Source organism: Hibiscus syriacus, unplaced genomic scaffold (genome assembly GCF_006381635.1).
Source record: "Hibiscus syriacus cultivar Baekdansim isolate YM2019G1 unplaced genomic scaffold, ASM638163v2 tig00018474_pilon, whole genome shotgun sequence".
Lineage (NCBI taxonomy): Eukaryota > Viridiplantae > Streptophyta > Magnoliopsida > Malvales > Malvaceae > Hibiscus > Hibiscus syriacus.
In genome coordinates, this window is record NW_024062436.1 from 144,208 (window position 1) to 216,296 (window position 72,089).

At 35.4% G+C, this 72,089-nt stretch overlaps 4 protein-coding genes and 1 pseudogene across 4 annotated transcripts in view; all 5 read left to right on the forward strand.

Annotated features, from left to right (window-relative positions):
- The first annotated feature begins 19,128 nt into the window (after positions 1 to 19,128).
- LOC120209219 (homeobox-leucine zipper protein ATHB-54-like) lies at positions 19,129 to 20,385 on the forward strand. Its single transcript, XM_039208279.1, has 3 exons — positions 19,129 to 19,367; positions 19,485 to 19,828; positions 19,971 to 20,385. Exons 1-3 carry the CDS (start codon positions 19,277 to 19,279, stop codon positions 20,307 to 20,309), a joined length of 774 nt encoding a protein of 257 aa, XP_039064210.1. The 5' UTR covers positions 19,129 to 19,276; the 3' UTR covers positions 20,310 to 20,385.
- Positions 20,386 to 21,327: 942 nt separating this feature from the next.
- Positions 21,328 to 35,494, forward strand: LOC120209238 (annotated as a pseudogene).
- Positions 35,495 to 58,082: 22,588 nt separating this feature from the next.
- LOC120209232 lies at positions 58,083 to 60,932 on the forward strand. The gene is made up of 4 exons (XM_039208292.1): positions 58,083 to 58,934; positions 59,027 to 59,181; positions 60,212 to 60,280; positions 60,364 to 60,932. Exons 1-4 carry the CDS (start codon positions 58,244 to 58,246, stop codon positions 60,763 to 60,765), a joined length of 1,317 nt encoding a protein of 438 aa, XP_039064223.1. The 5' UTR covers positions 58,083 to 58,243; the 3' UTR covers positions 60,766 to 60,932.
- Positions 60,933 to 67,485: 6,553 nt separating this feature from the next.
- On the forward strand, positions 67,486 to 69,973 carry LOC120209233 (transcription factor BHLH089-like). The gene is made up of 6 exons (XM_039208293.1): positions 67,486 to 67,923; positions 68,133 to 68,330; positions 68,473 to 68,538; positions 68,806 to 68,874; positions 68,972 to 69,043; positions 69,548 to 69,973. The coding sequence occupies exons 1-6, from the start codon at positions 67,744 to 67,746 to the stop codon at positions 69,668 to 69,670; spliced, it is 708 nt and encodes a 235-aa protein (XP_039064224.1). The 5' UTR covers positions 67,486 to 67,743; the 3' UTR covers positions 69,671 to 69,973.
- Positions 69,974 to 70,493: 520 nt separating this feature from the next.
- Positions 70,494 to 72,089, forward strand: part of LOC120209223 (phospholipid-transporting ATPase 3-like) — a 3,418-nt gene continuing 1,822 nt past the window's right edge. Inside the window, exon 1 of the mRNA XM_039208282.1 lies at positions 70,494 to 70,685. Coding sequence (XP_039064213.1) covers positions 70,509 to 70,685 — 177 coding nt within the window. The 5' untranslated portion in view covers positions 70,494 to 70,508. The remainder of the gene's footprint in view (positions 70,686 to 72,089) is intronic.

Sequence of the window (72,089 nt, forward strand, 5' to 3'; positions counted from 1 at the left end):
GTTTGACCGGTTTTGGAACTGTTTTGATCGGTTTGACCGGTCACAACCCGACCCGACCCGTTGACCCGACCCGACCCGTTTACCGACCCGTTAACCGTTGACCCGTTGACCGTTGACCGGAGTTGACCACTGTTGACCAAAACTTTGAATGGCTTTGATCGGGCATTAAACGACCTTTGACTTCGACCGAGTATACCTATCCTGACATTTTTCGACGTTCCAAATCCGATTCCGCTGTCCGTTTTTCGAAATTCAAACCCGAAGGCCTCGAAATTGTCAGTCAAACCCGTTGACTTTGATTTTGACCAAAAATTCCAAATTTCCGAAAAGTCATATTTTATGCTTTCAACGTCTTGAATCCGAATCCGATGTCCGTTTCGCCAAATTCGAACTCGGTAAGCCGTCTTTCACTGATTTATCACCCGATTCGATCCGTTTATCGTAATTAAGCTCCGTTTCTGATATAATTTATGTTGATATGTATCTGAGGAATTATTGGAAGTTGAATTGAAGATCAAAGGCGTTCGAATGGAATTTTTATGGTCGATCAGTATTGCACGGAAATCGAGGTAATACTTTACTACCTCTTTATGCTTTATAGAACATGTTGGTATTGGTAAATGCATGAATGGAAATGTTTGGTCTTATATGTGTAATAAATGAAGATCTACACTAGATATGAATACGGTAGAAAATAGATAACTGAATATGGCTCAGATGACTATTATAAGAAATTGGAGGACAGTTGGAATTAAATTACAAGTTCTGAAATTAAGTGATAAAAGAATCAATCATGGATTGTAGATTATAATTTATCTCATTAAAGGTACTTAGATGATAAATTATGAGAATATTTCGATTAGGTAAAATTACGAAATTACCCTTATGGTGGAAAATGACAAGAATTGTCTCTGGAAGTAGATTAATAAATCTGAAAAGAATTATTGATCTGCTAAAACTATTCATGTGCATAAGGAAATGTTAGTTTTACTTGGAAATTATGGATAACCGGTTTTTAACACCAAGAGGGTTTATGCAAGATACTATAAGTCTGTTAAGGAATCACTTCAAGATCAGAGAAGGTTCGGGAAAGCAATTAATCATAGGATCTCTAAATTATATTATTTTCGTTAAAAGCTAATATCGAAATTATCTGGTTAAGAAATTACAGAAATACCCTTAAGAGGCTGAATAGTCTGAGTTAACCCTGAATGAGAAAATACTTAGAGGATTCGTACTTAAGTCGATTAAGTACATATTTGATTGTTAAGATCATGACTTAGCAAGAAAATTCATGATATTCCGTTTGTAAAATTTGAGAAGACACTTGACTCGAAAATATCCGAATAATGAGTAAATACTTGAAGAATAATTTAATGGGGTATTTTGCTGTCAGAATTGTTTGAAAGGACTAAAGTAAAAGATATAAATTGGAATTAAATAATAAGACCGAATGGAGGAAAAAGATTGAAATACCGTGGATCTGTAAAATGACCAAAATACCCCTGTAATGGAAATGACTCAAGAATGTCACCAAGCTAAGGAATGATTGGATATCCTCGAGCTCTGAAATGAATGGAATAAAACTGAACATCAAAATTACCAAAATACCCTTATGGCCTAAAGTAAGTAAATGTCTTGGATTAATTAAAGAATCCAAATAAGCATAGGTATTGGCCTACCTTTAAAAGTAATGGAACACAATTTAAGCGAGTAGATCAACCCTAAAGCTATGTCAATACCTGAATGACATAGATATTACTGGAATGCGTGTTCGTCTTCTTAAGTTTGACTCGATGATAAATTTTAGAAGTATTCAACTTAGTTCAACTCTGGATCGCATTCAGTACTAAGAATTGGACGTTTGCACGACAAATCAGCCACAAAGACCAAATTGAATGTAACGGAAGTGCAGCATGTGTCTGAAAAATCAAGAATGCTTGAATTACTCTGGAAAATCCCGAAGTATCTGGAATGGACTTGAATGCTAAATAAATTAAGTAACCACAAGGACTGAGGATTGAATAAGTGAGTTGGATGAATCTGGAAATGTTAATGAACATATATGATGTAATGTTCTTATGGATTATGAATTACAAAATCAAGTACGTCAGTATTTCATGATATGGTGAAAACGTGAACATGAAATAAAGACATTAGAAGATTTATTCAACGTTAATTTCGAAAATGAAATATGAACAAGAATTTGTGGTATTAAAGGGTAAATACCCTGGAAGGAAAATGAATTGACCAGTCGACATAGATTGTTAAGGTTCTGAATCTTCGTTCTCAAGTTGTTCGATTATCCGATCAATTGACATGGATGCAAAGGATTCTGAATACCCTTCTGATTACGTACAACTTCTGAAAATTGTCCGAATAAGATATGATCCTGATAATTCACATTCTGAATAACTGATGATTCCGTCAGTTATTGAACTTTTTACAATAGTGATTCTAAATTCTGACATTCTATCGGTATACTGAAGATCCATATTTCTCTACTTGCTAAGATTATCCAGTACCTTTGAATAATATTTGTAAACTCTGGTGTGTTCCCTACTTATATGAATATTTTATCTGATTTCTGATTTGAATTCTGTTTTGACATCTGATCTGAAATCTGTTCTGATTCCTAACCTGGATTCTGTTCTGATATCTGATCTGAATTATGTTTTGATTTCTGATATCTCCGTTTACCGACGGATAAATGTTTTATCTGGGGGTTTATTGTTGGAGGAAGATTATCTGCAGACTCCTCGGCTTTGTGCTCAGGGTCTAAATGGCATGTGCGGTTGGGTGTATGGTTCTGGGGAACCTACACATTTATGATGTGAACGGATGGGGGTATATATATATATGTTTTAAAAGATCTGTATCTTTTTACTGAATTTTTCGAGAACACACTAGAAAACCTATTCTGATCTCCTCAACTCAGTCATCCGAAATATTTCTCTGAACTGAAAGCTCATTGTCCGTTACCACCCGAAATATCAGTAGAATCTCTGCTCAGCATAAAAATATGTAAATGCTCAGAAGCAATAAGGAAATAAATATTTATCTGTATATGCACGTTCATCAGCATCATCTGGTAGTTCTGTATTAATGAGCTTTCCAAAGCTCACTCTATTACTCACCTTTTCAGGTTAAAAGAATTGTACCAGTGCATCTATCGACTTCAGTAAGGGAGTTCTTCCGGCGTTGTTGCAGAGTATGGTACATGTGATTAGGGGGCATGTAATTATATTTTGATTTATATACGAGTCTGGAAATATGTTTTATTTTTAAATAGTGACAAATGATTTTATAAGTTTACATGTTCTGATAAAAAGATTTAAATTTTCCGCTATTTTTACAATGGGTCGCTCCGGTGGCCCTAATGTGACTTCCCGGATCGGATCGGGCTACCCTTATCGGTCTGTGGGGGTTACATTTAGTGGTATCAGAGCTATGGTTTGAGTCAAAATTTTTCAAGATAGACCGGCCGGTCAAATGTCAAAATATGTCTGATCAGTACATGCCCCTAGACTGCAATCGTACCTCTCTGAGCCGGAACTCCAGGGCTGAGTCCCTATCTGTATTGAGTAAACCAAAGTTTCTATCTGCTAAGGCTATACTTGTACAAAAAGGAATACCAGTAACATCTGTCTAAACGCTGTAAAGTATCTCATGAGCCATGTGAGAGTTATTCATCTGAGAATTTCTGACTCGACTCCGGAAATGAAATTGAGATGTGTTGCTGCTCTACGAGCCTATTCACGTATCCAATGCTGAATTGATTTCACAAGAATAAAGTTGTTCTGATTATTTACTTGGACTGAGGGAGAATTCTGAAGAGATTGATTACTCGAGAAAATTTTAAATTCTTTTATTGAAATAAGGAAAATTTATGATAAGAATGTATGCTCAGTTGGTTAAGGATAAGTGGAGGAATCGTACTTTTATAAAAGCTATTGATAGATTTGAAAGAACTGATGGAAGTTTCATTTATGCAATTATGTGACATGAATGAATTTCGAGGACGAAATTTTTTTTAAGGAGGGGAGAATTGTAATACCCCAATTTAGGGGCTAAATTTAAGAAAATATAAATTGGTGGATTTAATTTGGTATTTTGAAAGAAATAAGGGATTAAATTGTAAGATTTCAAAGTTGATAGACCATTTTAAGAAGTGCAGGAAGTTCAGTGGCTAAACTCTTGGTTTAGCCATTTTTAATTATGAGATGTTATAAACCCCCAGACTCCCGTATGTTTCTGGAAAATTTTCAAGTTTTCCTCTCCCGTTCTCCCTACTTCCAACTCCGATCTACTCGCCGTCCGACCTCCAAACGACAAGCCGAAACAACCATCGTGTTCGTTGTCAACCGAGGAACAAAACCCCTTAAACCTTTCGTCGTGAATCATCGCCGTTCGTCGTGAATTTCAGTCGGAAGTATCGTCGGTAATAACTCGGTTTTAGTTGGTTTTTCATCGATTCACGACGATCGGGTCATCCGTTTACGACACCTCCCACACCATCGTGTTCCTTGTGCCGTTCCGAGTCCACCGGTGTTCTCCTTTTTCTCCGGCGGCGGCGGCGCGTTGGGAGGTGAACCGGTCAAACTTCCCGATTTGTTGAAATCGAGCTCTCCGCCGTTCAAAATTGTGAACCGAGCTTTGTAAGTATCTCGAAATCGCTCAAAATAATTTTTAGAAATTTTTCCGGGATTTTATCACTGTTCACGCGCCCCCACGCGCCGCCACTGCGAGTGGGGAAGGGAAAAGTGACCGGTTTTGGAACTGTTTTGACCGGTTTGACCGGTCACAACCCGACCCGACCCGTTGACCCGACCCGTTTACCGACCCGTTGACCCGACCCGTTGACCCGTTGACTGTTGACCGGAGTTGACCACTGTTGACCAAAACTTTGAATGGCTTTGATCGGGCATTAAACGACCTTTGACTTCGACCGAGTATACCTATCCTGACATTTTTCGACGTTCCAAATCCGATTCCGCTGTTCGTTTTTCGAAATTCAAACCCGAAGGCCTCGAAATTGTCAGTCAAACCCGTTGACTTTGATTTTGACCAAAAATTCCAAATTTCCGAAAAGTCATATTTTATGCTTTCAACGTCCTGAATCCGAATCCGATGTATGTTTCGCCAAATTCGAACTCGGTAAGCCGTCTTTCACTGATTTATCACCCGATTCGATCCGTTTATCGTAATTAAGCTCCGTTTCTGATATAATTTATGTTGATATGTATCTGAGGAATTATTGGAAGTTGAATTGAAGATCAAAGGCGTTCGAATGGAATTTTTATGGTCGATCAGTATTGCACGGAAATCGAGGTAATACTTTACTACCTCTTTATGCTTTATAGAACATGGTTGTATTGGTAAATGCATGAATGGAAATGTTTGGTCTTATATGTGTAATAAATGAAGATCTACACTAGATATGAATACGGTAGAAAATAGATAACTGAATATGGCTCAGATGACTATTATAAGAAATTGGAGGACAGTTGGAATTAAATTACAAGTTCTGAAATTAAGTGATAAAAGAATCAATCATTGATTGTAGATTATAATTTATCTCATTAAAGGTACTTAGATGATAAATTATGAGAATATTTCGATTAGGTAAAATTACGAAATTACCCTTATGGTGGAAAATGACAAGAATTGTCTCTGGAAGTAGATTAATAAATCTGAAAAGAATTATTGATCTGCTAAAACTATTCATGTGCATAAGGAAATGTTAGTTTTACTTGGAAATTATGGATAACCGGTTTTTAACACCAAGAGGGTTTATGCAAGATACTATAAGTCTGTTAAGGAATCACTTCAAGATCAGAGAAGGTTCGGGAAAGAAATTAATCATAGGATCTCTAAATTATATTATTTTCGTTAAAAGCTAATATCGAAATTATCTGGTTAAGAAATTACAGAAATACCCTTAAGAGGCCGAATAGTCTGAGTTAACCCTGAATGAGAAAATACTTAGAGGATTCGTACTTAAGTCGATTAAGTACAGATTTGATTGTTAAGATCATGACTTAGCAGGAAAATTCATGATATTCCGTTTGTAAAATTTGAGAAGACACTTGACTCGAAAATATCCGAATAATGAGTAAATACTTGAAGAATAATTTAATGGGGGTATTTTGCTGTCAGAATTGTTTGAAAGGACTAAAGTAAAAGATATAAATTGGAATTAAATAATAAGACCGAATGGAGGAAAAAGATTGAAATACCGTGGATCTGTAAAATGACCAAAATACCCCTGTAATGGAAATGACTCAAGAATGTCACCAAGCTAAGGAATGATTGGATATCCTCGAGCTCTGAAATGAATGGAATAAAACTGAACATCAAAATTACCAAAATACCCTTATGGCCTAAAGTAAGTAAATGTCTTGGATTAATTAAAGAATCCAAATAAGCATAGGTATTGGCCTACCTTTAAAAGTAATGGAACACAATTTAAGCGAGTAGATCAACCCTAAAGCTATGTCAATACCTGAATGACATAGATATTACTGGAATGCGTGTTCGTCTTCTTAAGTTTGACTCGATGATAAATTTTAGAAGTATTCAACTTAGTTCAACTCTGGATCGCATTCAGTACTAAGAATTGGACGTTTGCACGACAAATCAGCCACAAAGACCAAATTGAATGTAACGGAAGTGCAGCATGTGTCTGAAAAATCAGGAATGCTTGAATTACTCTGGAAAATCCCGAAGTATCTGGAATGGACTTGAATGCTAAATAAATTAAGTAACCACAAGGACTGAGGATTGAATAAGTGAGTTGGATGAATCTGGAAATGTTAATGAACATATATGATGTAATGTTCTTATGGATTATGAATTACAAAATCAAGTACGTCAGTATTTCATGATATGGTGAAAACGTGAACATGAAATAAAGACATTAGAAGATTTATTCAACGTTAATTTCGAAAATGAAATATGAACAAGAATTTGTGGTATTAAAGGGTAAATACCCTGGAAGGAAAATGAATTGACCAGTCGACATAGATTGTTAAGGTTCTGAATCTTCGTTCTCAAGTTGTTCGATTATCCGATCAATTGACATGGATGCAAAGGATTCTGAATACCCTTCTGATTACGTACAACTTCTGAAAATTGTCCGAATAAGATATGATCCTGATAATTCACATTCTAAATAACTGATGATTCCGTCAGTTATTGAACTTTTTACAATAGTGATTCTAAATTCCGACATTCTATCGGTATACTGAAGATCCATATTTCTCTACTTGCTAAGATTATCCAGTACCTTTGAATAATATTTGTAAACTCTGGTGTGTTCCCTACTTATATGAATATTTTATCTGATTTCTGATTTGAATTCTGTTTTGACATCTGATCTGAAATCTGTTCTGATTCCTAACCTGGATTCTGTTCTGATATCTGATCTGAATTATGTTTTGATTTCTGATATCTCCGTTTACCGACGGATAAATGTTTTATCTGGGGGTTTATTGTTGGAGGAAGATTATCTGCAGACTCCTCGGCTTTGTGCTCAGGGTCTAAATGGCATGTGCGGTTGGGTGTATGGTTCTGGGGAACCTACACATTTATGATGTGAACGGATGGGGGTATATATATATATATATGTTTTAAAAGATCTGTATCTTTTTACTGAATTTTTCGAGAACACACTAGATAACCTATTCTGATCTCCTCAACTCAGTCATCCGAAATATTTCTCTGAACTGAAAGCTCATTGTCCGTTACCACCCGAAATATCAGTAGAATCTCTGCTCAGCATAAAAATATGTAAATGCTCAGAAGCAATAAGGAAATAAATTTATCTGTATATGCACGTTCATCAGCATCATCTGGTAGTTCTGTATTACTGAGCTTTCCAAAGCTCACTCTATTACTCACCTTTTCAGGTTAAAAGAATTGTACCAGTGCATCTATCGACTTCAGTAAGGGAGTTCTTCCGGCGTTGTTGCAGAGTATGGTACATGTGATTAGGGGGCATGTAATTATATTTTGATTTATATACGAGTCTGGAAATATGTTTTATTTTTAAATAGTGACAAATGATTTTATAAGTTTACATGTTCTGATAAAAAGATTTAAATTTTCCGCTATTTTTACAATGGGTCGCTCCGGTGGCCCTAATGTGACTTCCCGGATCGGATCGGGCTACCCTTATCGGTCTGTGGGGGTTATATTTAGTGGTATCAGAGCTATGGTTTGAGTCAAAATTTTTCAAGATAGACCGGCCGGTCAAATGTCAAAATATGTCTAATCAGTACATGCCCCTAGACTGCAATCGTACCTCTCTGAGCCGGAACTCCAGGGCTGAGTCCCTATCTGTATTGAGTAAACCAAAGTTTCTATCTGCTAAGGCTATACTTGTACAAAAAGGAATACCAGTAACATCTGTCTAAACGCTGTAAAGTATCTCATGAGCCATGTGAGAGTTATTCATCTGAGAATTTCTGACTCGACTCCGGAAATGAAATTGAGATATGTTGCTGCTCTAGGAGCCTATTCACGTATCCAATGCTGAATTGATTTCACAAGAATAAAGTTGTTCTGATTATTTACTTGGACTGAGGGAGAATTCTGAAGAGATTGATTACTCGAGAAAATTTTAAATTCTTTTATTGAAATAAGGAAAATTTATGATAAGAATGTATGCTCAGTTGGTTAAGGATAAGTAGAGGAATCGTACTTTTATAAAAGCTATTGATAGATTTGAAAGAACTGATGGAAGTTTCATTTATGCAATTATGTGACATGAATGAATTTCGAGGACGAAATTTTTTTTAAGGAGGGGAGAATTGTAACACCCCAATTTAGGGGCTAAATTTAAGAAAATATAAATTGGTGGATTTAATTTGGTATTTTGAAAGAAATAAGGGATTAAATTGTAAGATTTCAAAGTTGATAGACCGTTTTAAGAAGTGCAGGAAGTTCAGTGGCTAAACTCTTGGTTTAGCCATTTTTAATTATGAGATGTTATAAACCCCCAGACTCCCGTATGTTTCTGGAAAATTTTCCAGTTTTCCTCTCCCGTTCTCCCTACTTCCAACTCCGATCTACTCGCCGTCCGACCTCCAAACGACAAGCCGAAACAACCATCGTGTTCGTTGTCAACCGAGGAACAAAACCCCTCAAACCTTTCGTCGTGAATCATCGCCGTTCGTCGTGAATTTCAGTCGGAAGTATCGTCGGTAATAACTCGGTTTTAGTTGGTTTTTCATCGATTCATGACGATCGGGTCATCCGTTTACGACACATCCCACACCATCGTGTTCCTTGTGCCGTTCCGAGTCCACCGGTGTTCTCCTTTTTCTCCGGCGGCGGCGGCGCGTTGGGAGGTGAACCGGTCAAACTTCCCGATTTGTTGAAATCGAGCTCTCCGCCGTTCAAAATTGTGAACCGAGCTTTGTAAGTATCTCGAAATCGCTCAAAATAATTTTTAGAAATTTTTCCGGGATTTTATCACTGTTCACGCGCCCCCACGCGCCGCCACTGCGCGTGGGGAAGGGAAAAGTGACCGGTTTGACCGGTTTTGGAACTGTTTTGACCGGTTTGACCGGTCACAACCCGACCCGACCCGTTGACCCGACCCGACCCGTTTACCGACCCGTTGACCCGACCCGACCCGTTGACCCGACCCGTTGACCGTTGACCGGAGTTGACCACTGTTGACCAAAACTTTGAATGGCTTTGATCGGGCATTAAACGACCTTTGACTTCGACCGAGTATACCTATCCTGACATTTTTCGACGTTCCAAATCCGATTCCGCTGTCCGTTTTTCGAAATTCAAACCCGAAGGCCTCGAAATTGTCAGTCAAACCCGTTGACTTTGATTTTGACCAAAAATTCCAAATTTCCGAAAAGTCATATTTTATTCTTTCAACGTCCTGAATCCGAATCCGAAGTCCGTTTCGCCAAATTCGAACTCGGTAAGCCGTCTTTCACTGATTTATCACCCGATTCGATCCGTTTATCGTAATTAAGCTCCGTTTCTGATATAATTTATGTTGATATATATCTGGGGAATTATTGGAAGTTGAATTGAAGATCAAAGGCGTTCGAATGGAATTTTTATGGTCGATCAGTATTGCACGGAAATCGAGGTAATACTTTACTACCTCTTTATGCTTTATAGAACATGTTGGTATTGGTAAATGCATGAATGGAAATGTTTGGTCTTATATGTGTAATAAATGAAGATCTACACTAGATATGAATACGGTAGAAAATAGATAACTGAATATGGCTCAGATGACTATTATAAGAAATTGGAGGACAGTTGGAATTAAATTACAAGTTCTGAAATTAAGTGATAAAAGAATCAATCATTGATTGTAGATTATAATTTATCTCATTAAAGGTACTTAGATGATAAATTATGAGAATATTTCGATTAGGTAAAATTACGAAATTACCCTTATGGTGGAAAATGACAAGAATTGTCTCTGGAAGTAGATTAATAAATCTGAAAAGAATTATTGATCTGCTAAAACTATTCATGTGCATAAGGAAATGTTAGTTTTACTTGGAAATTATGGATAACCGGTTTTTAACACCAAGAGGGTTTATGCAAGATACTATAAGTCTGTTAAGGAATCACTTCAAGATCAGAGAAGGTTCGGGAAAGCAATTAATCATAGGATCTCTAAATTATATTATTTTCGTTAAAAGCTAATATCGAAATTATATGGTTAAGAAATTACAGAAATACCCTTAAGAGGCCGAATAGTCTGAGTTAACCCTGAATGAGAAAATACTTAGAGGATTCGTACTTAAGTCGATTAAGTACAGATTTGATTGTTAAGATCATGACTTAGCAGGAAAATTCATGATATTCCGTTTGTAAAATTTGAGAAGACACTTGACTCGAAATATCCGAATAATGAGTAAATACTTGAAGAATAATTTAATGGGGGTATTTTGCTGTCAGAATTGTTCGAAAGGACTAAAGTAAAAGATATAAATTGGAATTAAATAATAAGACCAAATGGAGGAAAAAGATTGAAATACCGTGGATCTGTAAAATGACCAAAATACCCCTGTAATGGAAATGACTCAAGAATGTCACCAAGCTAAGGAATGATTGGATATCCTCGAGCTCTGAAATGAATGGAATAAAACTGAACATCAAAATTACCAAAATACCCTTATGGCCTAAAGTAAGTAAATGTCTTGGATTAATTAAAGAATCCAAATAAGCATAGGTATTGGCCTACCTTTAAAAGTAATGGAACATAATTTAAGTGAGTAGATCAACCCTAAAGCTATGTCAATACCTGAATGACATAGATATTATTGGAATGCGTGTTCATCTTCTTAAGTTTGACTCGATGATAAATTTTAGAAGTATTCAACTTAGTTCAACTCTGGATCGCATTCAGTACTAAGAATTGGACGTTTGCACGACAAATCAGCCACAAAGACCAAATTGAATGTAACGGAAGTGCAGCATGTGTCTGAAAAATCAGGAACGCTTGAATTACTCTGGAAAATCCCGAAGTATCTGGAATGGACTTGAATGCTAAATAAATTAAGTAACCACAAGGACTGAGGATTGAATAAGTGAGTTGGATGAATCTGGAAATGTTAATGAACATATATGATGTAATGTTCTTATGGATTATGAATTACAAAAGCAAGCACGTCAGTATTTCATGATATGGTGAAAACGTGAACATGAAATAAAGACATTAGAAGATTTATTCAACGTTAATTTCGAAAATGAAATATGAACAAGAATTTGTGGTATTAAAGGGTAAATACCCTGGAAGGAAAATGAATTGACCAGTCGACATAGATTGTTAAGGTTCTGAATCTTCGTTCTCAAGTTGTTCGATTATCCGATCAATTGACATGGATGCAAAGGATTCTGAATACCCTTCTGATTACGTACAACTTCTGAAAATTGTCCGAATAAGATATGATCCTGATAATTCACATTCTGAATAACTGATGATTCCGTCAGTTATTGAACTTTTTACAATAGTGATTCTAAATTCCGACATTCTATCGGTATACTGAAGATCCATATTTCTACTTGCTAAGATTATCCAGTACCTTTGAATAATATTTGTAAACTCTGGTGTGTTCCCTACTTATATGAATATTTTATCTGATTTCTGATTTGAATTCTGTTTTGACATCTGATCTGAAATATGTTCTGATTCCTAACCTGGATTCTGTTCTGATATCTGATCTGAATTATGTTTTGATTTCTGATATCTCCGTTTACCGACGGATAAATGTTTTATCTGGGGGTTTATTGTTGGAGGAAGATTATCTGCAGACTCCTCGGCTTTGTGCTCAGGGTCTAAATGGCATGTGCGGTTGGGTGTATGGTTCTAGGGAACCTACACATTTATGATGTGAACGGATGGGGGTATATATATATATATATGTTTTAAAAGATCTGTATCTTTTTACTGAATTTTTCGAGAACACACTAGAAAACCTATTCTGATCTCCTCAACTCAGTCATCCGAAATATTTCTCTGAACTGAAAGCTCATTGTCCGTTACCACCCGAAATATCAGTAGAATCTCTGCTCAGCATAAAAATATGTAAATGCTCAGAAGCAATAAGGAAATAAATATTTATCTGTATCTGCACGTTCATCAGCATCATCTGGTAGTTCTGTATTACTGAGCTTTCCAAAGCTCACTCTATTACTCACCTTTTCAGGTTAAAAGAATTGTACCAGTGCATCTATCGACTTCAGTAAGGGAGTTCTTCCGGCGTTGTTGCAGAGTATGGTACATGTGATTAGGGGGCATGTAATTATATTTTGATTTATATACGAGTCTGGAAATATGTTTTATTTTTAAATAGTGACAAATGATTTTATAAGTTTACATGTTCTGATAAAAAGATTTAAATTTTCCGCTATTTTTACAATGGGTCGCTCCGGTGGCCCTAATGTGACTTCCCGGATCGGATCGGGCTACCCTTATCGGTCTGTGGGGGTTACAAGTATAGTTGGGGGACTATTTTCTTACTCTACCCATATATTATCAATATCAATCAAGAATATTTACTCAACAAATGAAATATATTACAAACAGGGTAAAGTATAAATTTGATAACTAAATTTTACTAACTTGTTCCACTCACTATACTTTAAGACTTTTCAATTTCTTTACTAAAGTTAATAAACTGGGGTTTTTTGGTCATTCAACCATTTCCTCACTAACGACATTAACTTATGATTTTTTTTAGTGGGTAAATTACAAAATTAATCATTAAACTTTACTCTCTCTGTTGTTTTGCTCGCTATACTTTTAATTTTTCAATTTAATCATTGAACTTTATACATTGGATTTTTTGTCACTCCTCTGTTAATAGAAAAAAAAGCCACGTCATAACGTTGTCAGTGAGGAAACGACTGAGTGACCAAAAAATCCAATGTATTAAGTTCAGTGAGGAAATTGAAAAACTTTAAAATATGGTGAATGGAATAGGAGAGTAAAATTTAATTACTAAATTTGTATTTTAGCCAATCAAAAATGATTATGCGTTTATAAAGTTAAGTTCAGTGAATTAATCAATATCAGTCAACTAGTGCTTTAACTTCAATTATACTCATCATGTGTGGATGATACACTCTTGCACTTTTCATACAATAATATTTACTCTCTGACTAATGTTTACCTACATTACAATTAACATAAAATTAATTATTAATATATAAAATTATATAAGTTTAAAGTATTTTAAATAAATAAATAAGTAGTGAATTTATTAATTTAATCTACAATGTATTTATTATCTCTTTTTGTTGACAACTTCTTAATTAGCTGACCTTATTCTCATATGTAATGGGGTGAGAGAGATGTAAGGTAGTAGGTTGCCCCCAACGCCAGGTTGATATCAACTTCCGTATAAGACCTCCGGCAGTCAGAATTATGAATTGCCCACCGTGAGACTCGATCCCACGACCACAATATCTTGAAATGACATAATTAACTAATCCTAGCCAGTTTGAAGGAAGATACTCCAACATCGAAAAATCGTAGGCAATCCCAAAAACTAAGTTAAAATTTTGGAAAGAAAGAATTTGAAGGTATTTTCACACATTAAAAAGAAAGCTTTGGAGGTGTTTCATAGTTTTAAAAAGATAGATACATGTCATTGTGCCGTTAAATAATTAACCGTAGAGTGATAAAAAAATATATAGTAATATCAAAGTTGAGTGATCAAATTAAAAAAAAAATTAAGTTTAATAACCAAAACAAAATTATAATCAAACTTAAGTGGTAAAATTTATAATTTACTCTTAACTTAAATAATACCATAAATGAAAAGGAAGAGGCTTGGTCGCAGGGACGAATACAGACCTTTGCTCGAGAGAACACCAGAGTATTAGCCCTCACACCAAGCCTGAGCCCAGTGTCATCACACAATAAACTATTAAAAGTTACAAAATAATCCATTGACTATAAGATATTGTTCTGTTGAGTCTTTCAACTAGGGTTGTAAACAAGCCGAGTCGAATTCGAGTATTGTTGAGCTCGACTCGATTTAAAAACTCTAAAAATGAAGTTTGACTCTGCTCGATAACTCGTGAGCCTAAAATTTCCAAGCTCGGCTAGAACTCGAAATCATGAATTGAAGCTTGAAAAAGCTCGAAATAGAAAACAAAATCATAAACTTAACTCGATTGAAGCCTCGAACTCGAACCTAAATCTTAAATACATGAAAATCTTATACTATTTTTTTTAAAGAAATCAACACATAAATGTTAATATTATTAATAATTTATTTTTAAAAAAGAAAATCTTAATAAATTATATTTTTTAGTAGCTCACGAGTTTTTCGAGTCGAGTATCAAGTAGCTCATTTCAGCTCTTTAAGAACTCAAGTAGAGCTCGATTTGAGTTCTTTCGAGTCGAATATTTATCGAGTTTTAACCAAGTTGATCTCGAGTTGCTCACGATCAGTCTCGTCTCATTTACAGCCCTACTTCCAACTATTAAAAGTTGATATTAAAACTGTTTTAGTTGTATTTTGTTGATTAATTTTTCGTTTACATTATGTCGTAGAGCCAATGCTTGAAAGCAATGGCGATTCCAATAGAAAAAATTAAAATATGATTTAATTATATCTCAGTTAACATGTTAGCGTCCAACTCAAACGATCGTTAATATTTTAACAAAAAAAGATGAGTTTGAAACATAAAATAGTCGAGTGACAATTCTGTAACTTTTATTGGCCGGAGAACTGAACAAAACATAACAACATCCAAAGTCAGAGTACCATTTTATAATTTTTAATAGTCAGATAACTCAACAAAACTACGCTCTATAGTTAAGAGACCATTTATGTACATTACCGTTTTGAATCTTAAAATAAAACTTACTAATTCGAATTAATTTAATATTTTTAACTCAACTTGACTTAATTAAATCGAATATTGATGTTTAGATATACATCTTAATTGGCCCTTCGTCTCTAGTAGATTCAAAATTTTACGCGGAGAGTCGGAGGCGGCCGCCTGACGAGTGGACTGAATGGCCTAAGGACCAAAGTCGTCAGAGAAATTCCAAAACATATCAACTTGGTTTCTATTAGGAATGGCAACAAGTCGGGTTCGGGGTGAGTTTTGCTCGCCTCGTTCTCGACTTGATATCCGACAAATTTTTTATTAGGGTGTCTCATCGAGAATTTTTTTTGTCTCGTTCTCGAACTCGAAAATATTTTATATATAAAAAATATAAAATATTATATATATATATAATTGGGTCGGGGTGAGGATACCTTGACCCGAGCCCGACCCGAAAAAATCCTCGAAAAAAATTCCTGAATCCAAACTCGACCCGAACTTGACCGGGTTTCAGATTTCCCCGTCGAGTTCGGGTCATACTGCCATCCCTAGTTTCTATTTTCAATACTAGCAAAATATTAGTACTTAAAAACAATTTAATTCAAAAATATTACAACAATCAGTTGATCTAGTGGGATGAGGTACTGGTTTCTTTAAGCAAGGTCAGGGATTCGAATCCTGACATTTGCGAATGGAGTAAACTGGATTGAGAAAGTCACACTCACTTCTATAATACCTGATCTAGATTAGTCGGTAAATAAATTAAATATTAGTGATTAATTAAAAAAAACAATTTAATTAAATTATAGATGAGTCATCTAAGTGCGGCTCCCCCTATTTACTAAGATCTGATAATGACTGATTACACCCTTTGCCTTTGTTTTTCTCGCCCTCTTCCTTGCATCATTGTCATCTACATTTACCCCTTTTTGTTTTTTTCCTTCTTACAATTTTACCCTTCCCAAATTCCACTTTTTCCCTTCAATAAACATTCTTTTGTATTGAGAGAAGGGTAAACTACAGGTTTAGTATCTAAACTATTATTTTTGTTCTGTTTTGGTACTTAAACTTTACTCTTTTTTTTGAAATCATGTCTAATGTTTAGTTTATATTTCAATTTGCTACACTACTAGGGGTGCTTAACCGGTTGAGTAGTTCGAACTCGACTCGGTCACAACTCCGTAAAAACTCAACTCGTACTCGAGCTCGACTCGAGACCTTAACAAGTTGAGCCGAGCAAAATCCAACTCGACTCAATAAGTTTGCGAGTAGCTCGTTATTTTTTTTTAAGTATATTCTTTTAGCAGTTAACTTAAAAAATTATTCCATTCAAAAAATTACTAATTTACTAATAGATTAATAAAAAAGATATAAATTGGTAATCTATTACCTTTTTAATAAACAACAAAAGAATATTGAATTATTATTTAATATTTTACTACACTTAAAAATAAAATTAATCTTTTTTATTATTTTAATGTATTTGTGGATTGTTATTTTAGAGTTTAGGCTTTGAAATTACTTCATACATTCTTTTGATAATTTTTTGGTTAAATTTATTAATTTAAGATTATATTAAGCTCTATATATTATTAGAAGATTTTACATATAGTTAAGAAAATAAGGTAAAAATTTCAGTGAGTTTAACGAGCATCGAGCTTAACAAGCAACAAGTAGAGCAACAAATTTTATTAATGAGCACGAGTCGAATCGAGCAACAAATTTTTTAACGAGCACGAGTCGAGCACTGCCCAACTCGTGATCGACTCGCTCGATAAGCACCCCTATACACTATCGTTAAAAAAATTAACAGAACTACCAACTTAACATTTTTTATTTTCCCCCAATGATGATGTGACATTACCTTATGGTGACACATCGACATCACCGTTAAGTTTTTAACGGTGGGTCACCAAAATAAAACCTAAACTAAACGCTAAGTATGATTCTAGGAAAAAAAATAAAGTTTGGGTATCATAATGGATTGAAAGTGATAATTTGAGTACTAAATGTGTAGTTTGCCCTTTTAAATTATCTATGCATTGCCCCAGAACCGACTTGTCCTGATCGTCCGCGTTCTGCCCTTAGCATGAAGAACAGACCAACTCCCCAACAAGCAAGTTGGAGACAAGAAACCCACTTAAAAACAAACAAATAAACAAAGTCGTTGTCATTTGTTATTTTCCTTTTATGAAAAATTCACCTATCTAACTAAATGGTCGATATTTATCGTCTCTACAAATATAATATATGCATATCTTTAGAGTTCAAAAATGTATTTCTAAGTCCAACTCGGTTTAATTTTCAACGATCATACTATAAGAAGATAGTGTCGGTATATTGTTGGTGGTATATCTTCCCTAGTTGTACCGAAGAAATCAACATACTTCCGAAGATACTTCTCTACTCGTAACCACGAATAATAATTCACTCGTTCGTTGAAGTCTTCTTATGCAAGACAAAGTCCTTGTCCATCCATTAATCTTTGACAAGACCCTCAATAAATAAAAATCTATCAGTATCAAATCTATTATCAGGTGATCATATTTATACATCATGTCAGCTTACGAATGTCATACAACCTTAACTCTAACATCAGTAATTTTAGTATATAAATCACCAGACAATACTAAGAAGAGATCAAACCTTCTACATTGTTCATCTATTCGAATAAATCTAAAAAAGAAACCAAATATCAATTATTGTTTGAATTTTTACAATCGATTACGACTCTCCACTCAAAGCAGATAACTCGTCTACAACTAAGCCTAAGCCTCTGAAAAATTAAAACCTAAAATTGAATGTATCGTCCACAAGTATTGACTAAACTAACAAATGTTAATAGTAAATTGTGACAGACAAAAATGACGAAAAAACTATGACAATTAGGCACATAAGAAGTTTATCATTAATGTAATCTAGACAAACATTTTATATATTTAACACCGTGGTTAACCACATGATTGATCATTTATGTTTGTGTTTCGTCCGTTTTTCCTCATTGATTTAAGAAAATATAGTATATGATTACTTTTGTTTTTATTTAATTAAGATGAGGTAACCAAGAGTTTATTGTCGTTAAATATTTTGGTATAATCACACATTTGGTCCATGTTATTTACATATTTTCTCAATTTAGTCATGCTTCTAATAAATCAAAATATATTTCATCCTCCAATTGAATGATGTCGCATTTCAGTGATACCACTTGTCACCATTGATTGAAGGACTAACTTGATTTTAATTTATTATATTTATTGTAAATTAATATATTTATCATTAACTTAATTTAAAAATATATATTTTATGTTGAAAATTTTTGAAGTTAGTCCTCCAACCGAATGGTGATACGTGGCATCATTCGATTGGAGGATTAAATTTATTTTAATTTATTATAAATATGACTAAATTGAGAGATTATGTAAACAACATAGACCAAATGTGTGATTATACTAAAATACCACATCACCTTATATGTTAACTGTTAGCGACAATTAACCCGTGGTGACAACATCTTAATTAAATAAAAACTCACCATATCTTAATTAAATAAAAAGAAAAGTGACCATATATTATGTTTTTTTAAATTGGTGAGGAAAAGTTGATAAAACACAAACATAAGTTATCAATCATGTAGTTATCCCTTATCATATTATTTATATTATAAGATATTAAATACCTTAAATGAAAATTGTAGGGACAATAAAGTAATTCCACTTCAACTCGTTCACTCTCACGAGGAGAAAAATACAAACCAGACAACTGAAGCTTGATCTAAATCCCATAGGCCCTTCTACCCCAAGTCCTAGATAGGGAATAATCTCTCTTCAAAGTTTTCAACTTTTGATTACCTGTACTCATGAAAAGCTTCAAAAATTTTCTGGGTTTCATAGCTTGAAGATTGGCCATTTCCTTTCCTGGTGATTTATGGGTTTCAGACATGAATGTTTCGGTTCAAAGTGAACAACTTTCTTGTTCCTCTCAGGTTATGGAATCTTTATGGATACCCTCTTCTTCCTCTGCTCTACAGGGTAATTCTCCTTTTCCTCTCTCCCCTGCTCTTTTTTCTTTCAATTTTTTTGGTTGATTGTTGTAAGTTTAAATTTCAACTAGCTACGAGGATGTTAATGGAGTTGAAATTACCACAGAGATGCCGTTGTTCCAACCGGTTGACGAAGAAGATAATGGAGATGATGATTTCAACGGATCGTACAACCCGCCGCGGAAGAAAAGGCGGCTGACAGCCACACAAGTTGAGTTTCTCGAGAGAAGCTTTGAGGTTGAAAACAAACTCGAACCAGACAGGAAGTTGCAACTCGCGACGGAACTCGGTTTGCAGCCCCGACAAGTTGCAATCTGGTTTCAAAACCGGCGTGCTCGGTTTAAGAACAAGCGCCTTCAAAAAGACTATGATTCCATGAAAGCTGGCTACGAGAAGCTCAAGGCTGACTATGAGAATCTCCTGAAGGAGAAGGATAGTTTGAGAAACGAGGCAAGACCAACCAAACATTTTTACAATTTTCTATCGATAATATGTTTTCGTCCGCTAACATTTTATAAATTCTTTGTTGTTAACATAAAATTTTACACATGATCCTGTTAGAACTGATTGTTCTATTTTCACTGCCCAATAGGTACTTGCACTGAAAGAGAAGGTGCTGAAAACATCTCCTGTGTCCCATGTGCCATCGTTGGAAGAAGCATGTTCGGCTAAAAGCGATGTTTTCGACTCGGATAGCCCTCGTTACGCCGATGGGAACCGTTCTCCATTGATCGATTCGTCGAACGTTTTTGAACCGGATCAGTCCGATAACTCCCGAGACGATGAAAATCTAAGCAAGAGCCTGCTGCTCCCGCATCCACCTATGTTCTTCACGAAGTCCGAACTCGAATTTTACTACGATGCAAATGCCAATTCATGTAATTTTGAATTACCGGTGGAAGATCATTCATTTTGGTCATCGCTTTACTAAGTCAAATAACACTTTACCTAAGATAATGTGTTGGCACTTCGATGTTTTGCACTTTTATTATGGTGCTTTCGAATCAGATATGTTCTTCTTTGCTTGCTCTGCATTTAGTGCTAAGTTCACCATAGATAAACCTTTAAAGATGACAACTTTTTTATCATTCGATCCGACTGTGTGCAGAAAACCCAGGAATTTGCATCACAAAGAATGGAAAAGATTGAAAAAAGAAGAATCTTGGTGATGCAAATTGGAAGAGATGAGAGGGAAAATCTTTGGTTAGGCAAGAGAATGGGAAAATATCGAGAGATGATTTGATTGGTCGAATATGAATCGCGTTGCATCATTCCAAATTCCCGAGGCATTCAGGTGCAGCAGTGAAGACTGTTGGGATCATCAGAATCTGATCTGATTTCATGGCTTTTGTGATAGGATCATGTGAAATTTTGCAGGCCCGGAGAAGTTTAATTATAAAATATGTTCACAATAATATATTTTAAATAAAGTATTTTGAGAATGAAAGGTTGACGAGAGTATAAAGGAGTCAATGAATTGATTAAATAAAAAAGAGTACATTTTTAGTAAAAAATAAAGAATTAAAGTTATAATGGTATTCTATAGTGGTATATGAGCCTGTGGTTAAAATTTAGTAAAAAAAAATAAACTTAAAATAAAAGATGAATTGAAGAAATAATAAAATTATAAAAAGTTGAGGGACTAAATTGAAAAGTAGTAAACTTATTATCAAAAAGAGGAATTGAAAGTACATATGTATCATACGATGATTTAGAAGCATGTGGTTCAAATTTAGTAAAAAAAAATAGACTTAAAATGAAGAAAGAATTGAAGACAAAATGAAATTAGGGATTAAATTATAAAACTGTCAAAATACTTAGTCAAATCTTTAGTTTTTCGAGTAACTCGAAATTTTCAAATTTTAACTATACTCAAACTCAAAAATCGAATTGATAATTCAAGCTGACTCGAATAACTTAAAATTTGACCAAACCGATTACGATTAGAGATGGCAACTGGTTGGGTTAGGGTCGGGTTTTTTGTCAAACCGACCCGTAAATGTGTATCCTCCACCCGAATTTGACCAAACCTGAAAATTTTATATCCTCCACCAGACCATACCTGAATTTCTAGAGTATAAATCTAACTCGACCCAGTATAAAATAAGGATTTAATTAAAAATAATATTTTTTTAAGAAATTACATTATTATCCTCAGGACGGCTCAGAGTTTTTCACCCTCCACCAAAACCCGACCCGACCTAACCCTTAAAAATCTGACTTGAAACCAAACTCGATTTTTTTTATAAAAAATACGACGCTATCAAATCAGATTAAAACTCATTTGATTCAGATTAAATTGACATCTCTACATAATATTTCTTGAAAATTGATTGAAATAAGAGTCGAGCAATAACTTTTTTTTCATCAAAATATAAAAAAAGAAAGCACAAAATGGATATGAGATTTCAACTCATTTCTCTCTCGTCATCTTTGACTCCAAATTAATAAATATTGTTAGAAAAATGTGATAAGTTGGAAACTTTGGAGCATATATTTTTAAGTATATAGATGGAAAATCAAATAATGAATTTATTGATTTATATTTGAGTAAATAACCTCAGTGACCGAAAATGCCTTATAATATACTATTTTGACCAACTTTTTTTCGATTTGCCAAAATAACTAACAAAATCTCAATGCGATCTCTAAATCGCAACGCGATCTCCAGTATCGCAAATCAGTTTCCAGATTCGCAACGCGATTCTGACTATCGCAACGCGATAATACAAAATCACAATGCGATTTTCAAAGCACCATTAGTATCGCAACGCTTATTTTATTTTCAAATTCCAAACATGAATATTAATATATCCCGTAATCGCAACTCATAACCTAAAACCCTAAATCACAACTCAGTCCCATCTCCATCTCTCACTCTCTACGGCGACATCCGTCCCCATCTCCGACGAAATCCGTCCCTATCTCCGGCGAAATCCGTCTATCTCCATCTCTCAGAGCCACCCTCACAATCATTCACGGTCAGAAATGGAAAATCAATCAAATCAACCACCGAGGGTTAGTTTTTTTAATTATTTTTATTTTGAATTTTTTGCATTATTATTAGGTTTTTCATATTGAAATTGATGATAAGTTTACTGGTAATTTCAATAATAGATTAACCATTTCACTTCGATTGCTTATTATATTCATTCAATTGCTGCCAATACTGCTAAATTGTTTAGTCTTTAACCCTGTGAAGTTAGTATTTGTCTTTGTTTTGTCTTTTGGTTGAAGTAATGCAATTCATTCAAGTTTCAATTTTAGACAATGACTATTTGAAACCGAGAATCGCAACGCGAAATGAAAATCGCAACAACAAAATCGCAACGCAATTTTAGTTTCGCGTTGCGATTTTCATTTCGCGTTGCGATAGTCATTTTCGTGTTGCGATTTTAAGTTTCAGAAAATATTCTTCTTCTGCAAATTGAAACTTGAATGAATTGCATTACTTCAACCAAAAGACAAATACGAAATTCACAGTGTTGTAAATTTAAGTTTGAAGAATAAACTACTACTACTCTTTATGTTTATTATTGTTTTTGGTATATATTCATAGTGTAGTTTTTGGTATATCTAACTTGGTATGTTTATTGTTTTTGTAGAACTTTTTTCGGCTCAATTGACCTTAAGGAATAAAATAAGCCTAGTCACTACAATTGCGTCGAAGCTTTCACCTGTACAAAGAAATTTTTTTGAGGATACTTGCTTCGGGCCATGGCTGAAAGTATAACAACCGGGTGGAGATGCTATGTTGACCCATTTGTGGCTTCAGACCATGACTAGCGATCTACCCGAGAGTATAAAACGTGGTAATGAAGAGATATGGTTTCATTTTCCACCGGTGCATACGAGTTTTGGCGCAGGAGGAGTTTTGTTTAATCACTTGTCTATGCTTCGGACAATATGATGTAGGTCGATACACTAGTCATATTACCCGCCCATCATGGTTATCCCGGGTTTTTCCTGAGCTATCAATGGAGAAGTCGAATTTACATATCAACGATTTGACGAGATTAATTAATAAGAAAGATGGTTTTACTCGGATGGATAACGTCGATGTTGTCCGAGTATGCCTTTTAGTACTTTTACATGCCAGCTTTTTAGGCAGAGAGGCCAGACAACCTATTCCTAAGGACGTAATATTATTGGTAGAGGACCTAAATGCATGGAACTTGTTTCCGTGGGGTTTGTATCTATGGAAAGCTACCTGGAATAAGTTGTCGTCTGCCTTTGATGACCGAAAAAGTTTGTGTGGCGATGATTCCAAATACACTTTGTTAAGCTTTATTTGGGCCTTTAAGGTAAGAATTTCTATATAATGTATCTAAAATTATAATTAATTATTTAACAATTACTAATGTTTGTGTATTATATTGTTTGTAGATTTGGATATTTGAGGCTTTTCCCGGTATGCAGACATATGCATTAAAAACTTCAAATGATATTCCTAGGGCTATTTCCTGGAAGAGGAAACGACGGCTGTTGGATTGGGAAGAGTTACTACGGTATACGACAATAAATTATGTAAGTTAATACAAATACTACCATATATAAACAAGTTATTACTAGTACACGTTTAACTTTGTTTGAGCTTTTATATTGTTAGGAGGCCAACACTCCATTACAGAGGCTGACACCAATAGAGGCTGAGCTTGCCACTGATTGGTGGTAAGCTAGTAAGCGTTTTTTTTTATGGCACAGATGATAAGCAGCCTCCACTTCGATAGCCATCACCTCACCCAGAGCCATCACCTGATCGACCACACTATACACATCTACAACAAGAGCCATCACCTATTCCGTCACATCATCGAGCCTCTTCTCCACCATCACCTCATGATAGGCGACCGGCAAAGATGCCACGACATTTATCTCCTTGTTCTCTACCTCCACCTCCACCTCCACGGGATGAGTTAGGGGAGTTACTTGATGAGGTGAATGCCTTGCGTGAGGAGGTCGGTACTTTACGCGATGACAATGGTGCATGGCGTGATGAGGTATCTACTTTACGTGGGGAGGTAGGCGCTCTACGTGAGATGGTAGCATCGTTGCAGAATAAGGTTCATACTCTACACAACGAGGTAAGTTTAATATTTTTCATATTTAACTTGATTTACTCGTAATTTCACTTAGATTAACCATTTCACTTAGATTGCTTAGTAAATTCATTCGGTTGCTGCCAATACTGCTAAACAGTTCTAAAATAACATTGTGAAGTTAGTATTTGTCTTTTTTTGTCTTTTGGTTGAAGTAATGCAATCCATTCAAGTTTCAATTTGCAGAAGAAGAATAGTCGCAACACGAAACTTAAAATCGCAACGCGAAAATGACTATCGCAACGCGTAAATGACTATCGCAACGAGATAATCGCAATGCGAATTTAGTTTCGCGTTGCGATTTTGGTTTCGCATTGCGATTATCCCGTTGCGATAGTCAAATTCGCGTTGCGATTTTAAGTTTCGTGTTGCGATTTTAAGTTTCAAAAACTATTCTTCTTCTGCAAATTGAAACTTAAATGGATTGCATTACTTCAACCAAAAGACAAAGACAAATGCTAACTTCACAGTGTTGCAAATTTAAGTTTCAATAATAAACTACTACTCTTTATGTTGTCCTTGAACATGCACTAAACCTATATGTTGTCCTTTTAAATGTTTATATAAGTGCTTACTTCTGGAATGTTATCTGATGCATTTTGTGAACTATGATAGAATAATGAATTGGGTGAATACCGTGCAAGTTTGAAACATATTTGTCTTTGTTTTCACTGTTTAATACCATGTCTGTTTTTGTAACACCCCAACCCGTACCCGACCCGAATACGAGTCCGAGGTGTCACATTGACTTTTAAAACCTTGACACTTAAAGAAAATTCCCGGGAAATTTAAAACTTTATTTAAAACAAAATACTTTAATTTACATAAAAGATACCACAAAATACAAACTTGATCAGAGTACTCATAATTAACGACTTATTACATGCCAACACTCTATGCACAACAAAATACATACTTTGTCGATTACTTCTGATATGATCTTCTAGTAAAAATACTATCCTTGCCACTTCTATTCTTGCTCTTCACGTTTCTTGGTACCTACGTGTAAATCACTTACACGCTAAGTCATAGACTTAGTGAGGCAATAAATGAACATGTAACAATAGATTCATAAATATGCATTTATACCATTGGATCATGACATTTCAATATGCATATATTTATTTCATATGACATATATAATCAGGTCATGCACACATGAAACTTACCTTCTTGTATCACTTTCACTTTAATTTATCTTTTAATTGTATTGCCCATGTATATTATTGAGAATAGAGGTATGTGAGTACATTGAGGTTGTGCACTAATGCTGTCTCCACAGCTCGTATAAATTCCCTCATGGGGCACCGAACATTTGTTCAGTATTCGTCCCGTAGGACCTAGCATCCCGAAAGATGTAATTTGTGTCCCGAAGGACTTGGCATCCCGAAGGATGTAATCTATGTCCCGAAGGACCGGGCATATGTCTTATAGGACATATGTAACCCTCAACTCTTGGCATGCCAACTATACCTATAGCTCTCGTATCATATACTATGGGCATTTATGATGAATACATTTATCATCACTGGTTCTTTCACTTCTGTCACATTCCATATGTATGTGTAACCATGTATTTCATATCATATCACATTTATCACGTATTGCATATTCATATGTCATTTCATATATTCATATATTCATATAGCTTATCTCATTTCACATGGTCATGTCTCATAGCATATATCACATATACATATAATCATGTATATCATATCATATATCTTATGTTTCATGCTCTTATGCCTATGCATATCATATAACATATATAATAACCTATACCCATTTCATGTATTCATGCATATATAAGAATCACAAATCAATTAACATTTTAAGAGTCACTTTTTACCATAGTAACTCCATCACTAGCTCATCGCAAGCCAATGTTCAATAATATAAGTACAATTAAAATTGCACTCACCTTAGCCTTGCTTTGATTCGATTATAATCCTTTGATTATTCCGGAACTTGTTTAGGCTCAATATCTACATAAATATAACATTTCAAAACAACTATCAGAAGCCTAAACCTTAAACTTGATGTTAACAACTTAAGCCAGATTATCGAACCCAATTTCATTTTTCCTTTAGGGGGGAATCGATACCCCCTGGACATTCTGGAAATTTTCGTCCAAGAGGGGGAATCGATTTCCCCTTCATAGGGTATCGGTTCCCTATGCCCAGAAATTGTATTTTAAGCCCGAAAATCATCAATTCTTCACTTAATTCTTCTATTTTAAATCCCTATCATGCCATTAAACTCAACTACCATTACTTAAACCAACTTATATCCCTGAAAATCATATATAACTTCAAAATCCTATCCTTCATATGTAATTCAAGAATCATACTCAAATTTCAATATGTTCTAAATACAATTCTAACACTTTATATTCCTTAATTAGCATGATGACAAGTCAAATTTAACTTCAAATTCAACTTATCAACTCTATTCCATGATTTCATATAAAAACTCGTTTTCTTAAATCTCTTATAACTTCTTCATCTTTTGATTATAAGACAACTTAAGCTTTCCTTAAGCTTAGTTATCATCTAATGATCAAAACCTAACCTTTAATTTAACAAATAACCAACAAATAGAAAACTCACCTTATGTTGTGGTTTCTCTCGTATGAAGGAAGAAGAAGAAAAATTCTCTGGATAATCTTCTTTCTTCTTATCCTTTCCCCCATATATATCTCTAACATAACATAATTTAATCATTTAATGATTAAATGACCATTTTGCCCGTTAATTCCTTTGATAATTACTAATAACTTTCAGGAAATATTTCTGAATAAATCATTAAACTATTTAAATATCCTACTTCAATCTCCAAACTCTGAAGTATTATAATTTAGTCACTAACCCGTATTTTGGGATGTTACATGTTTATTTACTGATTTATGTATTATTTTATTTTTAGCGGCCCGATAAGGTGGATGTTTTACGTCGTATTTTTCTTGCACGACAGGGTTCACGCATCAGATGGCGTGCACGTGTCATTTCGTCTCCGTTCACCCCAATAGTGCGAAGACTCCTTAAGATGAAGACTGACTCACCTGTCATCGTTCAAGAGGCCTCTCATATCGTTCAAGAGGCCCCTATCATCCCTCAAGAGTCCCCTCTCACCGTTCAAGAGGCCCATGTCATCGTTGAAGAGGTCCATCCCACCATTCAAGAGCCCGATTCATACGGCGTAATATGTCAAATTATTGAGAAACCTTGTCACGTTCCGGACATGATGGATGAGTGTTGGCTTTCGTATGAGTTACCGGCCAGTACCATTCCGGCAGATGAAGTGGATAGAAGAAAACTACCAGAAACAATTCTGGATAATACCCTTTGGGCTAAGACCGCAGTTGATTTTTATTTACATGAGCGGAGCCAGGGGTGTTACGCTGACATATACAAACTCAACGATGATATGTATTTGTTGCTTGATCGGTCTTGGTGGGGTGTGTTATTAGGGGTTGAAGACAATGGCTATTTCGATGGGGGTAAGTCTTATATTTTTCTTATATTTCATTTTGATTAATTTTTTTTTAAATTTATGTAATTCACTAATATATGTCTTTTTTTGTAAAACAACATATTGATGCATGAGTGTCACGTCTTCTAATAACGAGGAAACTGAGGAAAAATTAAAAAATACGCGATATACAATTATGCCGACGTCTTTTCACGTAGTTCACTTGAAGAATCAACGAGATGAATCATGTGTTGGGTAATGGACAAGCTAAACTTTATCCTGCATGGTGGGAGGTCAATAAGGTTAATATTTATTTTTTAAATATTTTAAAGGTGTTCATAAATAAGTGCGCAATTGAATTATTACTTATGATTGCAGGTGTTTATCCCTGTTTTGGAACATAATCATTGGTTTCTCCTCGAGCTTCAGCTCCCATCCCTGAAGAAAATAGTATATGACAACATGATAAATTACATATCATTGTCTGATTTGAGAGATATTATTAAGGGATGTAGCTCTCATTTGGCTAAATTTTTGGATGCGATTAATTATTGGACTTATTATGGAAACAAGAAGCCAAATAAGTTCAATGTTACAGTTATCAGAGGCGAGACCACGCCACAACAAATGCAGGGAGCCAGAGGGGATTGTGGTCCTCTCGTATGCATGTGCTTGGAGCGTTTGACGACAGGAAATATACAGTTTCTATCACCCACCAATAGAGATAGAGGTGCAGTAGGCTTGTGGTTTCGGTATTTTATGGCTAGAGCGATATATGCGAGACGCTGCTTACCTGCATCCACATTATGAAAGTGTCCATAAACAATTTGTAAGTCAAATGCAAGTGTTGTTAAGTATCTAGAATTCAATAATTTGTTGTTTGTTGGTTTTAGATATGTAGAAAGTGTTGTTTGAGCAAATGTTTGGTTTCTACAGGTTAATCCTGAAGTGATCTGCGTGAAATTGATGTATGGGTGTATAAACAACTGTCTGGGGTACACTTTTTTTGATTGTTTAATTGATTATTAAAAGTTGATTTGTTTAATTGATGAGGAAAATAAGAATTATTATTATTTTTTGCTTGTTTAATTGATTTGTAAAAGTTGATTTGTTTAATTGATGTGTAAATAATTCTTATTTGTGCTTGTTTAATTGATTGAAATGTAAAAGTTGATTTGTTGATTTCAATCTGCATCATATTGAAGGCAAAAGACCTGTTAAAGGTACACTTTCGCAACGCTAAACTCAAAATCGCAATGCCAAAGTCAAAATCGTAATGCGAAAGGCAAAAGCACAACGCGAAAGTCAATTCGCGTTGCGATAATCTAATACGCTTTGCGATAGTCAAATTCCCGTTGCGATAATCAAATTCACGTTGCGATAGTCAAATTCGCGTTGCGATATTCAAATGAATGTGTAATAAGTGATAACAACTGAACAGATCATAACAATGTTCAAACTCAAGTTACTAATACATGCCTAACTGAAAATGCTAAAAGTTTACACATAAAATACACATAATACAACGTTTGCATTTAAAAATCACCTAAGTTAATAGTCCCAAAAGATGAATCCGGTTGTGATTAGGATTTTGATTTTGATTGCGATTTTGATTGTCTTTTGCTTGACACCATATGAGCTTTGGATTTTGATGAGGATCCATATTTTAGTAGAGGAAAAAATGATTGTGATGGCACTGGTGATCCACATATCAACCTTGTATAACCACTTTCCTTGCACCGACTACATGTCGATCTCTTATTCTCTTCACCCTTAGACGGTATACGATCATGACTTTTTGGTCGGCCAAGTAGCCTTCTATCCATGGTTGGTGGCAAAACTGTTTGTAAGTCATCTGGTATGTCCCACTCAGAATGATGTGGAATAGGGTAGATAATCTCGGTATAAGTCTGTTGATATACTTCTGTAGTGTAGCAATCCATAGCGTATGCGCTTGAATCATCTTGGTTTAGATAAAGAGCAACTTTTATAACATGGCCACACGGATAACCAGATGTTTGTCATTTCATACAACTACACGTCTTTGCATTTAGATCGACAAGCCCATTTAAGTTATTATCCAGTACTTCAAACAAAGTGTTTGAACATGGTTCAACTCTCCATGACGTTGACTTCACAACACGTTTCGTTATCTTTTTTTTCAGTCCATGGTGTAACACGATGTTCCAATGTTCCTGTAAATTTAAATAAATAATACTTAGTAAAATATATGATAAGTTACGAATTTAAAGAAATAATACATGCATGGTTTCTTTTCTTGTAGTATTACTGTTGAATAGAGGCTCGAAAAAACTCCATTAACATAGTAATGGGTAATTTCCGGGAATGACGACTTAGAGCGTTGATTGATTCTGCACTATTAGACGTCATGAAACCATATCTTGCTCCAAGTTGATGTACTCTTGACCATCTTTCAAACCCGATATCTTCTAGTGTTTGAGCACACTGAGGCAAAACACGTCTTAAACTATTTATATGCTTATTAAAACCCACTTCCCGATAAGCTTTTACAGCCTTCCAGTATGTCCATTTGTGATTTTTTATACCAGCAGACCTTGCTTTTAGATTTCTATACAAATGAACACCACAAAGTCTATGAAAAGCATCTGGGAAACACCTTCTAACAGCGTTGTCAATTGAGTTTGCCCTATCGGATATGATTGTCAGATTGCTAATAGGACCTATGCAATCCCTAAGATACCCCATAAACCATGTCCATGAATCAGAGGTTTCAGATTTGCCAACCCCGTAAGCTATTGGCAATATCCCATTGTTAGCATTCATGACTACTGCTAATAAGTTTACTCCAAGGTATCGACCTTTCAAATGTGCTCCGTCAACTATAATAACTGGGCGCATGCAAGTAATAAACGAACGAATCTACAAAATAATATACACAAGAAATATAATCATTTAAATGTGAAATGCATGTAACTAACAAAAATGAGTCAACAAAATTATATTGATTTACTAACCGCATCACCAATGGAGATAAACAGTAACTCAAAGCGTCCATCTCTATCTGTTTTGATATGAGTTACCGACCCAGGATTTTTCAGCTTTAAATTATGACAATAAGCCGACAGTTGGGCAAACGATGCTTCTGGCGACCCCCTCAACAATTCCAAGGCATAACATTTGGCTCTCCAAGCTTGAGAATATGAGATACTAATCTTGAACTGAGCATTCATATCAGTCATAATTTTATGTCCCCGATATACCCTGCCATTCAAAAACATTAACTCAGCCAGAAAACCACCCAACACCTTTTTGTTTGCCTTACTATGGTGAGGAAAAACTTGGTTTCTTGAATATGTATGTTTATCAATAAAAGTCCTAACTTGAAACATTTCACAATCTTTTATCCTCTTTGCAATCATACGCCACGTACAGTTTTTGTCAATCATACACCTTGTTTCGAAACGATCTTTGCTTGATTTGTTAACTTTTAGTTGATAGCCATCTTCCACACATTTCGTATACAAAGCTATCTTCAAGTCTTCCTTTGTATCAAAACAATCATCTTTCTTGATACGAATAATTTTTGTGTAACAATCAACTGTTATCTTTACCAACTCTTCTTCCGGTATCTGAAGTAATTCTGGCATATTCCAGTTATACTCCCGTGGTATTTTCTTCGGGGATTTCTTATTTTTCTTCTTCAGGGTTATATGAATTACAGAATGGATGTTCAACATGTTCATTCACAGTCGTAACTACCTCCTCATTATCATCAACAACATCTTCCTCGGCAGCGGCTGTTTCATCATCAAAATTCGGGTATTGACCAATATCAAAATCATTACACGCAGGGTCTGTTTCTTCTTCTGAAACATCATCAAAATCCGAGTATTGACCAAGATCAAAGTCCGGGTATTGACAAAGATCAAATTTCCAATACTGACTAGTACTCACAATTTTTTCTGTTGGCTCATCATCGTCTAACTAGTCAATACGAAAACCGGAATTTGGTGCTGAAAGTTGATTGGGATTTGGATTAGGGAAAGGTTGTGGGTTTTGAGATTGTGTTTGGTATTGGAAATGTGGTGATACAAAATTTGCTTGGTGATGAAATTTTGGTGGAACCATTAAATTTTGAGCACCATAAACTGGGGTTGAAAAACTTAGTTGATTACTACCCGCTACTGACCCAACTTCACTAATTCTAGGTTCAACAACATACAATGTAACATCATCTTGCAAAACGCTAATGTAAGCAATGAATCGTTCAACATCTTCATTGTCGGTTAACAAATAAACTTTACCTTTTCTCTGATAAGATAGCCTAAATCCTCTTAGGGGCTCTAAATTCAATTTATTTGCAACACGTGACATTAGAGTTTCATAAGTTAATTTTTTTAATGACAGTTTTAGTTGAAGATTCATGGGTAAAGGCATATTTTGTAAAACACCATGAACATTCTCCCATGACCCTCCAAAACACAAATATATCCAAACATGATCAACATTAGATGATTTCATTATTGTAAATTAATTTACTAAACAAACGAGTTGCGAAACTAAAACCTGTTGTCGGATGGGGAAGGATGTCGTTGGATATAGGAATGGATGTCGTCGGAGAGAGTGATAGATGGAGATAGAATGAGTTACGATTTAAGGATTTAGGTTATGAGTTGCTGCTGCTGCGTAGTTATATACCCAAAATATTTGTGTTGCGAAACTAAAACCTATTGCGAATTTGAAATTCAGTGTTGCGATAGTCAAAATCGCGTTGCGATTTACATATTCGCATTGCGAGAAAATCGCAATGCGATAGTCAAAATCGTGTTGCGAATCTGGAAACTGATTTGCGATACTGGAGATTGCATTGCGATTTTATTGGTCATTTTGGCAAATCGAAAAAAAGTTGGTCAAAATCGTATATTATAAGGCATTTTCGGTCACTGAGGTTATTTTCTCTTTATATTTTACTACGTGAGATTTTTACAATAATATCTCATATGCTCAAAATGGTTGAGTGATGAATGAGAAATTGATGCTCAAAGTTGGATACATGTGAATTGTGTTATATAAGGAAAATGAGAAAATTCATATCCCACATTGGTGAGATATCAAGCAAGGAAATGATTTATATACACAAACCAACTTATTACTCATTAAATAACTTGGATTGAAATTGTGTCTCATGCATAAGCATTTGATTAAAATTTCAACCTCATTGAACTCTTTAAGGTTAAGGGTACACTCATACGACGTGAGTGACGCGATTGTCGGGTTGTGATTTATCTTTTTAAATTCAAAAACTTTTTTCTTTCTCTATTGTTTTCGGTAATATTCTCTAGCAAGATAAAAATTGTGATCTAGCAAGTTGATCTACTGTGCGCTGATCATATTGTTGTTGTATCCTGGAAGACAGACGACCAAGACATCTCGAGCACTAAGGAGTGACCGAAAATATATCTTAAGGAAACTTCGTAGTTGCATGCCTCAACCATTTTCAAGTTCGATACTCTGTGTTTATTTGGGTTATTCACTCTATATGGTTCCTTATCCGTTATTAATAAAATTCAATATTTTATTTTCGTCTCGGATTGTATAACATACACACATATATATATAGGCAAGATCCAAAATATTGTATAAAATTCTTTTAGCTTTACATTTTTTTAGAACCATTAGATGAGAGAAATTAAAAACTGAAATTAACATTAGAAAATGAGAAGATATTCACCGAAAAAAAATAAATAAGGAGTTAATCTCAGCATTTGATTTTCTTCAACCTAACTGTCATAAAAAGATATAAAACTAAAATACTTTTATATAATATAAAAGAATTATAATATATATAATTTATCAGATATTAAAAAAAATTCAAAATCCAAAATAGGACAAAATAGCTCACATCACAAAACCGATCATACAAGCGAAAACAAACGGACATGGCCATCCCTTTGTGTCCCCGACTTGAAACTTGAGAAAGATATTCGGATTTTTTATTTAGCTTATTAACGTATTTAGGTTTTTATTTTGGGATTTACTATATTTTTTTCACTGTTTATGAAATCCGTCACGTTGAGGTGATGAGTTTTAAAAAATAATTTTTTATTTAAATTTATCACGTCGATATGATAAGTTTGAATAAAATATAATTTTTATTAAATTTTATCACATCATGATAAAAAGTTTAAACAAATAAAGGATCCGCGGCGGAGGCAACCGTGGCTTTTTGGCCGGGGAGACGGCGGTCGAAGTTAACTAGAAGAGCGAACAATCAATAATCGAACAAAAACAACAAGAAGATAATGAAAATCAAAGACAGAAAGAAGGAAAACAACAACTGTGGAGCTGGGGAGCCGACACAGATGGTCAACTGGGCACCGTCAGGCTCCAAGACGAGCTCCTCCCATAACTCCTCAACCTCCATTCTCTTGCTTCCGCAGGCTCCGTCTCTATGCTCGCTTGCGGCGGCGCTCATGTTGTTGCCCTGACCTCCGGTATCCTCCTTGCAACCTTCGCTTTTCCTTTTTTTCCCCTCAGGGAAAGTGTTAACGTGAGGAAGAGGTAACTCTGGTTAGTTAGGCCATGGAGACACGTTTAATAGCTTGTTAACTCCAAAGCCTGTAATGTCTTTGGAGAGTTACTTCATTTCTCAAGCTTCAGCTGGATGGAGCCACTCTGGGTTTGTTTCAGGCTTGTGCTACACATAAAAATTTATAATTCGTTTTTAATTTTACATAAAACTGTTATCTGAATGTGACCAAATGTAATTAAATTGATGGGGTTTCTTAGTTTTCCCTTTTAATTTGAACAGTTAATTATCAAGTTCCTCAATTAACTTCATACAACTTATTCTGAGTAAGCGTATTCGAGGTTATGTGTTTCATATGGCGACATTTATGTAGTTGAGTACTGAACTAGTTTTCTAATTGGTTTTCAGATGAAGGGTGTGTTTTTACTTGTGGGGATGGTTCATTCGGCCAGCTCGGGCATGGTGATTACAAGTCACACTGCTCTTCTGTTAAAGTATCATTTTTTTTGTTAATAAGAATGTTGAACAGATAGCTTGTGGCATGCGTCATTCACTTGTGCTATCGAAAGGTAAACGTGACGACAATTTAGTTGGCTATTTCAATAGATAGAATCAAGTCTGTCAATACTCCAGAGATTACCCGTGGATTTGATGGTGTTGGAATCGTTACCATCGCTGCAAATGGAGACCACAGTGCAACATCATCTGGTGATTACTCCCAAATTAGCCGAATATTTACAGCATAAACACATTTTGGATCATAAATACTACCCTGTTACTAGGCATGCCAAACCCCATGAACGGTGAATAAAGAAAATTTAGCTCCAATCAGAAGCTGCTAGTTTAATTTTATCCACCAGCTGATGGAGAATTGTACACCTGAGGAAGAGGGTTCGGTGCCTCATCTGATTCTCTTAGTCTTCGACATTTACCTTCATCCTCGAAGTTTTCTAAAGTTGCACTTGGTTGGAATCATGCTCTAGTATTATCTGGTACACATGCACACTTGTTATTTCATTATAGACTTGTAGTTTGTTTGCCTATTTAAATTTTACTTGATCTGTTTGCCTGTGTTGAGAAATCAACTACTTTGTAAACTTCAAGGAATACATTCAATGTGCATACACGAGCTCATCAACAACTTACAATGCTAAGTAGTTAAGCTAACTACTGTAACTACACTAACAACGTTAAGCAACAAACTAACTACCACAAATACTAACTAACATCAAGAACTCAACCTCCTGAGCCTCATCTATACTTAACATTCTCCCTACTTTTTTCCTTCTCCCCCAAGAAACGATTGAACATTAAGCTTTGCACGAAAAAGCTCAAATTGTGTTGTTGAAAAGGGCTTAGTCAAGCCATCAGCCACTTGATGACTAGCAGGAACATAATTCACCAAAACATGCTTTGCTGCAACTTTCTCTCGAACAAAATGAACATCCAGCTTTACATGCTTTGTTTTAGCATGGTACACTGGATTCGTAGTTATGGCAACTGTACTATTGTTGTCACACCAAACCACAAGATTCTTCAACTGCTGCACTCCCATATCTGCAAGCAGTGCACTCATTCATGTTGTTTCAGCAGTAGCATCTGCAACGCTCCTGTACTCAGCTTCCATGGTGGATCGAGACACTAACTTTTGTTTTTTTCAAACTCCACATAACCAAATTATCACCAACAAAGATGCAACTTCCTGTGATGGATTTTTGGTAATCTGTATTGCCAACCCAGTTAGCATCAGCAAAGGATACAACATGCATTCCTGCCATAGTTGGTGCTATAACCAGGCCATGGTTAAGTTTTCCTACCAAATATCGTAGAATTCGCTTAACAACTACAAAGTTCTCCTGAGTAGGTGCATGCATGTATTGTGCGACCTTATTAACACTAAATGAGATGTCTGGACACGTGTGGCAAGCATAAAGCAGTGCACCTACAATACTGCGATACTCATACGCATCAGACAACAGTTCACCATCATCCTGTGCAAGCCTCGACGTTACCAGCATAGGAGTGGACACAACTCCTGCATTATGCATCTTAGTCTTCATCAGTAATTCCAACAGAAACTTGCGCTGACTAAGAATTAATGTCTCTCCACATCTTTTAACCTCAATACCAAGAAAGTAACTAAGTTCTCCAAGATCCTTTAGAGCAAATTCATCACTCAACAGCTTCACCACTTCTTCAATCTGAGCATTCGATTCGCCTGTGATCACTATGTCATCAACATATACCAGCATATACACATACATCCCTTGAATGCAATGTATAAACAAAGAAGTATCTGCTTTGGATTCTTTGAACCCTACTTGCATCAGACAGTGCTTTAGTTTTGTATTCCAACTGCGTGGTGCTTGTTTCAAGCCATACAAAGCCTTCTGACGCTTACACAATAATACAGTACCATTATGAGCCCTTTGCTCGAACCAAGGTGGTTGCTGCATGAAGTGTAGCAAACTTCACTACTGGACTGAAAGTTTCATTGAAGTCAACCCCTGGAATCTAAGAATACCCTCGTGCTACAAGCCGTGCTTTGTATCGACTGATGGATCCATCTAGATTCTTTTGCACTTTGAACATCCACTTGCAGCCCACTACTGACCTTCCTTCAGGCAACGAGACAAGTGACCATGTATCATTCGCCTGCAATGCTTCAAGTTCAATAAGTATATCATTTTTCCAATGTGGTGACTGCGGAGCCTCATGCACATTGACAAGCTCCATCATGTCATAGGTGACAGAATACACTTTGGGCTTGAAAACACCACACTTGCTTCTCGTGAGCATGGGGTGACGATTTACTATAGACTCAACATTATTTCATGCTTCTGAATCCATACTATCATGAACACCTAAGTCTTCATTAGCTTGTTGAACATTACCATCATTATGTTGGACATCAAGTGCATTATGTTGATTACTTTCAACATTTATACTCGAGATCTCATTCTCAGCTGTGTTTGCCATATCTACATGATCTGAACTCTCCCTCAAACTGGCAGGTATTGGTTCGACACTGTTGAATTATGTTTCGATATAACAAATTTAAGGCAAAATGTTTTTGGACTTGAATTGAATTTATTCAAAGTTTTAAAAAATTTCAAAAATAATTCAAAGTCCGTTAAATTCGGATTTGAGAAAAAATGCTAAAGGGTGTCAAAGTGCATCCATGCACCCCTACAGTGCATCCATGCACCCCTGCAGTGCATCCATGCACCTGAACTAGTGCATCGATGCACCTTGCAGTGCATCCATACACTCCATTTCGAATGCACTTAGTGCATCGATGCATCATGCTGTGCATCGATGCATCCTGCTGTGCATCGATGCATCCTGCTGTGCATCCATGCATGAAGGCTGCAACGGCTAGTTTATTTGAATTTAATGAAGGGGTATCGATGCACCATGATAGTGCACCAATGCACCATGTTATGGGCAGTCTTTTTGAGCATAAAAATCATCCTCAAACGGCTCCAAAACATCCCCAACGACTATATACAACATCAAACACATTTCAAGCTATAAATACAAGCTAAGGACACTTGAAGAAGAAAGAGAACAACTATCCAAGCAATCAAACACAAGAGAAGAGTTTTTCATTCTTATTTCATCTTTCTCTTGTAAATATTTTGTTCTTGTGAGCTCAATCTTGTAAACACCTACCTTAGAGAGGTTTTCTTGTTTACTTATTTTATCCTTTTGTAAAGGGGAAAGGTTCTAGCTTATCCCGTGTAAAAGCTAGGGAAAGGTTCTAGTTTAGCCCGGAAAAACTAGGGAGTTGTAAGGTTATCTCTTTGTCCTCAAAAGAAAGAACAAATTTTCCTTGGTGAGGAGCTAAGGTAGTGGACGTAGACTTTGGTTTAGAAAGTCGAACCACTCTAAATCACTGTACAATTTTTTATCTTTCAATCTCCTTACTCCCTAAACTCAAAAATCATTCCGACCCCTCTTTGTAAACAGTTTCGGTTGTCGAATCGAGCTTCTGAAAATCCCAACAGACACCCACAACAGCACCACCAATTTGTAATTTGCTAACATCTGTAACAAGCTCAAGAGAGCTTGTAATACCAGTTGAAACAATAGAGGTACCAGAACTCATGAATGGAAAAACTGTCTCATCAAAAACCACATGTCTTGATATATAAATCCTCCCATCTGTAGCAAGACACATATATCCCTTATGTTGTGGGTTGTACCCTAAGAACGTGCATGATTGAGACCTGAATTCAAGCTTGTGCCTGTAACCCAATATTAACTTCTCCCACCTCAATCAGCTGTCGAGGAAAAAGGGAAAACGGGAAAATCCCTAAACAACCGGAGATACTTTCTTATATATCTTTAAACAGATATTGTCTTATATTTATCTCAGATTAATCAGAATTTTTTTTCGGTGAATATGATGGTTCGTAAATTACAGCAACATGATATTTTTGCAATTAACGGAAATGATTGGTATGTTTTGTTTTCGAGCACTAGAGATGTCAGTGGTGTGAGCCTTTAATGTAAAATGGTTGAGAGTTATCTTTGAATATATATTGCATTATACTTACTTCATATTAAATAAAAAATATTTAATATTTGGGTAAATTACACTATTTTTTCATTTAATTTTACTCTCTACTTATATTTTACTTATTGCATTTTTTATTTTTCTAATTTACTCACCAAACTTTTGAATCGTTCTGTTGAATTATTTTGTTATTTTTATATGATGAGGCATTTATTATTATTGTTTAATACGAAAATAATTTAAAATATAAAATAAAACATGAGATGGTAGGTCGCCACCTTCGACCGTCGTAGATGGAGATCAAAAGTGAGGAAGCCGAAATATTTCAATCGAAGTTTACGGTTTTAGGACATTTTTTTGATGAAACAACCACCAAATTCAGGCTTGGGGGTCAAGGCGAATCAACCCATAAATTTGAAATCGAACGACTATCATCTACGATGATTGAGGACGACCGATAGTGACGTCCGATCACTTTCTGTTTCTATTTTATATTTTAAATTATGTTTATATTAAATAACATTAAAAAATTCACATCAAATAAAAATTGTCGTAACCGGTTTTCGCCCGAGCACGAATTTTTTACTTGGCGGAAAAATTGATGTGAATAAATAGTTTTTGAAAATAATTTGGGAGTCGCCATCGGCCTTTTGGGTCAGGTAGGTCGAATACCTAAAAATTATTTTCTTTAAAAGAGTTTTAAGAAAACATCAATCAAAAAATGAACTGATCTGCGTTTATAACCAAAAATTCGTTCTTTTTAATAATAAAAAAGGATTCGTGGTCGGTTACGTTTAGGGAAAGATTAGCACCCCTACAACGCCCAAAATTGGTACTTTTTAATTATAAATTGTCTCTATTATTAAAAATTCAAAAAAATTCAAAATATATTTAATTTATAATCCTATTATTTCAAAATTATATAAAAAATATTTATTTATTTAAAAATATCGGAAAAGGACTTCTAGGTGTCTTAAGACAGTTCTTTTCTTTGATATTAATAAATATTAATTTAAATAAAATTAAATAATAATTTTTATAATATTTAATTTTAAAATACCAGAATAGGACATCCAGTTGTATTAAGACTGCCCTTTTCTTCGATATTGAAAAATATTAAAATAAAAAATATAAATTATTATTTATCATATATATTTATGACTATATAATAATAGTAAAAATATTAAATATATAAACAATTAAAACAATAAAAATACAATTAGAACGATATATTTAAAAGCAGTAAAATAAATGAAAACATTTAAAATTAGTGACTAAATTATAGTAAAATTAAAATTAAAAACCTAATTCATAATTAATCAAAATTATAGGGATTAAACATTCTATTTTCTTATTTTATTAATTTAGTGACTAAAATAAAACTATATAAAATTCGGATATTAGATTAAAATAAATTAAAACATATTATCAGATTAAAATATTAATTATTAAAATTAAGGGATTAAATATGTTATTTATACTAAATATATTATTTTAATACAAAGGACTAAAATAAATAAAATTAAAATTAAAGAACCGAATTAAAAGGATTATAAAATCGATTTAGTGACTAAAATGTAAAGTTTACAAATCTTGAACACTACAGACGGGATTTAACAATTAAAATTTGCACAAATAGTCCTTCCCGAAACGACGTCGTTCGGGAAGGCCTATTTAAAGTCCGAAACGGCTGGCCCTTCGGGCCAGCCTTCATTTCTCAGCTTCTCCTCTCTCTCTCTCTGAGAGAGAATTTTCTCTCTCGCTTCTCTCTAAAACAGAGAGAAGCCAGCCGGCCGGCAGCCGTCAGTCGGCGTTCTTCCGCCGCCGGCCACCGTCAAAACCGCCGCCGGCCACCACATCCGGTGGCCGGAAATTACAAAACCCACCTCAAATTAAAGCCTGGTTTCCCCTAAAGCTAAATCCGGAGGTTTTTTAGCCTAAAATACTACTGAAATGCGTAGATCTAAAATTTATACCTTCGACCTTTGACTTTCTGATGGCTCCAAAGAGGCTCTGATGACCAACTGTTCCCTCGGTAAGTTTCTCTTCTCTCTTTTCCTTGCTGTTTTAGTGATTTGTGGTTGCTGGATGTGTTTTTTTTTTCTGTTGGGTTCCTCCTCTTCTTTGCAGGTTGGGTGATGGCTTTATAACCATCACCGGTGCTCATCTCGGACCAGTCCAAAGGGTAGAGTTTGGTGAGTCACCAAACCGTAGGTGGTGACTCACCCCATGGTTGGAACGTGGACGGCGTTCCTTGCTTCCTCTGGATGTTTCTGTTGAAGCGTGGCAGCAGTTGATGAAGGGGTCAGAGAGGCGGCCGGCGTCGTGGCCCTAGGGTATCATAACCCTAGGGTTTCCTGCTGGAACCATCTGGACCGTTGGATCTTGCCAGATCCAACGGTAGCAGGCTGAGGCGGCTGGGTAAGAGGGAAATCCTAATCTGGTTTAGGGTTTCCATTGGGCTTCTGGATTTGGGCCACCATTTGTAATTGGGCCTCCATTTTGGGTTTTGTAATATTAAATAATATATATTAATAATAATTATTATTATAATTATAATAATAATTATTATTATATAAATAACATTAAAATGAAAAAAAAATGAATATCTTCAGCTGCCCCTCTTTGCTTATTCTTAATAAGAATATAGCAAAGACGAAAAGATAATAAGTTTTTTTTTCATTTGACTTCACTTGATTAATATGGAGATGTTGAATAAATTCTTCTCTTTCTTCAGATGAGTTCTTCTTATTATGAACTTTCCACTGGGGATAATGTTGACCTCTTTCTTTCTATGATAGAGTCATCCAAGAGGTTGAATAAGCTCTTCTTATTATGAACTTTCTTTTCTTCAAATGAGTTCTTCTCATTATGAACTTTCTCTATAAAGGTTGATCCATTAAGTGATGAATTTGAACAAAAGGGTTAAACAAGTTCTTCAGATGAGTTCTTCTCATTATGAACTCTCTTTGGCGTTGCTGATCCATCAAATAATGAATTCAAGCAAAGGGTTAAACAAGTTTTTCTCATTATGAACTTCTCCTTCCTTCTTCAGATGAGTTCTTCTTATTATGAACTTTAACTGGAAAAGCTGATACATCAAGTGATGGATCTGAGCAAAAGGTTGAACAAATTCTTCTCATTATGAACTTCTTCTTCCTTCTTCAGATGAGTTCTTCTCATTATGAACTCGAACTGGAAAAGCTGATCCATCAAGTGATGGATCTGAGTAAAAGGTTGAACAAGCTCTTCTCATTATGAACTTCTTCTTCCTTCTTCAAGTAATGAGTTCTTCTCATTATGAACTCTACCTGGAAAAGCTGATCCATCAAGTGATGGATTTGAGCATAAGGTTGAACAAATTCTTCTCATTATGAATTTCTTCTTCCTCCTTCAGATGAGTTCTTCTTATTATGAACTTTCTCTAGAAAAGCTGATCCATCAAGTGATGGATTTAAATCTTTGCTAAAATCTTTGAAATTCCTGTCAAAATTCAACATGGATGAAAATGCACATATTTTTGCAAATGCCTAAATATGATGCATGAATGTTAAGTTATTTGATTTCAGATTGGTGAACTGAGTATTTCTTCAGTTGTAGAAACCCAATAAATCTTTCTTCTTCAAATCAGAGAATCTATCATCTTTGACAAATGTAGATGTAGATATAATGTCACAAAACCTCTTGAGAATAAAACTCAATAGGATAGGCTCTTGAAAAGCTTGCATTCATACAACATGTTAATTCTGATAACAACTTATCTGATTATGAAGTGACCTTTCAAAATGATTTCACAGATATCGATAGTTCTTCTAATACCGAGAATTCTTGAATTCTGATACTGATGAGGAGAATAAACTGTTATACTTGACAAAAATGGGATTCTCAAAGGCTGAAGCTTCAATAGCCGTGTAGAGATGTGGCCGAGATTCATCAATTGCATAATTGACAAATTTTATATGTGCTGCTCGAATGGCTAAGGCTGCTGACGCATTTCTTCCAGTAAAAGATGGGAAGCCATTATGCAATGATCCCAATTACAAGAAAAGGCGAAACTTGGGCTATGATTTTTGGGAAAGAAATAAGCAGAAGAAGCTTGAAAAGAAACTTCTTAATGAAGACGATCATGCAGTTCATCTTTTAATTCCAATGATTGGTTCTGTGGTTCCTACTAAACCAGATCAGATAACTCAAAGAACACTTCCAGAAGATGCTATGAGCACATTACTCTTCCAAATTCAATGATTGGTTTTACCAAACCAGATCAGATAACTCAAAGAACACTTCCAGAAGATGCTATGAGCACATTCATCTTCCAATTTCAATGATTGGTTCTGTCAAACCAGATCAGATAACTCAAAGAACACTTCCAGAAGATGCTATGAGCATATTCATCTTCCAAATTCAATGATTGGTTTTACCAAACCAGATCAGATAACTCAAAGAACACTTCCAGAAGATGCTATGAGCACATTCATCTTCCAATTTCAATGATTGGTTTTACCAAACCAGATCAGATAACTCAAAGAACACTTCCAGAAGATGCTATGAGCACATTCATCTTCCAATTTCAATGATTGGTTTTACCAAACCAGATCAGATAACTCAAAGAACACTTCCAGAAGATGCTATGAGTACATTGCATTTGTTCCAGTTAATGTTTGGACTGGGATATCACAGTACTTATTAGATGTAGAGCCAGACTTTGTAGATTCGAAGCATTTTCATGCTACTACACTAAAAAATGCTATATTCATAATTCTGCCAATTAAGAACAGATCTTCTCTTATTCTGCTTCCTCCATGTGTTGATGCTTTTCCATTGACAAAGAAATGATGGCTTTCTTGGAATCCAAGAACAAAGTTGAACTGTTTATAAACATGTACAGGAAGTGCCAAATTGACAGAAAGGATCTTTAAGGCTCTTGAAGCTTATGACAAAGAGCCACATTCGAGTGTCCAGAAGTATGTTCTTGATGAGTGCTGAAAATGGAATCTAGTATGGGTTGGAAGGGATAAAGTTGCTCCACTTGAACCTGATGAGGTGGAAATGCTTCTAGGTTTCCTTAAAAACCATACACGAGGATCTGTATAGAGACATGTTTTCCAGTGATATCAATGTCTTGTTTCTTTTTGCTGGAATCAGTGCTGCAGAGGTCGCCTTCTACTGTATTAGTATATCTTTGAAAACAGATGTGTGAGAACTGAATGGTGATCGGTTGGAGCAATTGATGAGTAGATTTGTCGAATTCGACCTTGTTGTCGGTAGCATCCCGTGTAACAATCTTGATGTAAGCAATAAACATCATCATGATGAACTAGAAGATTTTTATTGGTGCATTTTCTTGCAATGACTGCTACGACAGCTGTCTCTTCTGCTATTCCAATATATCCCATTCTTTTCAAATCATGGAACGATTTAGTTAACAGTAAAACTGGTCATCCTCAACTTTTAGAATACTGTAACAAATGTTACCCTATATATCCAGAGTGCAAATAACGACTTGTTCATGGATTTATGATGATGATGATTGGCTTACTTTGTATTCCATGTATTTAAAAGTATTAACATAAAGTGATATTCAGAAATCTTTAACTTATTTCAAAATTATGTTAATTCATAGAAGAATAAATTGAATTTTCGAAAATAAATTGAATCTCAAATAAATTGAACTTGAAATAGATAGAATTGTATTCAAAGTTATGGCAAGCATAAGAATGATAAAAATTCAAATGTCTCAACAAATTATTAGCATAAATATTTCTAAATTAATCAAGTTGACACAATTTAGAGAAATGATGTAAGCTTTTGTCTGGAAGATCTCAAACGTTGTCAAAATGCTTGTAGATGTGAAGTTTCTCCCAAACTGTCAAAATCTTAAGAGGGTTCAATTGCCAGATGCCTAATATCAACCTGCATTTGAGCCGCATTTTCAGGTTTTCAACTCAAATCCTTCCTTTGGTTACAAGATGCCCTTTGCGGGTTTTCACCTTGACCGTCCTTTTTTCTTCTTTTTTCTCTTTTTTTTTCTTTTTTTCTTTTTTTCTTCTCTTCAAGCATAATATTTCTTGATAGAATCTGAGTTTATTGGATTTCTCAGAATTTTTCCATCCATTTTTGCCAAGATCAATGCTCCTCCGGAAAAAGCCTTTTTCACAACGTATGGCCCTTCCCAATTAGGCATCCATTTCCCACGGAAATCTTTATGTATAGGCAAAATCTTGTTTAGTACTAGATCACCCTCTTGTAATTCTCTTGGATGTACTTTTTTGTCATGAGACTTCATCATCCGTTTCTGATACATTTGTCCATGGCAAATAGCTTTCAATCTTTTCTCCTCAACCAGGTTCAATTGATCAACTCTAGCTTGAATCCATTCAGATTCATCCAATTTTGTTTCTCTCAATATTCGAAGCGATGGAATCTCAACTTCAATTGGTAAGACTGCTTCCATCCCGTAGATTAAAGAAAACGGTGTTGCCCCAGTAGATGTTCGAACAGTAGTTCGGTATGCATATAAAGCAAAAGGTAACTTCTCGTGCCAATCTTTGTAAGTTTCAGTGGTATTTGTAATGATTCTCTTGATGTTCTTATTTGCTGCTTCAACTGCCCCATTCATCTTTGGACGATACGCCACTGAGTTTGCATGTTTGATCTTAAACTGTGCACAAAGTTCGGTCATCATTTTGTTGTTCAGGTTTAGAGCATTATCTGTAATGATCCTTTCTGGTAGACCATATCGGCAAACTATCTCTTTCTTTATGAATTTACAGACTGTGGGCCTCTTAATATTGGCATATGAAGCAGCTTCAACCCATTTGGTAAAATAATCAATTGCCACAAGGATGAAGCAATGTCCATTCGATGCTTTTGGTGTGATTGCTCCAATGACATCTATTCCCCACATAGAAAATGGCCAGGGTGCTGTCATTACATGTAAAGGAGATGGGGGTACATGAATCTTGTCTGCATATATCTGGCATTTATGACATTTCCTTGCATAATCAATGCAATATGTGTGTATGGTAGCCCAATAGTATCCATATCTCATTATTTTTCTGGCCATGGAAAGACCATTTGCATGTGTTCCACATATTCCACTGTGTACTTCTTCAATGATGCTTTTAGCTTCGCTGGTATTTAAACATCTCAATAGCATTTGATCATTGCTTCTTCTATACATAATCTCGCCATCAAGAAAATATCCAGCAGCCATTCTTCTCAAGGTTCTTTTATCAATTTCCGATGCATTTGGTGGATAACTTTGATTTTTGATATATTGCAGAATATCATGATACCATGGTTTACCATCTACCTCTTCTTCCACACTATAACAATGTGCAGGAATTTCATATACTTGCATTTTGATTGGCATCATGTCAACTTTCTTAGTTGCCTGAAACATAGCAGCTAATGTAGCCAAAGAGTCTGCCACTTGATTTTCTTCTCTAGGGAGATAATTGAAGGTGACTTTCTCAAATTCTTTCACTAATTTGAGGGTAAAATTTCAATATTCCAACAATTTAGGATCTTTTGTTTCCCATTCTCCTCGCAATTGATACACCACTAACGATGAATCTCCATATATTTTGAGACATTTGATTTTTCTTTCTATAGCTGCTTTCAATCCTATGACACAAGCTTCATATTCCGCCATGTTATTGGTGCAAAAGAACTCCAGTCTACTTGTAAAGGGATAATAAACATTTTCTGGAGAAATTAACACTGCCCCGATTCCTCGTCCCAAAGCATTGGATGCTCCGTCAAAGTAAAGCTTCCAAGATGCAGATGCATCATTTGTTCTGACTTCTTCATTCATGGATATACACAACAAATCTTCATCAGGAAAATTGAAACTCAAAGGCTGATAATCATTTGATACACGACTGGCCAGAAAATCAGCTATGACACTTCCTTTTATCGCTTTTTGGTTGACATATACAATATCAAACTCAGATAATAACATCTGCCATCTAGCTATTCTGCCTGTCAAAGCTGGTGATTCCATTAAGAATTTCAAAGGATCAAGTTTTGATATCAGCCAAGTAGTATGGTATAACATATATTGTCTGAGTCTTCGAGTAGCCCACACCAAGGCACAACATAATTTTTGTATTGGTGGATATCAAATTTCACAATCAGTAAATTTCTTGCTCAGATAATAAATAGCTTTTTCTTTCCTTCCAGATTCATCATGCTGTCCCAGTACACATCCCATTGAATTTTCAAAGACCGTCAAGTAGAGAATTAATGGTCTATCAGGCATTGGTGATACTAAAATTGGGGCATTGGATAAATATTTCTTAATAATATCCAAAGTTTCTTGACATTCTTCATTCCAGACTATAGGATTGTTCTTTCGAAGTAATTTGAACACTGGATCACATTTGTCAGTTAATTGAGAAATGAACCGAGATATATAATTTAATCTTCCCAAAAAGCCTCGGACTTCTTTTTTTGTATTGGGTGGTGGAAGATCTTGAATTGCTTTTACTTTATCTGGATCAATCTCGATTCCTTTTTTGCTGACCACAAATCCCAAAAGTTTTCCAGAAGTTACCCCGAAAGTGCATTTTACGGGGTTGAGCTTTAATTGATATTTCCTCAATCTCTGGAAAAGCTTTCTCAGATTTTGAATATGTTCTTCTTCAGTTCGGGATTTGGCAATCATATCATCTACATATACTTCAATCTCTTTGTGCATCATGTCATGAAACAAAGTTACCATGGCTCTTTGATATGTTGCCCCTGCATTTTTCAATCCAAATGGCATCACTTTATAACAGAATGTGCCCCACATGGTTACAAATGTTATTTTTTCCATGTCTTCAGGATTCATTTTTATCTGATTATATCCTGAAAAGCCATCCATAAATGAAAACCATGCGTGCCTGCAGTATTGTCCACCAATGTGTCTATGTGGGGTAATAGAAAGCTATCTTTCGGACTAGCTTTGTTAAGATCTCTGTAATCCACACACATTCGAACTTTCCCATTTTTCTTTGGTACGGGAACAATGTTGGCTACCCATTCTGGGTATTTAGCTGCCTGTAGGAAACCTGCATTGATCTGTTTCATCACTTCCTCTTTGATCTGTAACAACATTTCTGGCCTCATTCGTCTGAGCTTTTGTTGGACTGGTTTATATTCTGGATTGATTGGAAGCTTGTGTATCACTATATCTGTGCTTAAACCAGGCATATCTTGATAAGACCAGGCAAAGATATCTTTGAACTCTTGAAGGAGATTTATCAATTCTTGTTTTATCTGGATTGTCAGAGTAGTACCAATCTTCACCTCTTTCATTTCTTCATTTGTTCCCAGATTCACAGTCTCAATCTCTTCTTTGTGGGGTAGAATTTGTTTGTCTTCTTTTTCTACCAATCTTAATAGTTCAGTAGGAACATCACATTCCAGTTCATCCTCACACCCATTGATTTCTTCCAGACATATGGGCTGCTCTAAATTTATCTCTTGATTAAATTTAGGAATAAACATGCTATTAACATGGTGACACCTGCAAATTTAAGTCGGACATATTTCCGAAATAATATAGTAAATTTATGAAATAAATAAATGTATAAATGTAAGAAAATGTAAAGAATGATTGCCATCTGAAAATTTTAAAGAAAATTTCTTATATTTAACATAATTTCTTTTACAAGATAACAAAAAGTTTTCATACTTTTGAGCTAAACATAAAGATTAGTTCTGAATATTACTTTGCATTATTATTAAAAACTATAGGAAGATCTTCAGTGGTCCAATTGTTGAGTGTTTCTCCAGGAAAACATGGGCGAATCCTATCCAAGTATTTGTCAGTCTTGTTGTCATTCATGATCATGTTGATAAATAATCCATTCATAGCTTCTTCAACTATGCTTTGATTTTTCGTCAACCTTTCTTCTGTAAAGGCCTCAACAAGCTGTTGTTCTACATTAATTGTTCCCCCTGATCTGAATGTGGTCTTCAATTGTGGGAAAGACATGTGTTTCCAAAGGATTTCTTCCCCTTTCAATTTTGCCTTTCTGTCTTCACATCTTCTTTTCATCTCTTTGTTCTTTTGCTGAAAATTGGGCTTAAATCCAAGCCCAAAACGATCTTTCTTCATCTTTATACTTACAGGAACTGAAATCCCTTGAAGATTCTTTCCTAAACCTTTCCCAGCTTTAGCTCCGATGCCTAAAGTTTGTCGTACCGTCATCTTGGTGCAATCAGATAATCTGGGATATGGAATTTTGCTTCCTTCTGCAATAAAGGTTGCATTGACAAATTCAAGAGCTCGGAAAGAGCATTCAAGAGCATCATCATTGGTTTCGATATATGGAACATCACTTGTTACAGACGCAATGATTTCTTCTTCAGCTCCGAGGCATATTAGTTGTCCATCAACAACAAATTTTAATTTCTGATGTAATGAAGAAGGAACGGCTCCTGCTGAATGAATCCATGGCCTCCCTAATAAACAATTATATGTAGGGTGGATGTCCATTACCACAAAGTCAATATTGTACACGATTGGTCCAATTAACAACGGTATTTCCATTTTCCCAAGAACCTCTTTTTGAGTACCATCAAAGGCTCGTACCACATTCTGATAACTCTTCATGTGTGATTTATCCACAGGCATTCTTTGAAGTGTGACTAGAGGCATCAAGTTGAGAGCGGATCCATTGTCAATCAATACTCCTGGCAACACATGACCATGACAATGTGTCGTGATATTCAAAGCTTTTACTGACCCCATTCCGCCTTCCGGTATTTCATCATCCGTGAACGTTATGTAATTGTCAGCGGCTATATGTCCCACAATTCTGTCAAGTTTATTGAGGGATATATCTTCAGGGATAAATGTTTGATTGAGAATTTTCATCAAAACATTTCTATGTGCTTCTGAATTCACCAATAGATCAAGAATAGAAATTCTAGCTTGTTGTTTGTGTAGTTGTTCAACCACACTATACTCACTATGTTTCAGGAATTTCAAAAATTCTTGAGCTTGTTTTTCTGTCACAGGCTCATTGAATGATGGAGGGGATTCATCATCAAATATCTTCTGAGGTATTACCATGGCTTTTCCTTTTGCTTTCACTTGTTCTGAAGCATTGGATGTTTCGGGAGAGTAACATCTCCCACTTCTTGTAAAGAACCCGACTTCGCTTACTGCTTCAGACGTCGATGTTGTACCCAAATTCTGTATTTTCTCTTCTGTTTTTTCTAGAGAAACAGATCCTCCTACCATTGAAACATTGGTAGTATAATTCCAAGGTACTCTGCCGGTATCCTTGTATGGAAATGGTAGAGGAGTGGTGATAACTACTTTCGGCTTTATTGGTGCAGGAATCGCCGTAGATGATTTCACATTAATGATTACAGGATCATTTATTCTTTGATTAGGTTTAGAATCCTCTGATGAGCAAACATCATCTTCTTTTTTCCCTGGTTCTTCTTCAAAGAATTCTATTTCTCTGTTGTTCATCAATTTTTGCACCAAATCCCTAAACTCAGGACATAGTTGAATTTTATTCCCTTTATCTTGATGATATTCACAATAATTCTTGCCTTCATTCTGCTTTGGCCTGAATTGTTGTGGAATTATATCGGCTAAAGAGAGTTGTTGGAATACCCAAACAAAAGGAGATTTAATTTCAGAAATGTCAGTTTTTGCTTTCTTTCTGTTCTCTTCCTGAATTGCATTCACATTTTTATCTCCATGATTTGGCAATGGATGATTTGATGCAGATGGTGTATTGAATTCCAACTTTCCAGTGTTGATCAAATTTTGAACCACCCTTTTGAATGCCAAACAGTTTTCAATAGAATGACCCGTAATTCCTTCATGGTAAACACAGTGTGCCTTTGTATCATACCAAGGAGGGAATGGTGGTTGCATGGGAACCAAAGGATAGGGCCGTATGACATCTGCTTTTAACAGCGAATCATAGATCTCCGCATATGGTACTGGTAAAGGTGTAAAAGACAACATTTCATTTTCCTTTCGAGATCCTCTGGACTCTGCTCGATTAGTGTTTGTTTCCTCTTTCTTAACCCTTGGCTGGGTTATTGTAACACTTTTCGATGAATCCTTGTTGTAAAAGTTTGCATTGTTAACTTCATTCTCTTTTTTCCGGTACATAGGTCTTTTGGAACTAAACCCCTCATTTGATTCAATTTTGCCACTTTTCAAGACATTTTCAATGAGTTCTCCAGAAATGACCAAATCTGCAAAATTTCTGGTTGCATTCCCCATTAGATGATTTAAATAAGGAGCTTTCAATGTATGGACAAATATTACTGTGGCCTCTTTTTCTGACAAATGTGGTTGAACTTGGGCTGCTGTATCACGCCATCTCTGGGCATACTGTCTGAATGTTTCATTATTCTTTTTCTCCAAGTTTTGGAGAGTCCATCTATCAGGGACCATGTCTGTTACGTGGCGGTACTGCTCTAAAAATGCTTTAGCCAAATCTTTCCAAGATCTAATGTTGGCTTTGGTCAATTGAGTATACCATTTTAAAGCTGGTCCTGTCAAACTATCTTGAAAGCAGTGAATTAACAATTTTTCGTCTTTCACATATCCTGCCATTCTGTGACAAAACATAGTAATGTGGGATGAAGGGCATGTAGTACCGTCATATTTATCAAATTCGGGAGCTTTGAACTTGATGGGGAGGATTAGGTCTGGAACCAAACTCAACTCACTAGCGTCAAACCCATAAAATGATTCAGTTATTTCCACGGATTTCATTCGTTCTTCTAAGCTCTTGATCTATCTGGTCAATTCTTCATTTACTTTTTCTTTCTCATTCAGCTCATTCAAATCTGGGATTAAATGCTCAATATTAAGATCCCCTATTTTCACATCTGATATAAGCGGATTTTTGCTTGAAGATGCAGGATCCACTTGTTGATTTTCATGTGGTTTGGCTTCTTGAAATGCAGATGTACGAGCATTGATTTGTATAGGTGTAGTACCAGAATGATAAATTGGTTCTGGTGGAAAACCTAGAGGATACATAGGTTCTTGGTCGAAAGATACAAGATTTTCATGCATTTTTCCAATGATAGCCTGTCTTTTAAATATGTCCTCTATTTTCTGCATCATGTTGTCTTGTGAATTTGCAATATTGGCTTCAATTTTCTCCAGCTTCATTCTCATTTCTGCTTGTTCTTTATTATGTTGTTCCTCAATACGTTGTATTTTTATCCTCCATAATTCTCTTAGTAGCTTGTCTAGTACCGTAGTGATGTTGTATTTCTCTTTTGGCCAGAATAACTGCGATTGAAAAATCTTTTGATATTATTTTTTCCAAATTTTAATTAATGAATTTTATCTTAATAATAAAAATTATATAAAAAAAATCATGAAATGAATAATGAATGTATGCAAAATGCATGTATGCAAAAAGGTATTGATCCCAAAAAGTTAACTGTCATAGAACAACTTTCATCGGCATACAAAAGTTTCTTTATAATAGTTCATAACTACAGATAAGGCGTAGCTTTCCTATTAAGCTCTATAATTTCTTTCATTAACCATGACACATTCTTTCCGCACTTAGAAACTGGATCAACGTGATGCTCAATTATTTTGGCTTCAACAGCTAGTTCCCCGACATATCTAGCAACTTCGCTCATTTGTACCATGGCCTCGAACACCATATTACTTCTTTCTTCGCTTCTTTCAACATAGAAATCAGTTGACTTTTTCCATTGTTCATTCGTTCCTTCAAGAGTTTGCTCTAACTCAGTGATTCTGACTTGACAATTGTGCAGAATTTTTTTCAAGATCTCTAATGCTTCTTCGCAGTGAAGCACTTTCTTCATTACTTTCTTTGAGATCATTAGGTCCTATACGAACCTTTTCTTGAAATAATGACTCTTCAAGTTGCAAAATGTAAGCGTTAAACTCTGAGTTTTTATTTCTAGACTGATCCAGATCTTCTTCAAGTTTTGTTCGTGCTTCTTGCGTTCTTTGATTAAGCTTTTGGATTTGAACATTCTTGTTTCTGCATCTTTGCATCCAATTACTAGCCACTTCTTGCTCTACCTCAAGTTTGGTGTTGCAATTCTTTCTTTCCAGCTCCCATTTTTCTTTTTCAACATTGAATTCTTCAATCTTTTGGCCCCTGACTTCAAGTTCAGCAATCAGCTGGTTCATTTCAGATTCAAATCCCTGGAACATGATATTTTTCTCACCTTCAAATTTATCAAAGATGTCATTCTTCATTTCTTCTAAATCTTTGGCTCGATCCCTTTCTCTTTGCATTTCATTCATGATCTCGCGGTGTTCAGCCTTGTGTTTTATAATTCGCTCTCTTCTGTCGACCTCAAAATCTTCCATTTTTTGCTTTCCTTTCTCAAGGCTTTTGAGTAGACGGCTATTCTTTCCTTTCAGATCTTTAACTCGACTTTTCTCGATGTTCAATTCTCTGGTCATCTGTACCGTCGATTGGCTTGGTCCTGATGCTTTCCGGGATTTATATAACTCTTGGTAATTTTTCTTTAATGCTCTAAATTCACCATCAACTTTTTCTTTGTTTTCTCTCAACATTGCACATTGTGATGAATGAAAGTCAATATCAACACCCAACATAGCTTTATCTCGTCTCATTTGCTCTAATTCTCTTGACCAGCCTTCTCTTTCTGCTTCAAACTCTGCTCTCAGGATTTCAATCTCTGATGGAACCACCTTAATGCGATCTTCCATAGAGATATCCTCATTTTGATCTGGTAGAGGAATATTTTCATTTTTCCTGACATATCTCCATTCCTCATAATCGGGAGTTAGCATTTCTTTTGCTGCTTTAGCTCGGATACAAAAAGTTGTTTTCCAAGCTGTAACGGCTTCCATGATATTTCTTTTATAATTTTTGCTGTGAAATGCGAACTCAGATGAATGTAATCCAGCGGTGACAGGTACAAATTGATGACCTTCATACTGTCTTATGACCAGAAGTGGTGCATATCCAATTCCTCCCCATAATCCGAGCAGCATTATCCAATTGTAATCACCACATTTGTAAAAGAATTCCCTTTGGATTTGCCACGGGGCTCGCCAAACAATTTAATTGCTTTGCAGATTTCGAAAGGCATTAATCCACATATCTTTCTTAATTTCTTTCGGCCATTCCTGCTCCAGAAATTCTTTTAATGGTGAGTAATCCGTATTAAAGCGTCGGTATGAAACTTTTTTTGTCCTCCAGAAATGACTACGGATCCAAACATATAACAACTGGGTACACCCTGAGAATCGTCCACCTCCTAGCTTTCTACAAGTATTTAACGATCTGAAGGTCTCTGCTAGAATTGCAGAAGCAGGATTAATCTTTTTCGGTAGCTGTTCAAACAAATCTACCACTGCAGCTTCAACATATCCCAATACTTTTGGGAAGATGACCATACCATACATACCCAGAGCAAATAGATCGAATCGTACTTTAGTATCTGGATGACTCTGAATAAGTTCTTTAATGTTGGTCCAAGCAATGCCTTCGCTTTCGCCTTTTTGTTTTGTACGGGATGCCACCCATTCTTCTCGTACCCCGGCAATCTTTGCTAATTTAACTCGAAAGGATTGAGTTTTAATTGACTTTGAATAGATTCGATTCTCCAAAGCCCCTTCGATATGTAGCAAAGTTGTGTACTCTTCAATAGTAGGGACCAAGTCCTATTTATTGAGAGTGAAGCAATTGTATCCTGGATTCCAGAATTGAATTAGGGCTCTGAGTAATTCATCATCAACTTCAACATAGAGAAAATATGGGATGTCTCCGTAAGTCTGATAAAACTGCAATTTTTTGTTTGAATCCCAACTTTCCCAAATACTTCGCAAATCTTGCATATCATTTTTTTTAGCGAAACTGGAGCATAACTGGCCAAGTCAGATACATAATCATCCTGCAGACTGTCTCATTCTTGTCTTTGTAAGTCCTCAGCCCACTGTCTTACTTCTGAGTTTAGAATTACTTGATTTGAACACTTTTTATCCATGGATGAAGGCTTTCCAATGAGACAATTAACACAAGGATCAATGCCTTTTATCCTGTATGATGCTATGCAAACAGAAAAAATAAAGAACACACAAAAAGAAATGAATTAGTTTACATAATAAAGAAATTTAATAATAACATTTACCTAAATATTTTTATTTAAACATGCTTTTTCTAAATTTAAATAATTTAAATATACATGTAATTTAATCAGTAAAGAAAATAAATAAATTAACAGGAAAGTTAGAATTCATTTCTCCTGTGTGTACACCTATTTTGGACAAAATTTCGGCATGACTTCAGATCGGAAGAATTTCTAGGGTTTATTATATGCATGGTTTCAGATCTAAGAATAAAAGTACCCGAATTGTCCTTGTTAGTGCCCCCTTGGGTTGCTAACCCTCAATCCTAGTCCATCACAGACTAAAATGGATCGAGTTCAATTCGAGGGGATACATTTATCTATGCCTGACACGGAGAATAAATTCTCACGAAGACATAGAGCATATGGACCCCGAAAGTTACTTGCTAGGTCTGACACGGAGAATAAATTCTCACGAAGACGTCGCTTTCACTCCCACTTAAAAGGGACAAACTCAATTATAGAGCTTATGTTATGCAATGCAAGTATTGTGTGTGAGAAGAAATGTTCAAACATTTGACAGAAAAATAAATAATGAAATAAAATACTTGTAAATAAAATGAAATATTAATAATATATATAAATACTATAAAAATAATATGTATATATAAAAAATTATAAATTAAATATATGAAATTTTAATTTATAATTAATAAAGACAATTTATAATTGATTTTTAAAAGTTTGACCAGAGTCCCCAGCGGAGTCGCCAAGTTGTCGTAACCGGTTTTCGCCCGGGCACGAATTTTTTACTTGGCGGAAAAATTGATGTGAATAAATAGTTTTTGAAAATAATTTGGGAGTCGCCATCGGCCTTTTGGGTCAGGTAGGTCGAATACCTAAAAATTATTTTCTTTAAAAGAGTTTTAAGAAAACATCAATCAAAAAATGAACTGATCTGCGTTTATAACCAAAAATTTGTTCTTTTTAATAATAAAAAAGGATTCATGGTCGGTTACGTTTAGGGAAGGATTAGCACCCCTACAACGCCCAAAATTGGTACTTTTTAATTATAAATTGTCTCTATTATTAAAAATTCAAAAAAAATCAAAATATATTTAATTTATAATCCTATTATTTCAAAATTATATAAAAAATATTTATTTATTTAAAAATATCGGAAAAGGACTTCTAGGTGTCTTAAGACAGTTCTTTTCTTTGATATTAATAAATATTAATTTAAATAAAATTAAATAATAATTTTTATAATATTTAATTTTAAAATACCAGAATAGGACATCCAGTTGTATTAAGACTGCCCTTTTCTTCGATATTGAAAAATATTAAAATAAAAAATATAAATTATTATTTATCATATATATTTATGACTATATAATAATAGTAAAAATATTAAATATATAAACAATTAGAACAATAAAAATACAATTAGAACGATATATTTAAAAGCAGTAAAATACATGAAAACATTTAAAATTAGTGACTAAATTATAGTAAAATTAAAATTAAAAACCTAATTCATAATTAATCAAAATTATAGGGATTAAACATGCTATTTTCTTATTTTATTAATTTATTGACTAAAATAAAACTATATAAAATTCGGATATTAGATTAAAATAAATTAAAACATATTATCAGATTAAAATATTAATTATTAAAATTAAGGGATTAAATCTGTTATTTATCCTAAATATATTATTTTAATACAAAGGACTAAAATAAATAAAATTAAAATTAAAGAACCGAATTAAAATGATTATAAAATCGATTTAGTGACTAAAATGTAAAGTTTACAAATCTTGAACACTGCGGACGGGATTTAACAATTAATATTTGCACAAATAGTCCTTCCCGAAACGACGTCGTTCGGGAAGGCCTATTTAAAGTCCGAAACGGCTGGCCCTTCGGGCCAGCCTTCATTTCTTAGCTTCTCCTCTCTCTCTCTTCTCTGAGAGAGAATTTTCTCTCTCGCTTCTCTCTAAAACAGAGAGAAGCCAGCCGGCCGGCAGCCGTCAGTCGGCGTTCTTCCGCCGCCGGCCACCGTCAAAACTGTCGTCGGCCACCACATCCGGTGGCCGGAAATTACAAAACCCACCCCAAATTAAAGCCTAGTTTCCCCTAAAGCTAAATCCGGAGGTTTTTTAGCCTAAAATACTACTGAAATGCGTAGATCTAAAATTTATACCTTCGACCTTTGACTTTCCGATGGCTCCAAAGAGGCTCTGATGACCAACTGTTCCCTCGGTAAGTTTCTCTTCTCTCTTTTCCTTGCTGTTTTAGTGATTTGTGGTTGCTGGATGTGTTTTTTTTTTCTGTTGGGTTCCTCCTCTTCTTTGCAGGTTGGGTGATGGCTTTATAGCCATCACCGATGCTCATCTCGGACCAGTCCGAAGGGTAGAGTTCGGTGAGTCACCAAACCGTAGGTGGTAACTCACCCCATGGTTGGAACGTGGACGGCGTTCCTTGCTTCCTCTGGATGTTTCTGTTGAAGCGTGGCAGCAGTTGATGAAGGGGTCAGAGAGGCGGCCGGCGTCGTGGCCCTAGGGTATCATAACCCTAGGGTTTCCTGCTGGAACCATCTGGACTGTTGGATCTTGCCAGATCCAACGGTAGCAGGCTGAGGCGGCTGGGTAAGAGGGAAACCCTAATCTGGTTTAAGGTTTCCATTAGGCTTTTGAATTTGGGCCACCATTTGTAATTGGGCCTCCATTTTGGGTTTTGTAATATTAAATAATATATAATAATAATAATAATAATAATAATTATAATAATTATAATTATTATATAAATAACATTAAAATTAAAAAAAATGAATATCTTCAAAAATAATAAAAAAATAATTTAAAGCGATACAAACAAAAAATAATTCAAAAATCAAATGAGTAAATTAAAAAAATTGAAACTAGACCTGAAATTTTAAGCTTATCGGATGGGATAGGTAACTCGGCCGAGGTGACTTTCCCTCCTCTTCTCAACCACAAATAATATAAAAGCAAAAACCCCAGACTAGAGAAACCCACATCACTAAAACTTTTAATTCCCCCCTCTTTTCCCACACAAGTCCCTTATCCGCCGCTCCTCCTCCGAAACCCTCCGCCGCTGCCGCCATTTTCACGGTGGTGTTCTCTCCAGTATCTGACTACCCTCCATTATCGACAACCCCTCAGATGGCAGCAGCTGCACCAACTGTTTCCTCTGATGCCACAGTCACTACTCCTTCCGATGGTCCCGTCCTCAGCGTCGTCAACAAACGACTCCGTGCCCTACGCAAGAAATACAACCGCATCCTCCAGATGGAAGAATTCGTCTCCCAGGGGAAGCCCTTGAACAAAGAACAGGAAGAAGTCTTCCGTTCCAAACCCGCCGTCTCCGCCCTCATTGACGAACTCGAGAAGCTTCGTCAGCCTCTCTCTTCCGCCGTATCCGAAGAAATCTCCCTCGCCTTACAGCATCAAACCATTTCTCCCCAACAAGCTACCTCACAACACCAGCCGGAGACCACTCAAGTTCAAGAAGAGCATTCTGATGAGCCCCACCGTGGCGTTGAGGATCTCCTCAAGCTGCTCTATTTCGGGTCGTTGTTCGATGTTAAATCTCAGAACGATTTTACTTCCACCATGTTGACTAGGACTCACGAGAGAGGCTGTTGCTTGACTTACGATTACGTTACCGATGATGCTTCTGATCTTCTCAGCGAGAAAGATTTGGATTCGATTTCGATGCTGAGTGGACTGTTGACTTCACGATCTGTTGATTCCAGTTTGTCTCACCAGAACGCTTTGAACCGCTGCATCCACCATGCCAAGCTTTGGCTTTCGCGTTCAGACCAACTTATTGACCCCACTCTCGCCGTCTCCTGTAATAATTCACTCTAATCATCTATTTAATTTCCTTTTTTATTGTTCATGTTTTGTTTCCTAATATGTTAGATTCCCTTATTATCATTGTAGATGTTGAGTTGAGATGTAGGCTTAAGAAGATTATGGATTTGGAATACTTCACAACCATGCCGGAGATGAAAGCTCCTGCTAAATTGGCAGCTGCTACTGTTGGGACATTTACTTCTTTTCAGGCCGAAGATTCAATCGGCCGATTCGTGCAGAAGGTAACACTTTATTTTTAGTTTAGTTACTGGCGTGGTTAGTTGGTTATGAATTAATAATTTTTGGGATTGAAAAGGATATTTTTATAGCTCAGTTTAATAATGTGGGCATCCAATTGCATCTTTTGCTTGTATCTGTTTGTGTATTGTTAAGTCATGGTTATTGCTTTTGCATGAGAGTTTAAGTAGATTATCTGTGAGTGTTTGAGGAATAGTAATAGGACGTTGTTATCGATGAATTTCTCATGGTCTTTCATTGCAGCTATTTATTTTTTCTATCGATTTTATATGTTCCTGAATCTGTAGCTTGCAAATACAAATTTTACTATGTATCTCTGTTCGAGAATGTACGAAACTGTGCCAGATACAAGATGGAGTGGTGAATGATCGTTTTTGCCATCTTATATGTCATTGGTACTTTCGTGTTATCTGAAACTGTAGATCATTTGTCTTTCAAACTGAAAGTAAATATTAATAATATGCTGTTGAGATCCTTCAGAAGTTGACATTATTGAACTCTATTATTCTTTTTTTAGTATGCCTAAGCTAGGATCACAGATGAGAATTGCTAGCTGCGTCGGTAAATCCACTTCACATAATGTCCTTTTTCTTGGGTGGAGGGAATTGCTTGAGTAAGGTTCTTGGTATTGTTAATGATAAAACCTGATGTAGGGCAACTAGATAGGAATTATATGGTGATTGAAGTACAGGGTAAAGTAAAGGCTACTATAATAGAACGACTAGATGGTAACTCTTGATCAAAAGTTTAATGTACTGGGCAATTGGTTCGTGTTAGGAATTGGATTATACGAAGGATTCCCCATTAATGGGGGATGACTCGAGGTTGATTAATGGTCTGTATATTGGATTTTTAATTCAGAAATTAGAATATGATTTTTGTTGTCTTGAACTTGATGTGTTTGGTAGGTAGTTCCGGCGTTAATTTACTCATTTGGATATGTTTTTTCCCTGTTAATTGTATGATTCCAATAGGTATTATGTTCTTTTTTTCAAGTTTTTATAATTAATGTAGGAAGAAGATGCATCAAATGTTCAAGAATTTGAGACTATTCAACTTAGTGCTGCAGATGAACTTCACAAGGTGCCTTAAGTTATGTAAAGCTATATTTGTTCCTCTAAGATCTTATTTATTTGACTTAATGTTAGGAGGCTTGTTCTCTGCAGAATGAACCAGATATAGAAAATGGTACAGATGATGTTCCAGTTCAACAGGAAAATGGCAAACTACAGGAAGATATAGAGCATAATCAGAGAGATATTGAACCCAATGATCAACACTATGTACCTCGAAGAACTTATCAGAACCAAAGAGGTGGTCGGAGTAATGGGGGTGGCCGTAGGGGTTATTCCAATGGTCGTGGAGCTCGAGGCAGTGGAAGGAGAGGTAGCGCTTACCATCAAAACGGCCGTAGCCAGTATTATGATCAATCCAACAACTATTATCCTAGGAACTACAACAACAGCAGGGGAAGAGGTGGCAGGGGAGGTGGCCATGCTTACAATAATCACAGGTCAGCAGTCCAGAATGGTAGTTATGTTGCGGCTGATGTCAGTGTGGTCTCGTAACAGCTTTTTTCGGTGTCGCTAGGGCGACAAAAATGTTTTTTTTTTGCATGGAAAACATTGTTTGACCATAGGTTGATCATTGATATTGATATGGTACAAATCATGGGCACCCTATTTAAACTTTTCTTTTGGCCGTTAGGTACTTCCAGTGGATTCGTTGATTTAGGAAGTTCTGGTGATATTACTTTTGTGTTTAATATTTCTGTTCTTGCGGCCATGTATCAATATTATTTAGGGTAAATTATGTATTTTGTCACCTAACTATACCCGTGATTCCGTTTTAGAAACCCAACTATTCCTGTGGTAACCCTCCATTTGCTCTCAAAAGGTTACCGCACCCAGTCTTGAGCTTTACCTGAGACCTTTCTCTACTGGGTTCCCACTCAACAGTCGAGGCGGGCTTCCCAGTAGGTGTCTAGATCATTTTCTACCCGTCATGCCTAGTAAAAAGGGTTGGTTTGAGGCAGTAAGGTACTCCATGTAGGAGCTTTTTAGGCGAATGATGTGTGTTTGAGGCACTAACTAACTCGACGTTCCATTGGGCTTTTTCGGAGGATCTGATTCGTATCGTACTTGAGAAACAGATTCTCTGTCTTCCTTTACAAAGAGATACTTGTCATGGTGGCTATGGAGATGCACGACTTTGACATCAAGGAACAAATCCATTCCTGTCCCATGCTTGTTAGAGTTTACCTGCTGAAAGAAAATGTTGAACATTTTAAGGGCAGCCGTGTTTCCGTGTTATCTAAGTTATCTAATTAAGGAGAAAAAAATGTTAAACCGTAGTACCGATTTGGCTGACAATTTCAGCGACCCTATTGGAACCACCGTAAACCTTGGGGACTTCAATGATGACACGGCTGAAACTGTTAACAAAGGGCTTGACAGTAAACTATCATCGCTCGAAGCCTCCAAAACCTCAGTGGACACCGACGAAAAGCTCGAAACCGAAAACAAATGCCCAAAAAAAAAACCCCTCAAAGACTTGGAATACTCTCCCACATGCACCACCGCCACATCCCATAATACCCCTTTCTTCATAGCTCCACTCGGAGGTTCGTCATGAGGGACGATGGAGTTCCGCCATGGCAGCATTCCCCCGTTTGCACGTAACAATCTCCTGTACTATGTCTTCAGCTTGATTTTCAACCCTTCTTTTATGGGCTCCCACCGGAGTTTCCAGTCCACCTTATCCGGCACCGTTTGCAGCACCATTTCACCAGTCGTGCCTGAAATAAAGGGTATATCAGAGGCTGAGAGGACAGTTAACGTTACTATTTTCATGTAGTACAAAATTTACATATTATAATGATACGTTTTCACGTTCTTCTGTATTCATATTATATTCACATTATTTTCTGATTTTATATTGTATTTATTTAACATCTTAATTTATTTCATGTACACATAATATAGTTTATGGAAAATCACATTTTGAATTAAATATAACATTTGCACTATTTCTTTCTCTCTCTCCAACGTGATAGATTCGATAAATTAAAAACTTAAGCTCCAAGTTTCATTGAAAAAGGATCCATTAAGCTCAAAGAGCATTTCGAGGAACAAAGGCATTATTTTTAGGCCTCTGACTTTAACTATCCCCTCGATGATTGTATGGCCACGTGGGTTTGACGTGAATGCCTCTCGCTGCTTACGGTGCTTTATTTTCTTGATTGTGTCATATGAAAATCTTTTTAGGCCTCTCGAATCTTTAAAGTCTTTGAAATGTTAAATCTTTCGACCGTTTACAATCTTTCGATGGAATCATTAATAAATCTACATGGTTTATAGTTTATTGTCTAACAACCATATCTATTTATCATGTCAAATTACGAATAATCATCGTCACTCTAAGTCTGACATCAATATTAAAGGTCTATATATAAGCCATCATACAAAGCTGAAGAAATCGTTTCTCTCTAGAATTATCTTATTATATATCTCTCTCTCTAAGACGGTTATAACTTTTCACTCAAATAAAAAAGAGTGAATCGTAAAAAAAAAACTGCTACATGTAATTTGCACGTGAAGATTTCCACAAAAGGAAATCCAATAACGAGGGCAGCGATAACTTACTGCAACGGGGCTCCCATGAAAAACTAAGCAGCGATTAACAAAGCCGTCTGCGTTTGCCGGTTCGGCAATGGACAGGGACGGATCCATGAAGAGCAGTTGGCCTATCCATCCCCAAAACGTGGTGGGATGCTAATTTGAGCAGGGGAGCCGAGTTGCTTTTGGAGTGAGCCTAACTCGAATTCATGGTATACCCTTTCACCCCCACCTTCCTCATGGCAAACGTTTTATTTCTAATTCCGGGTCGGATAAGTCCAACCCTCATCACCCTAGGACCATCCAAGGATTAAAACGTCACCACCAAATAATACAACATCCACATCTCTTCTTTTCTTTTAAGGAAATACTCCCTAGGTCCTATAATTCGTGTCTTATACCGACTATGCAAGTGGTTTTAGGAGATATATTTGATCAAGGAAAACGATAAAATTATCCTGAAATGTGATTGATAGATTTTACATATTTGTTTGAGTAGGTGTAAAAGAATGGAACATGTGGGTAAAAAATGAAATATAACTGTTGTTTTTTGTTGATTTTCCTAATAAAACATTTTAAATTAAATAATTTTAAAAACCAAAAGAGACACGTTTATGGGACAGAGAGAATATATATTTTTATACCTAACATATGGTGAATCCTAAAGACGATATCATTTATTTTTAAGCTTTTTCTTAGTGTTGATTTCCCTTTTTCATCTTTGATTGATAGGTAGTAGCATCATAATATTGGTCGATCACCTTTTTTTTTCCTTTTATTTTTTTATATTGCATCTATGTTTTTTTTGTTATTTTTAGGGATAAAGAATATAAATGGTCATTCGACTATATGTTTTATTTTGTCGGCTTCCCTGATTAAAAGGTACAAAATAGTCTTCAACTATAGGTCATTATTTTGTTGAGTCTAATCACTATTAAAAGTCACAAAATGATCATTCGACTATTTATATGTTCAAAACTCGACTATTTCTATTAAAAAATGGCGATCGTCTGAGTTGGATGTTACTATGTTGACTTGAATATGATAAAATTATATTTCAGTGATGTTTATTAGCACCGCAGTTACTTTCAAGCACCGATTTGACAACACAATCTTTAAAGCATTGGCTCAACGACACAATGTAAGCGGGTAATCGATCCAAATCATACAACTTAAAAGGTTATGAGACAAATTTTTATCATATCTCAATAAATATGTTGACATCAACTCAAATGCTCACCAATTAGTTAAAACGATATGCATGATTTTAAAAAATAATAATAGATGGATGACCAAAATAGAAATTAAATAACAAATGAGTGACCAAATAGGTAGTTTGCCCTACCTCATATGCGAGAACCTTCGTTCCTTTAATATTTCCTTCTATCCGATTCCCACCACATTATTTGCAGGATTAATTTGAACCGTAAATATAAATCAAACCCATTTACCAGACGGTAAGCAACTGAGGTGGAGTTGCACGTGAGAAAGAGGAGGGGTTTATGAAACAAGGGGGAGAAAAAATAAAGGATAAATTATATCAGAGACCACTCAACTATAGCATTTTTTCATTTTGATTAGTATTTTTAAATTATTGTCAATAAAATCATCAACTATTTAAATGCATTTAATCATACCAATTGTCATTATTAATTTACGGAAGTGGTGATGAGGCAATTAGTAAAATTGGTTTAATTATATATTTGATCCTTAATATTTATGTATTCTATAAATTTAGTCATAATTTTAAATTAATTTAATATATTTAATCCTCCAATCATGTGGCGACATGTGTCACGACATGATTGGATGTTTTCTAAATTTTTATATTTTAATTAAATGATTTTTTCACCAATTAGGTGGTGACACAACACGGAAGCATAGCTTGATTTCTTCCTAAAAAGGTATTTGTGTTTAAAGAATACTCAATAATGTCAAAGTATATTGTCTCCTGCTTAGACTGATAAATCTAAAAGAAATTGTTATATCATCTATTCGAAGGGTAGAAATGAATATGGATATTGCGGATTCAGAATAATTTAACTCTTAGAAAATTATTGAAAAAATGAATATTTATTATCGAATCAGTTCGTCCTTCGGTAAAAAATGATGGCCAAATTATTCTATATCAAACTATTGTCATCACCTATTTAAAGAGAGAGTAAAACAAAGCATGGTCGGGTGTGGGGGAGAATCAAACCTTGGACCAGGCAGAAATCAAGCATCACCTCAACTACTAGAATTAAGGGGTTGTTTGTTTACTTTAGAATGGTTAAGCGTTGAATGATTCAAATGATGAATGATTCAGAGGTTCTGTATGAATTAGCTCTAAATGTGACATGATGTTTGATAACGGCTCTGAATCATTCAGAATGTACTTTTGTGCTGAATCATTCAACACTGTTTTGCTGAATCAGTCAGCACTGAATTATTCAGAGGTGTGAAACAAACGCGTTGAATGTTGAACGGTTCAACATTCAGCGTTGAATGGTTTAACATTCAAAGCTGAATAGTTCCATTCAGAGGCAAACAAACAACCCCTAAGGCCACAATTGTTATTTGTTTTCAAAATGCATTATATAATATGTTTTAGATTATGGTTGAAAAATCAAAATCAAAAGATATTATTGGATTCGAACATGAAATTTTAACTTAAAAGTGGGTTAAGGTGCGGCCAAGGTTAATCAAACATTTGAAAAACATTTACACTTAGGAGTGTTCATACCTGACTCGAACTAAAAAAACTGATATTTTTCTAAAAAAAATACCCGACCTAACATTTCTCGGGTGGGCCCAAGTCAAAAAATTTCATTTTTTTCAGGTACCCTGTTACTCAAATACCGTATTACATTTTTTTAATAATATAAATTTTATTTTATTTAAAAAAATAACAATTTGAAAATAATAAAAAACCGGGTACTCGATTACCTATAAAATCAGGGTACCCGATACATTCGGATCGAGAAACGGGCTGGAAAATCAAATACTCGAAGATTCGTGTACCCATACACTATTATTTATATATGGTTAATATCTATTAAATATACAAGTTTAAATTTTTATTTTTAAAATTAAATTATTTTTCTTTTATTTTTTATTGATTATTTTTAATTTAAAAATAATTATAAAATATAAAAATAATTTATAATTTATAAAAATAATTAGGAAAAAAGAAAAAGAAAACAATTTTTAACGATATATAAATTTTAAACTTGTACTTCTAATAATATAACAATAAAAAAAATTAATTTTAAAAATAAGCATTTTAAAATTGTATTTTGAATAGATATTAACGATATCTAAATAATAGTATAAGTATTTTTCAAATGTTTAATTTACCTTGGTTGCACCTTAACCCACTTTTAAGTTAAAATTTCATGTTCGAATCCAATAATACTTTTTTTTAATTTGATTTTTCTACCATAATCAGAAATATATTATATGATGCATTTTGAAAACAAGTAACAAATGTGGTCTTACCTCTAGGGTGCGTTTAGTTCACGGAATGTAAAATTATCAATGGGAATAAAAGATTACCAGAGAATATGATTACTGGGAATGTTATATTTTGTGTTTGGTTGGTTTAGCAGGATTGTAAGATTACCGTGTTTAGTTAAAGGAATAAAAGATTATTGGAATGTATATTTGACCAAATTGTTCTTATTATATATTTGTTTTTTAACAAGTTGATTTCTACTATAATATTACTATAATTAATTTATATATTTTTTAAAAAAAATTTAAATTCATAAAATTTATATAATTTTTTTTACAAAATTGAAAAGATAAATAGGTTTAATGAAAGGATAAATTTTTTTAACCCATGGACTTCATATAAAATTTTAATTATAGATTTTTTTGTAAATCTAAAATAGTTTAAGGATAAATTTGTAATTTAACATTCGTAGAAATTTTATTATTCAACGACAAAAGAATGATATTCTTGGGGGGGGAATTAAGGGCATTTTAGTCCAAAACATCGATAATCCAACAATACCTAAGGGAAGGGGTAATCACATTCTCAGTAATATACCTCAAAAAATCCGCTGTTGGTAATAAAATATTACCGAGAATGGGATTACCGACCAACCAAACGGAGGAATGAGGATTCCATTCCCCCAGTAATACAACATTCATTGAACCAAACGGGGCCCTAGTGATTGAGGCATTGCTTGATTTCTGACTGGTCTAAGGGTTAATTCTCCCCGGCACCTAGCCATGTTTTGTTTTACTTTCCCTTTAAATAGGTGGTGACACGTGTCATCACCTGATTAGTGAAAAAATCATCTCATTAAAATAAAAAAAATAATTTTAAAAATATTCAATCATATCGCGACACATGTCGCCACATGATTGAAGAATTAAATTTATTGAATTAATTTAAAATTATGACTAAATTAATAGAATGTATAAATATTAAGGATCAAATATATAATTAAACAAATTTTACTAACTTCCATGTCAACACTTCTGTTAACTAATAACGGAAAGTGATCTAATTGAATACATTTAAATAGTTTGATGATCTAATTAAAAAAATTAACAATTATGGTCAAAATGAAAAGAGGATATAGTTGGGTGGCTTCTGTTATAATTTATCCAAAACTAAAATAGACCACCCCTTCCGACAAAACCACACTGGAATTGATAGTTCGCAACTCCCGAGGTCTCCCCCTCTGATAAAACCAGAAAGACGAAACTAGAAAAGGGAAGAGCAGAACACAAATTTGCGAACCAACAAACAATTTCCACTGTCTAAGGAGATCAACACTCTCACTGACAAAAAACAAACAATAAAAATCCATCCTTTATCGCTTTCTGTTTCCCTTCATTATAAGGAAAGTGAACCCATAATATATATATATATTCCTTTTGTTGGGGGGCTTTTTTATGTGAAGTTTGAGCTTGGGTTTGTTTTCTTTAATAGCGATGGATCCACCAGCTATGATGAGAGATGGGGTGTACAATCTGACGGAGATTTGGCAATATCCAGTTGGAACCGGGTTGGGTCAGATCGTCGGTCCGAATCGGGAGGTTTCGGGTAATGAACCGGTTAGCTTGGGTGGTAGTGTGAGGAGGAGGCGTGATGGGGAAGACGAAGCAGCTCAGGTTTGTTGTTTCCACTCGTTGTAGGCAATGGCGTGGTATTTTTTTTCATTTTTCGCTTGTTTTCTCTTTGAAATCAATTGGGGTTTTAGAATCATACTTATTTTTTATTAACATTTGGCTTGTTTCTGTTGTTGGCATTTTCTGATTTGCTCTTGCTTAGGGAAAGTTCATGGATTTGATTTGACAAATTTTGTTAGTAATTTGGGCAGAACGATGGTGATGGGAAGAGACTTCAAACATCGGTAGGTACCGATGAGAATCGGGATTCGAGAGCCGAGGCAGAACCCAGTTCAGGCAAGCCTGTGGAACAGAAAGCACAATCGCCACCGGAGCCGCCTAAACAGGATTACATCCATGTTCGAGCGAGAAGGGGTCAAGCGACCGATAGTCACAGCCTAGCAGAAAGGGTAATTTGCTTATGCCTAAAAATCGTTCTCCTACGACGTTTACTATCGTCGTTTAGCTTTGACATTCGGTCGAAATTCGTAGAATCTGAATACGTGTCTTTGATATGAATCTTTTTTTTTGGGTGCGGGGGGGGGGGGGCAGGCAAGGAGAGAAAAGATCAGCGAACGAATGAGAATTCTTCAGGATTTGGTCCCTGGTTGCAACAAGGTATACCATATAGGCATATACCATGGAATTCGTAAACGGTTTCTTGTCTGCAAATCATATGCTATTTTGTTCGATATTGATGTATGGGAAAAGCTAGTGCTTGGTGTTCTATGACTTGTCTCTGCTTATCAGTAAATTGATTACTCATCCCATGCCATTGCCGAGGACTTTCTATTGCTTGTGATACCAAAACCATGTTGTGAGTAATTTTTAGCTGGAAACCGGCATATTTTTAAGCCGCTTGCTGAGTTATTTATTTGGACTCAGGTTATTGGCAAAGCGCTTGTCCTTGATGAGATAATTAATTACATTCAATCACTACAGCATCAGGTCGAGGTGTGGATCCTTCCGCTCGTGTAACGCTATTTATTTTGCAATTTTCCTCCACCACTTATCTCGAACTTGCATTTCTGGAAATTTTCCGGTGTTGCAGTTCCTGTCAATGAAGCTTGAAGCAGTCAATTCAAGAATGGACCCTGCCATTGATGTATTTCCTCCTAAAGATGTAAGTATTTATTCTGTGTTGAACCATTTTATTTGATTAACTCGAGGCCAAAAATTTATCACTATCCTAGAATAGGCACACATGCTTCCTTGGTCGTGTTTTCATTCATCTAAACTTAGATGCTCGTAGTCGTATCGAACATGTACTACGCTTGTCTTAGATTCTTGTATGTACGAGGGATAGCCTTCTATCTGTAGTCGGTAGCCCAAAAATGAACGGAAGAATGCGTGTTTCCTGAAATTCTTAACCGATTGCATGATTTCCTTCTTAAGGATTGACCCTAGGGCTGTAAACGAACTGAGCTTGAATGAACAGTCTTTTGTTCTTAGTTCGTGTTTGTTTGTTTATATAACTTTTCATCAAACGCTGTGTTGTTGATTTACACCCTTACTATGAATCTACATCCTGAATAATCTTGGGTAATCTTCAAATTCATCGAAGAGATTTCCCACATTATATTTCCGACTTATTATCTGTTGTAACGATCTATTTTTGGTGTTTCAGTATTGCCATCAAGTTTTCGATACCTCTGGTATGGCATTCGGTTCACAATTGACAAGAGAATACAATAGTGATACGTCACCGGAGTGGTTGCATATCGGTGGTGCTTTCGAGAGAACAACATAACACAGATAAACCCCTTGTCAAACATAATAAGAGCATTAATTTGCAATACTTCCTCCTCCGGTCTTAGCTGCAGAAGTATACCGCATCGTGTTAAGCCAAAGAAACTCGATAATTTCCTTGCTCGGCTCGACACGGGGCATGGAGACACGATTGCCGTCGAAAAGAATGATAAAACTTATTGCCTGAAAACATCATATACTTCTTGTGTTTTGGACAATCTGTTGTTTCACACCGCCTTCTCTGTACTAATACCTGAACAAAACAGATTATCCTGGGATTGATTATTGTTGTACAAGAAAGTTTACTCCTTGTTCTAGTTTACTGAAAGCTTAAATGTCGAGTTGAATCGAATTTTGTTTTAACATTGCGTAAGAGCTCTAGTTTCATTCTGAACGATAATGATTCTGTTTTGAGTCGTTGAAAGCATAAAGTTGGGACGCCGCCATAGCTTGACGGCTGCCGTTTGCAGTTGTCTTCCAGTAAATATTGACGAAACGACGGCGTTTTCCTCGGTTTCAAGGAAAAGTCCTCGTCGGCACTCGAACCCAGACTTCCAACTGACCTTCGCCCCTCCCACGCCTCCTCTTCCACGTCACCTGTTCACGCGCCTGATTAATTAGGAAACCCAAGCTAACGCGGTCCGAGATTAGTGATGTTTCCAAATTCAAGGGAAACAAAACAAATAAATGCAGTAATTAGTGATGTCTCTCTGTTTCATCGTTGCAAAGGAGACCTGTCACCTTCAATCGAGCTCCGTCAAATCGAGAAGCGGTTGTCGTAGCCGTTGTAAAAAGCAGTCAGGAATCCACTTCTGGATCTTTGAAAGACAATAGGGAAGATGAGTAGTGGGGATAACATTCGTTCATCGATGAGAGCGCAACCGGGTCGTAGTGAGAGCTTTAGCCAACAGGCGCCGGCTCGAACTGTCACGTTGGGCCGGTTTCAACCTCAGGCGCCCGCTTACCGCACCATCTACTGCAATGGTCGCGACGCCAATTTCGTCCATCGATACAGGGTATTTATATAATTTATACTTTATTATTTTGATTTTTTTAGTATCTTCATCAGGAATTCAAATAATGGCTGGATAGCGGTGTCACAGTCATTATATCGCGATTGCGGTGGTATGATACCGCAAAATAGCTGCCTATATTCTGCTATTCTACTTAAAAAAAGTCGTTTTTTTTAAAATCAATTTATTTGGAAAAAAGTCAAGGACCGCAATGACCACAATATAAAGGCAACGTCACTGAAAACGCAATTTAAATCCCTGATCTTCAGCGTACAATTCATGTTTAGCGTTTTGGATTTCCTGAAAAATGCGAACTGTTGTTAGCCTGAATCTCTTTCAACGTTTACGGAACTGATGTTGCCATTACGAGCAGCATGATTTAAGCTTCTAGTTTATTATTATTACTGATTTTTCTATTTTATTGGCTTAATAAATGTTAGTTGTTGCGTGGTTTTCTCGCTTTCTATTTTTAATTTTCTATATTGGACTGGTAACATTAGAGCTTTCTCTGGGCAATGCTAAAGTGAAGGAAATGTAAATCCATGAGAAGAATTAGCCCTCTTTTATAATTTTGAGTAACAGATGTTATTAAATTATAATTGAATGGAATGAAGCTCACACTTCAATTATACTGAAAATTTGAGTCCATTGTTAGGGAGGTCGTGTCTTTTGTAATGATTCAAGAGATGTTATTTCGTCTTATCCAGAGAAGCGCTAATTGTTAGGAGGCGGATGAGTTAGCAAAAAAAGGGATTGGCTGATGTTAGGGAATAATGTGGTCTAGTCTAGGTGGTTCGATTCATGTAACGGTGTGTCTTTTATGATCTGGTTGTATCTTTGTTGGTTGATTTAAACCTTTTTTTCTAATAATACTTGGAGGTACGCTTTTCCTCCCGCTTTTTGTCGGTCTACCTTTATGGTATATTGACAATTATGAAGGGGTTTTTTAATAAGACCTCCATTCTTATAAAAAAAACATATTCATGTCATATTTTATTTAATTTTAAAGGCCTGAATTGGAGTTTAATATCTTCATTTTTTATAAATATCTTGGTAGAGTACTATAGTTTAATTTTGTAAAAACCTTAGAATGTAGTGATCTTTCGGATCAGGGAACTTTAGACTAAAATTCTTCAGTTATAGTTAAAAATTGATAGCATGGTATCTGGCTTAACATTCTCTATTTTCTGGTGATTTGTGCGTGTCTCAAGGCTGTATAGTTTTATTAAACATTTCCTTTCAAAGCCAAAAAACAATCCTGCACTATGAATGTCGAACAAAGAGAAATCTATGTTGAAATATGCATTTGTTGCTTGATGCCATAGAGCTATAATCCTTTTCATTCTAGGGGTGAATTCAAATTTAACCAAATAGATTTATTTGATTAGTTCAGCCAGTTGTTGGTTT

Coding starts and splice junctions, on each gene's coding strand:
- LOC120209219 (XM_039208279.1), top strand. CDS start 19,277: ATGAATGTTTCGGTTCAAAGTGAACAACTTTCTTGTTCCTCTCAGGTT. Junction 19,368..19,484: donor TTCTTCCTCTGCTCTACAGG/GTAATTCTCCTT, acceptor AAATTACCACAG/AGATGCCGTTGTTCCAACCG. Junction 19,829..19,970: donor AGGATAGTTTGAGAAACGAG/GCAAGACCAACC, acceptor ACTGCCCAATAG/GTACTTGCACTGAAAGAGAA.
- LOC120209232 (XM_039208292.1), top strand. CDS start 58,244: ATGGCAGCAGCTGCACCAACTGTTTCCTCTGATGCCACAGTCACTACT. Junction 58,935..59,026: donor CCCCACTCTCGCCGTCTCCT/GTAATAATTCAC, acceptor TTATCATTGTAG/ATGTTGAGTTGAGATGTAGG. Junction 59,182..60,211: donor TCGGCCGATTCGTGCAGAAG/GTAACACTTTAT, acceptor TAATTAATGTAG/GAAGAAGATGCATCAAATGT.
- LOC120209233 (XM_039208293.1), top strand. CDS start 67,744: ATGGATCCACCAGCTATGATGAGAGATGGGGTGTACAATCTGACGGAG. Junction 68,875..68,971: donor CACTACAGCATCAGGTCGAG/GTGTGGATCCTT, acceptor CCGGTGTTGCAG/TTCCTGTCAATGAAGCTTGA. Junction 69,044..69,547: donor ATGTATTTCCTCCTAAAGAT/GTAAGTATTTAT, acceptor TTGGTGTTTCAG/TATTGCCATCAAGTTTTCGA.